The following is a 60,948-nucleotide window of genomic DNA, read 5'->3' as shown; positions in this document are numbered from 1 at the left end:
AATAGCAAAAATTTAGAGCATGGAAAGAAACCCTTGCATGATAATAACGAGGATCCATACGCAAATGATTGAAGAAGAAAGCAAGAGAGTTTGTAGACTTAGCAGTTGTACCCATTTTCGGATGTAGTGGAACAAAAACAGAAGCCAATCTGATGCAGTGGCTCAAGAAATAAGCAGAAGAAGAAGCAGATCTGATGGAGTACTGACCGCCTCTGCTCAAGAAATGTAAGAGAAACTTTCACAATCAAGAGATGTAGAAGCAGATCTGATGCAGTGGCTGAAGAGAAATAAACGACGTCGTTTCTGTCAGCATACAAACTTCTAGCGATCGATATACAAAGCACACGTGTCACCTCTCATGAGTGATTTTTGTTTTGCGCCGTGCAATTACCATTTTGCCCTTTCTTCAGCTTGACAATTGCAGTAGATGCTGCACAGAGAGGAGAGAGAGAGAGATAGAGAGTACATAGGAGAGACAAAGTATGGAGGAGATTCACGGAAGATTGATATAAACTAGCTAGTTATGGACAATATTATCGCGATGTATATTATATGAAAAATGTTAGATTTACAACATCAATACATTAACTGCACAACAACCCTTCACACGAAAGAATTTGTTACTTGCATAACACCTACTCACATGGGTGGGACCCTTCCATTCAAGTGGGTCCCACTCATGTGAGTAGTTGAGCACAACTTGTTATACACCAAGCTTTTCTCATATTATATATATTGGATCTGGCACTGTAATTGTTTACCGTTTAGATTAAAGCTATCAAAATTTTTGTATTAGAGCTTGGTGAAGTTTTCTAATTAATGTTGCTCCTAACCCTTCTAGTAATTGTGATTACATAATTCAAGACCAATGGTATTACAATATACTTTTAAGGAACACGACTTTTGGTCATTAAAACAAACTTCAATTAGAAGTATAGACGAAGGAATGAAGGGCTGGTTTAGGCCATGACCCTCCATTCCTTAAAAAATAATAATAAAAAAGGGTTAAAAAAAAAAAAAAGCCTATTAACCCCAAGTACCAAATTTTTTTAGCCCCTGCTCATAATAGTTTTTAGCTCTATCCCTAATTATATTAGTGATATGTGTCCGGTCCACATCTTGGTGTTGTTTCAATTGTCCACATTTTTTGGCGGCTGGCTTCGATTTCCATCATTTTGACTTTTTTTTTTTTCAATAATTGATTACCACTTGTCTTGTACAACCCCCACCCCTCAACATCGTACTCTAAGATTAAAGATTGTCATATTTGACGAATCATCATGATCATTTCAAATTATTTATTCGAATTTGAAAAAATTAGAGTAGGTGATTGTGAGAAACCACTTATGAAACCTACTTGACTGGATAAGTAGGCTGCTCAACCACCTTGTTCAGATGAGTCTCATAAGTGGTATCTCACAACCACCTGTCCAAATTCTCTCAAATTCAGGCAGATAATTTGAGAGGATCCTAATCCTTTGACAAAATGAAACAGAAGTCGCAAGTTTTGAATTTGGCTCAAGTATAATTAGCTATTAATAAAATCTATATTGCATTTAATAGGGACCGGCCCCACATAGGGCTGCACCAACCACGTAAAGTATGAATTGCATTTAATAGGGCTGTACCATCCTTGCATATGGGGTGGCCCACAAGCCATCCTTAGTCCATGGTGTGGCCACACCAACCTGCACTGGGGTGGCCCGCAGGCCTTCCAGATGGGGTTAGGGGTGGCGGCAAGTCACCTTCGGCCCATTGGAGTGGTGCGCAATCATCCTCGGACCATTGGGGTGGCGGTGAGCCGCTCCTGAGGTGGCCGGCGCCACCTTTGGGTGTGGCTTGTTGCCATCCCCATGCTTTGGGGTGGCCCGTAGATACCCCATATGGGACTGGGGTGGCGCACGGCCACCCCCAGCCCATGGGGAAGGCGGCGAGCTACCCTTGTCCCCATGACCGCCAGCCACCCCACAAATTCCATCTTTTTCAAAAAAAAAATAATAATAAAATTTGAAGTTTTTTAATTTTTAATATATTAATATATTTTTTTTTATTAAGAGTGACACGTGTCGCTTTTTTATTGGACTGACAACAACCTAACGGTTTCTATTATGTTAGTAGACGGAAAACGACTTCAGAGAGTAATTTGTAATTTTTGCCTGCCATAAGAACTTTACAATTATCTTTTATACCACAGGGAGTGAGTTGTAATTTAGGTCAACCATATGAATCAATGGTACAATTTTTCCTTTTAATTTGTGGTACAGGTAAATTTTATATTATTAATTAACTGGTTAGATTATTATGTTATTTAAAATTTTTAAATGATGTGATACTTTATATATTATTAAATGTTATAAAATTTAATTGAGACCATTTGCACGAAACAATCTCCCCAAGAACAACTCTTTTGGAAATATTTTCAGCTTATGCAGTTTGGAAGAAGCTGCACTCATGGCAAGTATTGCTCGAAAGATATGGTCTAGACGAAATTCTGTTGTCCATGCTGCAGGTACTTTTACACGTCCAAATCAAGTGCTTAGAAAGGCGGTTGTGGGAAAGTGAGGAATATAAAATTTGTTCATTAGAGAATTCGGATAGTGTTGCTATTTGGCAACCTCCTCCCATAAGTGTTATTAAAATAAATTGGGATGCGCCTGTTAATGTCTCCAACTCATCCGAGCCAAACATGGCAACTCTCAACCATGCAATATCTCCCAACAAGGCAACTTCCATCCATGCAGCTTCTCAACACAGCAAGTTGTCAACCGAGCATCACGCAGCCAAGAATCATGCAATCACTGCCAGCATCGTGCAAGAAAGGAAAGCATCACAGCAGCACAGGGAAAGTATTGCTGCTGTGATCTCGGGTCTGCCTGCAACATAATTGGAAAAATATTCATTAGCATATAATCCCTGCAATCATGCAATCACTGCAATTGGGGGATCTGATCTATGATTTGTATTCTCCATAAATAAAGCATAGGCAATTATGTATATAAATGTACATGAAGTATCATTGAAAATTCATTGAGCAATAAACAAAATTCCTGTGTTACTCAAAGTCTTACATGGTATCAGAGCCTTCATAGGCCAACGCCCTTTGTCTCAATCAATCCTTCTCCAAACACTTTTCCTTTATGGCTTCCTCATCCTCTATCTCAGCTTCAACACCTGCATTCACTCTTCCTAACCTCACACACTTCCCATCCATCAAACTTGAGGGTCCAAACTATCTTGCATGGACCACTCAACTTGCTCCAATTCTGAAAACTCATGATTTAATGGGCATTGTGGACGGTTCTGAACCCTGCCCATCACAATTCCTGCTCAATGATGAAGGCAAGGAAACACTTAATCCTGCTTATTCCATTTGGCAGAAAAAGGATCAATATGTCCTAAGTTGGATCAATGTCCATCTTAGTGAACCGGTTCTCTCTACAATCTATGGTCTTCAAACTGCTCAACAAGTTTGGACCTCTTTGGCAACCAAATTTGCCTCTTCAACCCCATCTCATGTTTCTCACTTGAAGCGTCAGCTTCAAACACTCAAGCAGGGTTCCAAATCTTGCTCTGAGTATCTGAAAAGTGTCAAGTCCCTGTCCAATCAACTTGCAGCCATTGGAAAACCCATTAATGATGAGGATATTATTTCCTATATCATAAGTGGGCTCAATCCCACCTTTAATGCCTTTGTCGCAGTCTTTTCCATGACTTCCAAAGACAAAGAACCATCTTTCTCTAATTTTCAGGACGAGCTACTCTCCCATAAGATGCTGATCAACCAACAGCAAGAAGTCGCCTCAGATGGCAGCAACTTTGCTCTCCTCATGCAGAGGCAAAACCGGTCATTCAAACCAAACACTCCCAACCATAATAGAAGAATGAAGAACACAACTTTCAGCAGATATCCAGCAAGACCTGGATCAACCAAGCCCTTCATCCATTCTGCTGGCCAACAAGCAGCTCAACAGCAGACTCCCTCTCAACAGCCCGGCTTCTCCTTCAGCAGTACCAATCGGGTTCCCTGCCAGATTTGTGGCAAATCCAGCCACCAAGTTCTCGATTGCTTCCATAGGATGGACTACTCCTTCCAAGGAAGACATCCACCATCTCAACTGACAGCCATGGTGGCACATATCAATTCTGAAATTGAAGATCAACAATGGCTAGCCGACAATGGTGCTAATGCCCACATCACCAACGAATTGGAGCATCTTTCAGTTCAACAGCCCTTCAAAGGCAATGACTCAGTAGCTGTTGGTAATAGAGCTGGATTGCAGATTGAAAATACTGGTTCAACCATTCTCAATTCTGAAAATTATCACTTTCATCTTAAAAATATTTTACATTGCCCTCAGGCTGCCACTAAGCTTCTTTCAATTCAAAAATTTTGTCAAGACAAATCTTGTTATTTCATACTAACTGCCTCTCATTACTTTGTGAAGGACATTCGGACTCATGCAATTCTACTGGAAGGAAGGAGTGAACATGGGCTGTATCCACTGCGGTTTCGAGGTTCTCCACTCAGAAACAACAATAAGGCCTTCCCTGTCTTCACTGCTTTACTTGGTCTAAAAACTTCTACTGATGTATGGCATGCTAGACTAGGCCATTCTTCTTTTCCTATTGTCAATCATGTAATAAAGGCACATCATTTGCCTATTTCTTCAAATGATATCAATAAAAACCACTTTTGTGATTTCTGTCAACTTGGAAAAAGTAAACAACTTCCCTTTTCTCCTTCTTCTCGGATCAGTAATGGACCCTTGGAAATTATACACACTGACATTTGGACCTCTCCTATACCTTCAATGAGTGGTTGCAAATATTATATCATCTTCATTGATGATTTTTCAAGGTACTCCTGGATTTACCCCCTGCATCAAAAATCTGAAGCCTATGATAGTTTTGTCAAATTCAAGCTCCTAACCGAAAACCAATTTTCTTGCAAAATTCGCCAACTCCAAACTGATGGAGGTGGAGAATTTAACTCTTCTCGGTTTCACACTTTCCTCTCCAACAATGGAATTCTCCATAGACAAACCTGTCCACATACATCCCAGCAGAATGGTATAGCCGAAAGAAAACTCAGGCATATACTTGAAACAGGTCTTACCTTGCTAGCTCACTCAGGCCTCCCTAAATCATTTTGGGTTGATGCCTTTCTCACCTCAGTTATGTCATCAACAGGTTACCAACTCCAGTCCTTTCAAATCTTCTCCATTTGAAAAACTTTATCACCGAAATCCTGATTACTCTCTTCTTCGTGTCTTTGGCTGCAAATGTTTCCCTCTGCTCAGACCTTACACATCTCACAAACTTGAATACAGATCCAAGTCCTGCATTTTCATTGGCTACAGTCACAAAAGGTTATCGGTGCTTCGATCCTCTTTCTCTCAAAGTCTATCTCTCAAGGCATGTTGTTTTTGATGAAGCCTCATTTCCAGCAAAGGAGAATGCCTCTTCATCACTTCCTGCCAGAAGCACTGCTGAGTCTGCTGCCTTCTCTCCACCCACTGTAAGCTTTTATCCTCCTGTTGTCCAACCTTTAATTCCCACATCATCTGTTACACACACACCTCCATCGCCATTGCTTAATGAACATCCTGCAGATATGCCAATCTCTTCCCCTGCACCTACTTCCAGCCCTACTAGCAGTCCTATCCCACCAATCCCAGCCGACTTTCCTCTTAACAACCACCTTGCAGAACCTCTCTCACCAATCACTTTTTCTCCTATCAGTCCCACCATGAATTCTCCTGCTGCCTCTCCACTGCTTGAAGCATCTACCACTCCTCCCGAGGCTGTCCCCTACTCTTCTGAACCTCCCACACCCCTACCTCCTGTCCAAATCACCTTACCCCCTGTGTCTAACCACCCTATGATCACCAGGACCCGTACTGGTTCCACTAAACCCAAACCCTTTGCTGATTACAAAATGTTCTATACCACCAATCACCCTCCAGCTTCACTGCCAGCAGCCCCCTCTGAGATTGAGCCCTCATGTTACACTAAAGTTGCCAAAGATGCTCGATGGAGGGAGGCTATGTCTCAAGAATTTCAAGCCTTGATTACTAATGGCACATGGACCTTGTGTCCTAGACCTCCTACTCAACATGTCCTTCGGAACAAATGGGTGTATCGCATTAAACATAAACCTGATGGCAGCATTGAAAGATTCAAATCTAGGCTTGTGGCTAAGGGCTTTGAACAACAAAATGGGATTGACTATACAGAAACATTCAGTCCAGTCATTAAGGCTTCTACCATCCGAATTGTGCTTGCCTTGGCTGTTCACTATGACTGGACCATTCGCCAATTGGACATTTCCAATGCCTTATTGTACGGTTCTCTGCTGGAAGAGGTTTACATGGAGCAACCCCAAGGCTTCATTGATCCCTCCCAGCCAGACCATGTGTGCCGGCTTCACAAGTCCATTTATGGACTCAAACAAGCTCCTCGAGCTTGGTTCCACTGCCTCTCATCCACACTTTTGGACCTCGATTTTGTGGCCTCATTGGTTGATTCTTCTCTTTTCATTTTCATCAAGGACAATGTTAAACTTTTTCTTTTAGTTTATGTGGATGACATTATTGTCACTGGAACACATATTGCTGCTATTACTTCTCTTGTTTCTCAATTGCAGACCAAATTTCCAGTTAAGGTCTCCAGATTCCTTACACCTCAGTTAGACAAAATATATCACTGATCTCCTGCATCGTACCCGCATGCTTGGCGCCAAGCCTGCAGCTTCTCCATGCTCCTCTGGCACCAAATTGTCAACTTTTGATGGCTCTCCTCTCCCGGATCCCTCAGAATATCGACAGGTGGTGGGTGCTCTCTTGTATTGCACTCTTTCTCATCCTGAACTAGCCTTCTCTGTCAACCAGTTATGCCAACATATGCATAACCTTACCACCGTTCATTGGTCTGTTGCAAAACGGGTTCTTAGGTACTTAAAGAACTCTATTGATCATGGTCTTCTCTTCACCAAAGGTTCTCTCCACTTGCAAGCCTTTTGTGACTCAGATTGGGCTGGGAGTCCAGATGATCGACGCTCAACTTCCGGGTTTGGTGTGTTCCTTGGCCCTTGCCTTGTCTCCTGGAGTGCCAAGAAACAAGCTGTGGTGTCCCGCTCCAGCACCGAGGCTGAATACCGTGCCTTAGCAATTACAACAGCCGAGCTCTTTTGGTTAAGGATGCTGTTCAAGGAACTTGGCATCCGGCTGTCTCAAGCTCCTACTCTATGGTGTGATAATGTCAGCGCCTTAGCCCTTGCATCTAATCCGGTGTATCACGCTCGTACCAAGCATATCGAGGTGGACTATCACTTCATCCGTGAAAAGGTAGTCAATGGAGACATCCTTATTAAGTTCATTTCCACTCTTGATCAGACGGCTGACATCTTCACAAAAGGTTTGTCTTCTGCTCGCTTTGCTGAACTCAAGTCCAAGCTCATGGTCACTTCACTCCCCATTCGCTTGCGGGAGGGTGTTAATAACTCTCAACCATGCAATATCTCCCAACAAGGCAACTTCCATCCATGCAGCTTCTCAACATAGCAAGTTGTCAACCGAGCATCACGCAGCCAAGAATCATGCAATCACTGCCAGCATCGTGCAAGAAAGGAAAGCATCACAGCAGCACAGGGAAAGTATTGCTGCTGTGATCTCGGGTCTGCCTGCAACATAATTGGCAAAATATTCATTAGCATATAATCCCTGCAATCATGCAATCACTGCAATTGGGGGATTTGATCTATGATTTGTATTCTCCATAAATAAAGCATAGGCAATTCTGTATATAAATGTACATGAAGTATCATTGAAAATTCATTGAGCAATAAACAAAATTCCTGTGTTACTCAAAGTCTTACAGCGTCGGTTAATAAATCAAAGGGATGGATTGGTATTGGTGTGACAACACGAGATTATCAGGGGTTTTTTTGGGAGCAAGATGCTTTACCCAAAAATTATTGATAGACCCACATGGAGTAGAAGCAATAGCAGCACTAGCAGCAGTGTTGTTCAGTAAAGAGGTGGGATATTTTTCGATGTCATTCTTTAAAGTGATGCTTTGCAGCTAGATCAAGAGATTAATACGGTTCTTCCCTCTTTTAGTAGTTGTGGACATTTCATAGAAGGGATTAAGAATGAATTGGGCAGTTTCAAATCTTACTATGTCACTCATGTGAAGAGAGAAGCTAATTCAGCAGCTCATACATTGGCAAAAGTAGAATCCAAAGAGGTTTTAAATTCTATCTAGCTAGATGATATTCTGGATAGTATATGTGAAATTGTAACTAGGGAACTTGTTGTCCATAGATCCTGAATTAGGATCATCTTGGTTTTTTTTTCTATCTATAAGATTATCAGTATTTGTTTAAAAAAAAAATGTTATAAAATTTAATCTGAATCACTAAATAATTTATCTTCATTCTAAAGGTACTATATGCACTTTTAAAAAAAGATTAGGTTCAAAATTATCGTAACCACAGTTTTGAACTAAAAGTTGTGATACTATGTTAAATTACCACTTATCTCAAAAATTTAGCTGATAGGAAGATATGAATTTAATCATTTATTTAATATTCTTACGTAATGAAATTCACATTTTTTTTTATTGAATTATAAGTTTAATCTTGATGCAACCCAATCGGGAAAGGTAGAGCGAAACCTCTAGAAATAAACAAGAGCCTAAAACTCTATGGAACAATAGCAGATTGCTCTAATTAAAATTACAACATTAAAGATGTTCTCAGAAATTTCTTTGATCCATACTCTATCCATGAATTATTTTACCATGGCTTTAACAAGACCATAAGCCGCATAATTTGCCACTCTTTGGATATAGCTAATTTGCCAACATGTCGAGTAGAGAGAAACACTTTTATATCGGTTACCAATTATCCGTATCTAAACCAGTTTGGACCATTTACATTTGTCAAGAAATTATACTAATAATTTTTTGGGTGACCAATCAAATGGCATGGAATATATTTGTGGTGATTCTTAACTCTCATATCCATTAATAAGATTTACGTGTATATATATAATATAGATATAATTCATTGTCAACTTTTCACATAATTATCCTATGTGGCAGGGAATATAAGATAATCGTGATTTTTTTTTTTTTTTTTTTCTCTCCAAAGAGCCTATAATTCCCTGCCACATAAGATAATTGTGTTTTTAGTTGTGTGAAAAGTTGACAGGAAATCATATTTCATAATTATATATATATAGGTAATACGTATATATCTCTCACACATGTAGGATAGTTTATGGCAACACGTACATATTTGAAACTGATATAAATTAATTTGTGAAAGCTGGATTAGACTAGCAGCATGCACCACTTTGTTTTTTGTTTTTTGTTTTTTTTTTTTTGTTTTTTTTTGTTTTTGTTTTATGTTTTACACCAATAAGCTGTACATGCACTACTTCATGGCACCATATTATTCTTGTTATATACCACTTAATTTAATTTAAGTCTAATGAGGATCAATATATATAAGACACCAAATTATTACCTTGAGTAATATATATTGTCAGGATCGGAGTATGAATTAACATCAACGAATGCATAAAAATGATTGATTTTATTTAAGAGAAATGATTCTTTACCATCTAAATATACAACTTTTCACCACCTTGTCTATGTGGCAAGGTGGTCCCCCACTTTATTTTATTTTTTAAAAATAAAAAAACTCTAAAGTTAGTAGGAGACCACCTTGCCACATAGACAAGGTGATGAAAAGTTGTATATTTAGGTGGTAGTGAATCATTACTCTTTATTTAATCAATATTCAACAGTATTAATTTAGAGAAATAATTAATGCAAAATATAACGCATCTGATAATTCTTATAATAATGGCCACTCACGAACATGAAGCCAGTTAAAGGGTATGAAACTTTAGGACTTTTGGAGTTAAAATATAACCCAAAATATCTCAGAAGTTATTTTTTTTTTAGAAGAGAGTTTAGCACTTTAGCTTAATTTTGAAAATTTTGTTAGCTTGTCGGTTTCCAGCATTTAAGGTGGTGTTTGATCCTGCAGCCAATTGCAAGAAATTTCGCTACTTGAATTGCAGCCACAATTGAGCGAGGGTTTTGGTAAAGTCCACTTGGCCGAAGAAGTCTCAATAATTAATGTTCGAATTTGTGTTTGAACAAGTAAGCTTTGTCATGAATTTATTTTATGTAGGACTTTGTTTTATCCGGCCTGTACAACGATGATGAATTTGTTAGCTTATCGGTTTCCAACATTTAAGGTGGTGTTTGATCCCGTAGTCAATTGCAAGAAATTTCGCTACTTGAATTGCAGCCAATTGAGAGAGGGTTTTGGTAAAGTCTACTTGGCCGAAGAAGTCTCAATAATTAATGTTCGAATTTGTGTTTGAACAAGTAAGCCTTGTCATGAATTTATTTTATGTAGGACTTTGTTGTTATCCTGTACAACAATGATGAATAATAAAAAATCGAAAAGAGAGATTGCAAAAGAAAATGAGCCACTTGTCCCAACATGCTTAAACTGATTGCAACTTGACCAACAAATTAAAACATTTTGATTGTAGTTTGTGCTTTTATCAATTTTGGTTGTAATTTAGCAGTCAAAAGTGCTGAGTAGGCCAAAGAGTAGTATAAGAAATAATAGAGGCAATTCTCCTGTCAAATAGTAAGGTGATGCCTTGATATTTAACGCTTCAAAAAGCTTGATAATCATTTTGATCTAATCCGTGATAGTTAGGTTATCTAAATCCCGGGTATTCAAAGGCCAGGGTGACAAAGTAGCAAATGAGGAAGAGATGCTTATATGTTTAGAGATGTGTTTAATTGGTGTCATTCTAATTTTACACCTTTTTTTTTTTAAAAAAAAAATAAAAATAAAAAATAAAAAATTTTATCATTGAATTTGTAAAACTCACATATCGTATGATAAATTTAATTATGAATTTAAACATTTCTTATAAAAAAAAATGAAAAAAAATGTATAAAAAAATAAAACCAAACATGGAGAGGTTTCCCGTGTGGAATATTAATAGATGCTCAAATGTGTCCGGTCCTCATCTTGGTGTTGTTTCAATTGTCAACATTTTTGGTTGCTGGCTTCGATTTCCTTCAATTTGATTGATTTTTTTATTTTTTTATTATTTTTTTAAAATTTTTTTTATCAATCATTTATTACCATGTGTTTTGTACAAACCCCACCCCCACTACATGGGACCAGGATCAACTGGGGAGGAGCCGGTCATTTATACACAATGGCAAAATTCTAATTTCACATGGTGTGAAATTATAATTATGCTCCTTATACACAAGGAACGGCTCCTCTCCAATTGCTTCAATCGGAGAGAATCCTGATGCCATAATATCGTACTCTGAGATTAAAGAATATTCTATTTGATAAAACAAAAGCGAAAGCCGCAAGTTATGAATTTGACTGATCAGGTATAATTAGCTGTTGATAAAGTCTATATTGCATTTAATAGGGGCTGCCCCCACATAATAGCATGTTTTTAATTTCTGGTATAGTTAAATTTTATATTATTAATTATCTGGTTAGATTATTATTTTATTTAAAATTTTAAATGATGTGATATTTTATATATTATTAAATGTTATAAAATTTGATTTGAATCAGTAAATAATTTATCTTCGTTCATAAAGGTACTATAAGCGCTTTTTAAAAAAGATTAAGTTCGGAATTATTCGAACCATAGTTTTGAACTAAATGTTTTAATACTATGTTAAATTATAATTTATCTTCTAAACTGATAAACAGATATGAATTTAATATCTTGACGTAATATATATATATATATATATTTTGAATTATATTTATATATATATTTTGAATTATATGTTTGACCCAATTGGGAAAGTTAGAGCGAAACCTCTATAAATGAACAAAAGCCTAAAACTTTATGAAATAATAGCAAATTGCTCTAAAATTACAACATCACAGATGTTCTCAGAAATTTCTTCAATCCATACTCTATTCATAATTAGTTTTACCGTTGCTTTAGCAAAGACCATAGGCCGCTTAATTTGCCACTTTTCGGATATGGCGTATTTTTCAACTCCGCCGAGTAGAGAGAAACACTTTTATTGCAGCCACCAATTGTCCGTATCTCCGCCTGTTTGGACCATTTACGTACATTTGTCAAGAAATTATACGTACTACTAATTTTTTCGTTGACCAATCAGATGGCATGGAATATATTTGTGGTGATTCTTAACTCTCAGATCCATTAATAAAAGAGTAATGATTGAATACCACCTAAAGATACAACTTTTTACCACCTTGCCTATGTGGCAAGGTGGTCCCCTAGCTTAATTTATTTTTAAAAAATAAAAAAAATAAAAAAATTCAAAAAGTAGTGGGGTACCACCTTGCCACATAGGTAAGGTGGTGAAAAGTTATATTTTTAGGTGGTATTCAATCATTACTCTTAATAAAATTTACGTGTATGTATGTACGTCTCACACATGTACGTACGATAGTTTCTGGCAACACGTACATAATATTTGAAACACATGGACCACTTTGTTTTGTTTTTCTGTTTTACACCAATAAGCTGTACATGCACAACTTCATGGCACCATACTTTATATTGTTCTTGTTATATACCACCAATTATTATAATTTGCGTCTAATAAGGAATATTTTGGTGTGTAGAATATAAGCTAAGGCACCAAATTATTACCTTGAATACTATTATCGGGAGTATGAATTAACATTAAAGAATGCATAAAAAGTATTGATTTTAATATTTTATTGAATCAATATTCAACAGTATTAATTTAGAGAAATAATTAGTGCAAAATATAACGCATCTGATAATTCTTATAATAATGGCCACTCACGAACAGGAAGCCAGTTAAAGGGTATGAAACTTTAGGACTTATGGAGTTAAAATAAAACTCAAAATATCTCTGATTATTTTATTTTTTTTAAAAAAATTTTGAGAAGAGAGTTTAGCTTAATTTTGAAAATCTTGTTAGCTTGTCACTTTCCCCGCATTTAAGGTGGTGTTTGATCCACCAGTGATAGATTGCAAGAGATTTTGCTCCTCGAATTGCAGCCAATTGATCAAAGAGGATTTCGGCGGAATCTACTTAATTGATTGAATAAGTTTCAATAATCAATCGTTCGAATTCGTGTTTGAACAAGTAACCCTAGCTTGTCAAGATTTCTTCTATGTAGGGCTAGCTCGAACAGACTGATTGCAACTTGGCCAACAAATTCAAACATGTTACATGTTGCAATTATAATCACAAATTTTCAACACAAATTAAGTGGTCTCATAAAATATAGTTATTCTTTAATATCCATTTTACATTTCCTTGATGTACGTCTTTGAGAGACATCTGGTGGAATATGTAAGTCACACGGGTGGCTGATCATGTAAATGCTTTAAACACAAGACAAAAACAAATACAAGAAAATAATAATAATAAAAAAAAAAAAGAGAAAACGAATAAAGGACAAAGGTTGGCTTGTGTGCTTTTGTATAGCTAGATTTTCTTGTGGGAGTGGTGAAGGAAGAAAATAAACCTAAGATTTTGAGTCCTCGACTCCAACACGTACACTCAAGGTTTGTGGGGGTAAAGGCGAACAGGCAGGCCCTTTGCAGGCATGGGCATGGGATCAACGACGATTTTCTCGTCGGGAATCATCTTCTCCCACCTGAACCTTTTCACTAAGTTGTGCATGAAAACAAGTATTTCCAATCGGGCATATTCTTTTCCTGGGCACATCCTCGGCCCTCCACCAAATGGAACATATGTGTACGGAGCTGGTCCACTTCCATCAAATCTATTCGGATCAAATTTCTCTGGTTCTGGGAAGTATGCCGCATTCTTGTGTGTCGAGTTTGCACTCCAGTACAACTGCATGCACAACAATAAGAAAACTCATTATATTACTTAATTAAGTAAGTTTTATGATATAATATTTTGTTGAAAATGTCTGTCAAACTCTTTTTTCTTTTTCTTTTTTTAGAGTGGTAATTAATGTTCGCGTATTCTATTCGGGTCGTATCGAGACATAAATATAAGAATATATAAGTCAATCTTAATCCAATCCATTTAATTAAACGGGTCAGAGTTCTTAACCCTAACTCGTTTATAATTTTGTGTTGTATTCGTGTAATTCGCGGGTTGTATGTCATGTGTCACGTTCGAGTCGTGTTGAGACATTGATATATGATTATTTAGGTCAACTCTAATTTGAACAATTTATTAAGAGGGTCAAACTCTTCAATATTAATTTATTAATTTGGTATTAGATTTATGTCAAGTTCCCTGGTCATGTTAAAACCATAGAGATCTACATACCTTCCAGCCCTTGGGAATGGAGAAACCATTGAAGATGAAGTCATTAATGGCTTCCCGGAAAGCTCCTTGGAGAGGTGGAGCAAGCCTCATCACTTCACAAGCTACGTTCCATGAATATCTCATCTTTTGAATATCATCCCAGTTCAACAACTCCCCAGGTGCTTTGGAATTGGCTATCTCCATTTGCTCTAATTAAACAAAGACAAAAAGAAGAATCAAAAGAATGATCAATAATTGTAGTCAATATAGTCTTCCCATGTACTATAATATAGCTAGGTTGTTTGCCGGCTTAAGGAAGGCAAGGAAAAACAAAAAGCAAAATAGAAGAAGAATGATATGCTAATTTCTACACTCCACTCCAGTAGGGACAGATCTAGACGACCGCCAAGTCAACTCAACCCAAGAAATGGAGGTGACCAATATAATATTTCTCATAGGATATTATTATCTGCCCAATCAGATTAGTCCATCTGTCCATGTGCTAAAGACACGATGAACCCTGCGTGTGGACGTGCACGCATGTTTGGTGGACCATCAAATTACAAAGTCACATGTCAGGTTTCATTGCAATCTGATTAAATAAAATCCGTGACACGACTGCTCTTTTTTAATGATTCAAAAAATTAAAAACGTTACAAAAATATTGCTTATATTCACACAATGAAAGATTTTGGGGTAATTACCTTTTCCCCCCATCAATTACCAGCCATTGTCAACATGCCCCCATGAACTGACACCTCGACCAAAAGAGAGCATCCAACTACCATCGTTACCCACTTTGCCCCCATCCGTCAGAAGATTCCGTTAACTTGGATGGAATATTCCATTTTTTGGTGTTAATTTTTGTTTAAAGACCAAAATGCCCTCTACAGTAATTAATAAAAAAAAATATTAAAATTAATATATTTTTTTGTTTTAAAAAAAAAAAAACAAAAACAAAAATTAATCTAAGGGTGGCGCCCTTTTTCAGTTTTTTTTTAAAAATATTAATTTTAATATTTTTTTATTAATTACTGTAGAGGGCATTTTGGTCTTTGTGTGAATTAGACTGACGGATGGGGGCAAAGTGGGTAACAATGGTAGTTGAATGCTCTTTTTTGGTCGAGGTGTCAGTTCATGGGGGCATGTTGACAATGGCTGGTAGTTGATGGGGGGAAAAGGTAATTACCCCAAAGATTTTAGTGTTTTACTTTAGAGCAGTGTTGATATATAGAGGTTAAGATTATCATTTCGAAAAAGAAACATATTCGGATTACTATAAATTTTACGACAGTTTATAATTAGTAAAATAATTAAGTAAAAGAAAATTAATATTCTTATCAACACATAATTAATCACATAAGATCAAAGACAAGTTTCATCGGATAGAGATTTCTGATAATTTTGTAACAGTTCGAACAATAAATATAAAAAAGCCAGTTTACGCCCATAAAAACTTTCCAAACATTAAATTGCTGAAAATGTAGATCAGTTTCATATGAAAACATAAAAAATCAAATAAATTATGGGCCTTAAAATCTTGTAATGCAATATATATATATATATATATATATATATATATATATATATATATATATATATAAATTACCATTGTAGACTCCCTCATAAATATGAGGAAGCTCAGCAAGATACTTGACAATGAAAGTGCAGGCAGCACTCGCCGTGTCGTGGCCGCCGATCAGCAAGCCGAGAATTTTGTCGGCGATGTCTAATTCAGTCATGTACTGGCCATTCTCGTCGGAAGTCAAGAGCATGTGAGACAGTATGTCTTGTGTAGGGCTAGCCTTGCCCTCACCCAAATCCACCCTTCTCTGCTTAATGATCGCCAAGAGCTCCTTTCTGATGAAGTTTGAGGCCTTGATTCCACGGTTGAACGGCGTTCCCGGCAGGTCAATCGGGATTGAAATGATCCCGGCAGCCAAAGCATGGAATGGGTCGGCAAATCTTGCTATATGGGTCGGATCCTCAAGGCTGAGAAACAAGCGGCAAGCCAACCAAAAAGTATACCTATTGACAGAGACTCCCATTGAGTAAATTACATATATGGTATTGCGATTTGACATATATACTAAAAAGTGTCATTTAAAACTAAATTCTATAAATTCTATTGTTTTTAGAGCACTTTTTTTCTTTTAAAATTATAATTTAAGAACTTAAAACAATTTATGTTTTCAAATAGTAAATAGATGCGCATTTTAAAAATTACTACTTAAAATAGTAGTTGTTTTGAAAATTTAGAGTTTTAAAGGCTAACGTTTTTAAAAATCACTCTTTAAAATCACATATTTTAAAATTTTTATTTTTAATCACACTTTTTAAAATCACAAAATAAAACAAACCCGCATTCTATACTCTTTTAAGTGTTGTATTTGTTTTATAAGCACTTAAGCCAAATTTATTTTTAAATACATAATTAAACGGCTAGTAAAATTACATTTAAACCTTCAAAATTATGTTTTAAAAATGTTAGGCCACATTGTCGCCGCCTCTAACTTAACTGTCATTTTTTCAAAGCAGCAATCAAATGAAATTCTTTTCACACTTAAAACGCGGTTTTTTCAACTGCCGAAATGATAGGGCTAAAATAGCACTGTAACTGTTTTTTTTTTTTTTTTTTTTTGGTTGAAATAAAAAGAAAAGATAAGATAACTGATTTGACTCTAAAAAAAGGCTATAGGGGAGTAATTCTAAACGTCATACCCATGTCTATATTGTGTCCCTCTAAAAATGAGGTGGCTTTTAAAATCACCATGTAATCAAAATTCAATTTTGATCAATCACAAGCTCAATGGTGATTTTAAAAGCCACCTCATTTTTAGAGGGACACAAAAAGGACATGGGTATGACGTGTAGCATTACTCGGCTATAGAGTACGGTTGGTTTCAATATTTTTTTCTTTTCCTTTTTTTAAGCTGTCTAAAAATCCTTCAACGGAAAAAAAAGAAAGAAAAAAGGATCAATTTAATTATTTTAATAATTAATTCAATGAAGAAATGAAAAGAAGTTGGATATCAACCGCTACCTTTTAGAGAGAGGTAATACAGTGACTTCCTTATGGCCGTCCCAACCAGAAGCGAAGTGTCTCTGTGCGATCGTATCCATGATACTGATGTATTTTTGCAAAGCCTCGGGCTTAAGGAACTGGGGGAGCAACTTTCTCATCTTCTTGGCCTCTTCTTTGGAGCTGGTCTGGTTGGAAGTAGGGAAGATTTTGTTGACGGAGTCCGGCCACCAAGCTGTTACAAGCTTGTTCTCATTGGAAAACAAGAACTTGTTACAGGCGGCACCGCAGAAGACTGCCGCCGGCTGCCCAAGAAGCGAGGTTTTGAAAATTTCGGACGAAAACTTGGTCATGCGGTCGAAGATGAACTTTTCCGGGTGGCCTTTCCATCCGGTGGACAAGAACTCGAGGCTCTCGCCGATCATGGGGTACCCGGTTTTCCCAGGCGGAAGGTTTGGGCCGGTGAAATTTGACCGGTGTTTGTAGAAGAGGGTGAAGAGAGAGAGGGAGACGAAGGAGACAAAGAGGAGGAGGAGGGAGAGGTAGAAATGCTCCATTTTAATCGGTTGGTTTTTGTGTGGGAGAGGCTGTTGTTGGGGTATATGGCAATGATCGAATGTGTCCTTTTATAGTTTTATTTTTAGGCATTAGTCCCAAAGTCAAACAATTAATGCTTGTTCTCACCCGAGGTTGGTAAAGTGGAAAATTAAACCATTATTTTGTGAAAGAAAAAAAAAACAAAAATACCAAATTTTGTAAGTTATCGGAACAGCTTCAAAAAGAAGTCCTAGAATTCGCATGCCCCAATTAATCCTATAAATATGGATTAAAATGTCTATAATTATTTGAGAGAATTTGACTAAATAAAAATTTAGTCGTTCAACCATTTATCTCGTCAAGTAAATTTTATAAGTGGTCTCTCACCATCACCTATCTGAATTTTTTCAAACTCGAATAAATAATTATAGACAATTTTGATCCGTCACTAATATTTAAAGTTGGTACATTTAACGATGCATATGAAGTCAAGGTTGACACTTTTTTTTTGAAAAAACAAAAATTAATTTAAATAGAATCATGCATGTATAATGTTGGATGCACTTGTAAGCTTTGTGAATTTAAAATATTTCTATTGATATTTATAATTACCATACTTATAACATTTACTGCATGCAATAATAAGATGTTACAACTATTCATCTTTTAATTAAGTATGAATTTAATGTATTGTGGGATGCCTTAAACCATCTGCTTGTTAACTTCAACTACATAACTTCATTGAATGGTCTATTTAGCGTCTTCATTGATATATATGCTTGTTATTATTGCCATGAATATATTAGATCTTTAACGGTCTTCAATGTAGAACTCTATTTTGATGATTAGAGGTTTTCTTCAACATATCCCCTCATCAAACTCAACGGTAAGAAACAAACGTTGAGTTTGACGGATAATGATAAACCGATCGAGTAGACACAAGAGGCCGGGCTTGGAAACACATGCAAGAAAAGAGGATCATTGTCCCATCTTAGAGCACTAACAGCAAATTCCCAACCATTTTCCTTATATTTAGATTACAAAACTACTTTTTGCTTCCCTATAAAAAAACACTCCACAATAGATTTCCTTATATTTCCTTATATCAATTAAATATTATTTTTTTACTCTTACTTTATTCTTTTTCTCTCTTTCCTACTTTTTCTCTCTTCTCTATATCAATTAAATTTACATTTTTTATATTAAAATAATACATAGAGAAAGAATAGTAGACATGTATACATAGAGAATTACTATTCATTCCCAATCCCCTCATCTAAATATAAGGCATCTGCTGTGGGAGGTTTTTTGATGTTTTTCATGAAATTTTCCCTAAATATAGGGAAAGGGAACCAATATATGGTAATTGCTGCTAGTGCTCTTAGGCTGCTAAGAACAAGAGGATCCCTCAATTTTTGTTTTCTCTTAGACTCTGTGAATTTTTGTGTTATATATTCTTAAAGTTTGCCTAATAACAAGATCTCAACTCATATTTTATGCAAGAAAAGAACCCAATTGCAACAGTATTATTAATGTTCCAATACATCGATCTTTTTTTTTTTTTTTTTTTTTTTTAATTTGAGATTAGAAAATAAAGATTTTATAATGTGGAAAGAATGTGTGAACGTGCATTACACTAGTTGATTTTGCGTGTATATATGTACGTATCACCATATTTTTATTTTTGTTTTTTGTTTTGGCTGGGGGGTCAGTTTTTTTATCTTGTGGGAAAAGAAAACTATAGAGGGGAAGAGTGAAGGAATTAATCTACATGGAAATGAGCTGAAAATATGGAACTCGTGCACCTCGTGTCGCCGAGTCAGGCAAAAAGCAGCATATTTGATCGTGCTGCCTAGTGCATGCCCTCCCATTTGTATACTTCATGATGGCCTCAACACCCACACTTTTGACCATTTCTCATTTATTTTTCCTTCTGTCATTTTCCCCTCTAATTTTAAAAAATTACCATTAAATTTGTCATCAAAGGCGCGCGAAACCAAGATTTGAGAGGAAGGAAGACGAAATTAAAGAATGAAAATCTTTAAGAGTAAAAAATTAATTTTGAAGAGTCGAAGTTCAAACTCAAAAAAAAATATAAAATTTAGGATAATTTTTTTAAAAATAATAAGTTTTTAAAAATTTTGAGGAGACTTCTATCCCGTTTATATGGTTATCTCATATAGTGATTTTAAAATATAAGAGGACGAGAGAAAGACATGAGTAAATGTGTACTTAGCGCATCTCGCCAAGTCAATCTCTAATAAGCATGTTTTTGTCTCTAATTAGTACTCAAGCCTGCAACCAAACAAGTCATGGACGCGTACGTATTGTGTTTTGGCATTTAAGTTATTCTATTGTTATTTGATTGCCAACACCTTAATGTCAAAAGACTATTCCACTTCTAAGCTATTAGTCTTAATTATAAATGAATCATTGATAATTAGCTTTTTGGAAATTTTTTTTATATGTATTTAATGCCATTTTAAACAATAAGCGCCATTAAATTTAATGCCGTTTGAACAATAAGCGGCATTATTTATGACATTTTTAACGTTTTTACAATAAATGGCATTAACACATTTAATGCCACTTCTCAAAAAACAGCATAAATTAACGCCATTTGCGTCCTAATTGGCATTAAATTAATTTAAGACCACTACATTAATACTGTTCAAATTTGAATGAAAGATTAAAATATTTTCGTAAAAAAAAAAACTCAACCTCACCTTCGGCCTCACTTCAAAGAAAGCAAGTTCCACAATCCACCTTAATTTTAGTATGGACAAAGTTTCTAAGAATTTTTTTTCTTTTAATTTAGTTTATTAAACTGACATATGTTCTTAAACTATGTGAATTTTACGTACTTTTTAAATAAAATTAATAGATACTTAAAATTCATGTGAGAATTGCATATTTTAGAAAAAAAAAAAAAAATCAATTTAATAAAAAAATTTATTTTAATTCAATTTTGAGATCAGCTTTATGGTTTTATAGTATTATATTAGATTTTAGTGTACAAAACGTTTCCGGTTATTCTTATTGCCTTCATTTATCGTAAAAGATAAAAATTCTTTTGGGGAATTCTTAATTAATCACCTACAGACTTCCTTTATATATACCAGAATTTGTCACTAGAGTGATGCCTACAATGCTGGCTATTGAGTATTGATTGAGCCAATCCAATATTCTAATGCGGTCACGCAAGCTTCGATCTATATATTTAGTAAGGTTAATTTACACGATTGATCAGTTGAGTAATAATTTTTTACAACAGAGAAAAAAACAAAAGAAAATCAATTCCAGCGAAAAAGACATTAAGGTTGAAGCTAAAGCTAAGTTTTGTAAACGAAATATAGATCATTCATTTAGGAATAAAAATGGGTATTATTGAAATATAAGAAGTTAGAATGAGTGGTCATTCCTTTTTTTTTTTTTTTTTTTTTTTTTTTTTTTTATTATTATTTTTTGGTAACAACACATGATGTTCTCGTTGGAATTAAGTAAAAATTCATAAAATAACCAAGCTCAAAAATTATTTTCTGAAAAAAACTATGTTTTTTAACACCCAAAAATTGAAAAAAGAAAAAAGGATCATTACAACATGGTGGCCAACCACCCTAACAAAACACAGAAGGTGGACAAGACCACACCGATGAACATCGGGGGTGGCCGGATGGTCAACCACCCGTAGGGTCATGTGCAACGCATTGCATGACCACTTTTCTATCCATTTTAATTTCCAATTGGCGCATCATCCACGCTACAAAGTGGTAGGTGGAACCGAGAGTGGAAGGAGCTCGTCAAGATGAAGCTAGCTAGCCCATTTCTGTAGGGTGAGAGGACCCTAAAAGTCAATTCGATCTTAAAAGATTATTAAGCAAATGAATGCACAACCTAAATATTCAATTGTTGACCGACTTACAAGTTAACAGATTAATTAGTGGATCTAAAAGTGGTTTTTTTTTTTTTTTTTTTTACGTGGTCTTTCTGTGGGCTGTGGGGGTTGAGAAAGTGAATTATAATTAAAAAAAAAAAGAAGTAAAAAAAAATTAAAAAAATCAGGGTATGGAATAACTATATACTCAGATTGTCATATTAAAAGCTATGGCTCTCTAGTTCTATCTCTGCTTACTTTTGTAGATTATGCCCTCAGTTTCTAGAAGTGTTTATTGAAAATTTTGTGATTTCAAATAAATTTTTATTGGAATAAATATAAAAAAAGCCTATTCAACTAACAATAATTTTCAATAAAACCCCACAAAGTGACTGGCATAATGGTTTGATAGATCAAACTACTATTTTGTATATATTTATATATAAAAAAAAAAAATTACTTTGTATCATTCTTCCTAAAATACCCATATTTTCTTAAAAACTAAAGTAAAAAATTAATTTGAAAAACTAAAATAAAAGGTCCACTTTTTCAATTTCATTTGTTTAGTTTTCATTTATTTATTTTATTTTGATTTAGCTTTTTAAATTATTTTTTTATTCTAGTATTTAAGAAAATAAGATTATTTTAGAAAGAATGATAGAAAAGGTGCAATTTTCCTTTATATACAAAATAGTAGTTTGATGTATCAAACCATCCTGCCGGTCACTTGGGTGGTTTTATTAAAAATAGCTATATAATTAGTTGAGAATGCTCTTTTATATTTATACCATTTCTATTCCATATATAATAGCTGTCTTGATCTACTATGTATTACATGCGGATAACTTTTAGTGAAAATTTTGATCTGATTTTATTTTAAAAAAAATAATAATAAAATTTTTTTAAGAAAATATAAAAAAAATATTTTATTTTCCAAAATAATTTTTTTTGGGATGTCCTAAAAGGAATAAAGCATTTGGTTTAAAACTATGGGCATACTATTTGTATATGTATTTACATATGCCAACCCATGACCAAGCTATAGGCAAAGTCAAACAGATATTCTCTCTCTGTGTGAACAAGAAGTACTCGAGCCTCCAGTTTCAATATCAGAGAGCTGATCGAGGCCGGCCATCAGCCATGTATGAAATGAGTTAAAGTTAGGCTAAAAACCAAGACAATAATATGCGACCATGTTCGACTTTTTTTGAGGTTGATGCCTGGACAAGACACTATACAGTGGCTCTAATTTGTTGCGTCCTAGTAGTAATATGAATCAGTAGTAGTGCATGGACAACGTGGGCCGCCTAACGGTGGCTTTGTTGCTGACTAGCTATAGCTCTCTGCCTTAATTTGTATGCATGCATGACTGCCAAAGTTTCGTGTCGTGATCGTGTAGACTTTTGCAACAAATATTAGATCAATCACTGCCACAGCTAGTGTGCCATATCATGGTATATTTCAAAGGGAAAAGAAAGTGAACAATAATGTTGCTTCTTGGAATAAAAGTGTCTGCCTTTAATAAATTAGTTTGTACTATATATCTTCTCTTGGATTAGAACACGTCTTTTCCTTTTTCTCTAATCTTACTTTATTTAAGGGCGGGCTCCATTTTTTAATGTCTTTCATGGGACATTGCTTTCAGTTATTATAATTGTACAGAAGAAAAAAAAAAAAAAAACTATTACTTCATTGTTAATATCTCAAAAAAAAAAAAAAAAAGCTATCAATTGTGTTAATTTCTCCCCCTAAACAACCGAAAAATGTCAATGTCCTCCATAATGACAAATCCTTCATAAAATTATTAAAATTTTAAAAATTTGTTAAAAAAAAAAATCTAAAATAACAAAAAGTTAAAAAAAAAACTAAAAACAGGTTCTTCTTTTTTTCTTTGTTTTTTTTTTCCTTTTAATTTTTTTGTTCTTTTCGGTTTTTTAATTTTCGTTTTTTTTTTTTTTCCGTTTTTCCCTTAATTTTTTTTTCTTTATTTTTAATTTGTTTTTTAAAAAGTTAATTTTTTAGTTTTTTTAGTTTTCGAATTTATAAGGACTTTAGTCTTATTGAAAAAAATTTATGATCATTTTTTTTTTGTTGGTCATAGGGGGAGACATTGACATGTTTTGGTAGTTTGAGGAGGATATTGACACAATTAGTAGTTTAGGAGGACACTAATAATTGAGCGGTAATTTTAAGAGGATATGTGTATTTTTCCAAAAAAAAAAAAACACACATATATACACACACAAGCACATGATTGATGGTAATGTATGAATTTTTTAGTCTCTATTACAAGTTAAATCACTATTCATTCTGGAAGATTAAGCTTATAGAAATGAAATAATTTAATCATTTAATTAAAATAAAAAAAAAATTATTTTTATATTTTTAGCAGTTTTTTGTGTTTGCATTTATTTGTTAATGTATTTGTTTTAAAAATAAAAATTTGAATTGCCTTTAATTGGAGCATGAGAGTTTTATTTGTATTTTAAAAAATGATTGATGGAGACTGAAGTTAATTGGGTCGAAGACTTTGACATCCGATCGGAACACGTGATCGCAGGTCAAGTGTTCGCCACTTAATTTGTGAGTCTGTGATCCGCGTGGCTTTCTCAATGTTCATAAAGTTGGTATCCTAGCTTCATCTATTCTCTGTATGAAAATCAATGATTTGAAATGACTTATGAGCATCGTTATTTATATATTAATCTACACTTTTGATTAATAGATTGAAGCAAAAAAAATACAAGTTGCATGGTGTCAAGTTGGTTTTTTTTTTTTTTTTTTTTTTTTTTTTTTTTTTTTTTTTTCTTATATATATTAGTAGGTCGATCTTTCCCACTAGAGATAGAAAATGAAGGAGAAGCGTGGAGATAAATAAAAATGCGAATCAGAATAGAATCAAGATGTAGCCCACTTTGTCACGTTAGAATCGATAGGTATTGCCGTATACATTATTCCTAATTAAGCCAAATCAGATCAAAACTTCCTTTGTTTCATTGATCATTGACATTCAAATCACAAAAAGTCTACAGCTGCTATACTTTTAGATTGTAGTGGATAGGTTTGTTTGAAAAAGGTGATTCTTGTAGAAGAAGGTGATCGAATGACAATCATTTGTTGGAGTTACAAATTGAGTCTTGTGAAATAATTTTTTATTTTTTTTATGTAATATCAATTAAACTGTAACATGAATATTTTATAGTAGATGTCTTTTGAGTTGCTTGGCTCTCACAATGATTTTATTTTTGAAGAGTTATCTAAATAGTTTTCACTTTATTGTCAAAATCTTTGTGTTATTCAACAATTAGTTTGGTAATTTTCTGTTTAACAACTTGAGGCCTAAATAAAAAAAAAAAAAAAAAAAATTCAATTCAATTCATATACATAAATTTATTTTCTGATAATATTTCGAAGTGCAAATGAAAACGGGCGGGAGAAGATGCAACAAAACCAATAAGATCCACTGAGGTGGAAAGCACCTTAAGTAGACAAACGTACCCCATCATTGAATAGGTATTGGTATTAGTGCAAGAGACCATAATGTATACGCAGACAGGAGCTCCTCCACTCCACCAGGACTTTTGTTCTGAACCAGTAGCACTCTTGTCACTGGTAACAAATAATGCTTTGCCAAAGACAGTGAATTAAAGATTTGTAGTTTTAATTTATACAATCAACTAAATTTTGTCTATACAAATAAGACTCATTGCACCAAAGGCTCATTTCACAATGACTCGATCTACTTCTAATTTCATTATCCGTTTTAGAGAGAAAAAAATAAAAAATAAAAAGTGGAATCCTGAGTTTTTTGTTTTTTTATGTTTATGCTTGTTGGGCTACGTGTCTATCAACCGACCCACCCGAAAACGGTTAAACAACGCTATACAAAAGCCCCTCGTAAACCACATCAATAAACGTCCCCTTGATTCCGGACACGACACCTACTTGTGCGTATATCACATATAGTTTGAAACTTGATTTAAGGAGTTGAATTTCAATTTTACAAAGTTAATCAAACTGACCAAATCTGCTGCTCATGGTTGTGTCATTTTGATTAACTTGATAACATGTGTCATAATCAGATTGACTTAGCGTGGTAATTTTATTTATTTTTTGAAGTTGAAAGATCTTGTAGCTGTCTTAACTTGAATGCCAGGCTACATCAATATATAATTCTTTATTTGCAGCTTACAAGAATCGTGGTATTGACAATTGATTGCTGATATGTAGAAGCAATAATAAATTGAATATAACTAGAATAATGCAAGCAACCCTTGTCGTTGTTGTTGTTGATCATATATTTATTTCTAGATTTCAGCCTGTAAGAAAGTTGAGTCTAAGATCTAACTCGATAATACTTTTTTTTTTTTTGAAAAGACTCTAGATAATACTTGTTTAAGAAGTAAACAGAGGTTCTTATTTGGGGGGATCAATAGTAAGGGGCAATAATTCTAACTTAAGTGACATTTCTTCGAATAATAATAAAAAAAAAAGAAAAAAAAAAAGACATTTCTTATGTCCACATTTATGGGATAAAAGATGATGGCATAGGTTCAAGAATTAAATAATATACATGTCAAGGAATCAAACTCTTCATGTCAGACCGATTGTGATCATGCCTTCAGCTAGCTAGGGGTCATATAGCGGCGGAATATATAATAGGTGCTTTAACTTGGAATATTGTTAAACTATATTAGGAGTTCAAGAATCAAAGCTACGGTTTAAAAATTATCATAGTTAAAGATTGTAACCTAACTATATATAATTAAAGATTATCATTTAGTTACAATTGAAGACTATGACTCAGTTACAGTTAAAGTTTATCACGTAATCCTAATTCTCCTATTGAGCTTAATTGTTATATTGTAAACATTACTCAAAGAAATAAGAGTAAAATGTAGTTTGAATTCTTAATCTCCTAATATACTTTAAACAGATATGAGACCTAATTTACATATGTTCAAATAATATCAACGTTTTCCACTTTCCCCCTTCACCGCATTGACAAAAAAAAAAAAAAAAAAAAAAAAAAAAAAAAAAAAAAAAAAAAACTTGTGAGATTGAGCTCTCGGGTCTCCCCTTGAGCGTTCGTGGAGAATGGAAGATTTTCGTCTCCTCCTTCGTTTTTCTTCCACTTTTTTGTCTTTATTGGGTGAGTGGGAGAAAATGAACCACCACCCCCCAGCGCCCCCCGGGGCATCACTGAATATAGGAGATCATTTTTTTTAAAATTAATTTTTTTAATCAATTTGTTAACTATTTTCATGAAATTGTTTTATTTTTTTAATCAAATTGTAGTTGGATTTTTTTAATGGTCGTTAATTCCCCGCGATCTCACTTTCAGCCTAGAGCCAATTATGCCATGCATGCCAGTTCATCTGTGATGAGGAATATATATTATCAAGTGAACCCTTAACATGACAACTATATATATATATATTAGTCAGTATTTTTTATAATAAAATCTATACTACTACAAGTCTACATTCTACAAAGTACGTTCTTTAACTAAAGAGGTATAATAACAAAAAATTGGGACAAACACAAAATTGCCCCTTTACTAGTTGCGAATTTATGATTTTTTATTTTTTATTTTTGAAAAATGCTTTTGGTATATTACAATTTTTACTATATTAATTTTCTTACAAACTGACGTTGCAGTCCACGTGGCATTGACATGTCAACCACAATTAAATTTTATTGTTTAATGACTGATGTAGTAATTGTCATTTTAATTTGTAAAGAAGTTTTAATAAAGGTTATACTACCCCTAACAACCATCCTTTTTTTTTTTTTTTTTTTTAATCTTAATTGGAAGGAATATTTTTTTTTTTTTTTTTTTTTTTTTTTTTTTTTTTTTTATCCTTCCTTTCTTTTATGAACTTTTTTTTTTTTTTTTTTTTTTGTATGAACTTGGTAATTGAATTTGGCCTTTTGGTACATCTTTTTTTACTTATATATAATTGATATTATATTATCTCTTTTAGTAGGCCAGGCAATCTCACAAAGTGAATATGGATAAATTTTGGGCATTGATATTCCTATTAAAAAAAAAAAAAAAAAAACATGATTTTGTTTAAGAATTTGAAGACGTAGTCAACTTTGTCAGATTTTATTTTAAGTTTATATACTGGGTTCCCTGGATAAATTCCTAACTTTGCCCTTGCTTTCAGAAATAATTAGTTTGGTTTCTTTTTTTCTTTTAGAAAAATAATTATAAATCGAAAAGGAGAATGAAATTTCAATAGTGCAAATTCGATAATGATGTGTCTTTTTATTATTGGTTTATTAGATCACCATGCATATATGTTACGTGTGAATTAACCTTGTAAATCTGCTGTACGTTGGTTTAGACGAAAAAATAGCTATAGATTTCAAATTATTCAAAATATATAGAGGGTTAGTACAAATTTTCAAAAGTAATTAGAAAGATAAATTGTAACTAGCTAGTACACGTCAGTGAGATGCAAAAAAGGTAATTAGTACAAATTTGAAATGGTGACTTCCGCAATTCCAACCCGTGGGATGTGGTTAATTTAAGTGGTAGGTGTAGACAACGATATATGTAGTAGTTTTGTAGTTTATAATAATATAGGATTAGATTTAGGCGTGGAAGTATGCACAAAAGTTAAATTAACATGCAAAATGCAGATTCTACACACCACATAAATCTATTGTTGTTAATAGTATAAGATTTCACTTAGTTTTGCAATTGACTGGGCAGGGTCAGCTCAACAAATTTTCAAAAAAAATCATGTTTAATTCTGCAGCCATTGCTTTCATCTGATTTTAGTTTAGTTCTTGAGTTTTTAATTTCAAGTATATGACCCTTAGGTTTTACACATGTTTTAAATAAGTCTATCTACCATTTTACCGTCAGAATTAACTGTTTGCCATCTACTACTTGTATCTCAATTGACATAACAGTGTCCACGTCGACACAAATGTGAATGCCATGTCGGCAAGTGCCAACTCATTCATTAAAAGAGAGAGAAAGACCCATGCTTTTAAGTTTGTACAATATCCCAGTATTGTGCCCGTTAGGAGTGTACATGCGAGCGAATATTAACTGTCTGCATCTGTTATCCGCACATGCGGATGCGATTAGAAAAAATCTATCTGCAAATGCGAATACAGATAATGGTTTTAGGGTATGTAACCGCATCCACATACGCTTTATATATAATAACGTCGTTTTACATTAAGTATAGGTTAATTATGTTTAGATTGGTTTGGTTGGCTATGTCGCTTTCCTGTGTAACACTTTTGCAAGCCTAAAAAAATATACGCTTTATATGTTTAAAAAAAATATATTAAAACAAGCCCAAAACCCTAAAAATTGAACTAAATTATTTTCAAAATCATTTAAAATAGGCTTGAATAGAGACAAAAATAAGGCTTAAAAGACTAAAATAGGCCTATTACCTAATATGCAGATATTATATAATAACCACGCGTATGCTATTAGTAAAAACATAATGCGGATGCGGATATCTAAAGTGATACCCACATTTTGCATATGCGATTGCGAATATCTCAAATTACCGCCTCTGCATCCACATGTACACCCCTAGACTATCTGCCTTCTCTCATGGTGTCTGGCAAGCTATTGGGTTCCTTCTTTGTCTCTGGGTCTTAATGGATGATTGTCTTCGATTTGTTCTGCAATGCCTGATTCCGATTGAAGCGATTGTTTGATATCTTGTAACAGGTATAATCCTGTTAGGTGTTTTAGGGTGGATTAGAGAGAAGAAGTGGGTTCAACGTGGCAGTAATGGAATTGGAAGATAATCAGAAATTCAGTGATAGAGCAATTTCGAGGTTGCTATCCCTCCAAAGAACAATTGATTAATTATCAAGATACCTTCCTAATGTGATAAAGGGGCCTTATATACTAGCCTTACAAAAGAAAGGACTAAAACGCATAAACTAAGCCTTTAAACGACACAGCCTTAAACGACACCTAGAATGCATAAAATGCACATCTAGCCTTTTACTCCAAACGCACCGTTTGATCACCCAGGTGAAAGCCAGCTGCATCACACTTATTTTCCTACCCAACTCCTTCTGCCGCGTGGCACACGACCGAACTCGCCTTATCTAATCCTTCCAAATTATTCTTCAATTTCTTAAGTCTATCCCTCCAAAGAACAATTGATTAATTATCAAGATACCTTCCTAATGTGATAAAGGGGCCTTATATACTGGCCTTACAAAAGAAAGGACTAAAACGCATAAACTAAGCCTTTAAACGACACAGCCTTAAACGACACCTAGAATGCATAAAATGCACATCTAGCCTTTTACTCCAAACGCACCGTTTGATCACCCAGGTGAAAGCCAGCTGCATCACACTTATTTTCCTACCCAACTCCTTCTGCCGCGTGGCACACGACCGAACTCGCCTTATCTAATCCTTCCAAATTATTCTTCAATTTCTTAAGTCTATCCCTCCAAAGAACAATTGATTAATTATCAAGATACCTTCCTAATGTGATAAAGGGGCCTTATATACTGGCCTTACAAAAGAAAGGACTAAAACGCATAAACTAAGCCTTTAAACGACACAGCCTTAAACGACACCTAGAATGCATAAAATGCACATCTAGCCTTTTACTCCAAACGCACCGTTTGATCACCCAGGTGAAAGCCAGCTGCATCACACTTATTTTCCTACCCAACTCCTTCTGCCGCGTGGCACACGACCGAACTCGCCTTATCTAATCCTTCCAAATTACTCTTCAATTTCTTAAGTTTCCTGCCACTCATTTCTTCCCCAAAACTCCAAGCTTTCCCCTTTCTAGGTTCAGCCATGACAATACCCCCTTCTTTCAAAACACCTTACCCACAAGGTGTGGGTAGGCGTTCTTCAAAGCATAGAACTCATCCCAAATGGCATCATTAGAGTTCTGGCTTTCCCAGCGAACCAGAAGCTCGATGTAGGGTCGGTTGTCCTTTGGTCGCGCACGGCGGTCAAGGACTTCTGCCAGTTCGGGCTTGAGGACACCTGCTGCATCGACTGGAGGAAGCTTAGGCAGAGCAGAAGAAGCAGAGCCTAGCTTGAGCTTTAGCTGGGATACATGGAAGACACGATGGATTTAGGCATCGGGTGAAAGATCCAGCTCGTAGGAGACTTCACCAACCTTGTAGAGGATGGTAAATGGCCCGCAGAAACAGGCAACATGCTTTAGGGACCGCCGGTAGGCCACTGAGGATTGGCGATAGGGCTGGAGCCGCAAGTAAACTTGATGCCCAATCTTGAATTTCCTTTCGGATCTTCTTAAGTTTGCATATTTTTTTCATTCTGTTTTGAGCCTTCTTCATGTTGTATTGAAGAAGGCTGAGGATGTGCTCGCGGTTGCCCAGCACCTCCTCCATGGCCTCAACTCTGGTTGTCCCGAGTATGTAGTTTAGCAACTGGGGTGGGGGTACCCCGTATACGGCCTCGAAGGGGGTCATGTGGGTTGAGCTAGGTCGTGTTATACCAATACTCGACCCATGGGAGCCATGCTGTCCAATGCTTAGGGTTATCATGGGCAAAGCAGCTGAGATAGTTTTCAAGCCATTTGTTGACTATCTCCGTCTGCCCATCTGTCTGAGATAGTTATACCAATACTCGGCCCATGGGAGCCATGCTGTCCAATGCTTAGGTCTATCATGGGCAAAGCACCTGAGATAGTTTTCAAGGCATTTGTTGACTATCTCCGTCTGCCCATCTGTCTAAGATAGTTATACCAATACTTGGCCCATGGGAGCCATGCTGTCCAATGCTTAGGTCTATCATGGGCAAAGCACCTGAGATAGTTTTCAAGGCATTTGTTGACTATCTCCGTCTGCCCATCTGTCTAAGGGTGGTAGCTAGTGCTTAGCTTTAGTATAGTGCCTTGTAGCAGAAAAAGGTCACTCCAAAATAGGCTAGTGAAAGTTGGGTCCCGATCCGAGATGATGGATTGGGGTATACCATGGAGCTTAAAGATGTTGGAGATGAAGAGTTGAGCCATAGTGGCTATTGAATAGGGGTGAGAGAAGGAGACAAAGTGACTGTACTTAGACAGTCTATCAACAACCACAAAGATGATTGAGTGACCCTTACAAGGAGGGAGCCCTTCCACAAAATCCATCGAGATATCAATCCAAATTCTAGTAGGGATAGGTAGGGGTTGTAACAGCCTTGCTAGAGAGGTGTTTTCGTGCTAGTTTTGCCGGCACACAGCACATTCCCGAATAAACCTTTTGATGTCTGCCCTCATGCCCTTTCAGTTGAAGTCCCGTTTGGCCCTATGTAAGGTTTTTTCATACCCCGAATGTCCTGCCATAGGATCACTGTGCACAAATAGGAGGACTTGGGCCTTTAGCTGGGGTGACTGCCCTAGGAGTATCTTGTGTTTATACAAGAGGAGATTGTCCTGCAGAGAGTACCTCTGGTTATCTAATTCATTCTTGTAACATTTACTCAATAGTTCTTTGAGCTCTTCATCTTGCTGGTATTGCTGTTTTAAGTCCTCCACCCAAATGGCAGTGGGGATAGACAATAGGGACAGTGTGATCTCTTCTTTCTTTCATTCCTTCCGAGAGAGTGCATCGGCTACTCTGTTCTCTACCCCTTTCTTATATTCCACCGCAAAGTCATAACCAATGAGTTTGGTTAGCCATTTTTGCTGGAAAGGGGTGCCAACCTTCTGTTCCAGCAAGAATTTGAGGCTTTGCTCGTCTGTACGGACTATAAAAGACTGCCTTAAGAGGTAGGGCCTCCATTTTTTGTATAGCCATGACCAAGGTAAATAATTCTTTTTCTTATGTAGACATATAGAGTGCTTTAAGAGCTTGACTGAGAAATGCAATCGATCTGTGCTCCTGCATAAGGACAGCCCCAATGCCAAGGCCACTTGCATCACATTCGATGGTGAAGGGTTTAGAGAAATTGGGAAGAGCAAGGACTGGGGATTGAGTCACAGCGAATTTTAGGGCTTCAAAAGCTGCTTGTACCTCGGGAGTCCAGCCTAAAGAGTTCTTTATTAGCATGTGTGTCAATGGGGCAGCAATGGTCCCATAGTTCTTGATAAACTCCCTGTAGTAGCCTGTCAGCCCCAAAAACCCTCGTAAGGCCTTAAGAGACTTAGGGAAAGGCCAATCCACCATGACCTGAATTTTTTCCGGGTCAGCACAAACCCCTCGTGCAGAAACGATATGACCCAAATACTCCACTTCCAAACAGTCGAACCTACACTTAGATAATTTGGCAAACAACTAATTTTGTCGTAGGATATCTAGTGCAATGGTCAAGTGGGTAATGTGTGACTGCATGTCCCTACTGTAAATTAGGATGTCATCGAAGAAAAACAAAATGAATTTTCTTAAGTAGGGTTGAAAAATATTGTTCATAAAGCTTTGGAATGTTGAGGGAGCATTGGTGAGCCCAAAGGGCATAACCAAGAACTTGTAATGCCACTCATGAGTCCTAAAGGCTGTATTAGGAATGTTAGCCTCCTTAACCCGAATCTGGTGGTATCTGGACTGTAGATCCAACTTAGAAAAAATCTGAGTCCCCCAAAGTTCATCTAGGAGTTCATCTACAACCGGTATAGGGAACTTGTCCTTGATGGTTACCTGATTGAGAGCCCTGTAGTCCATGCACATCCTCCATGTGCCATCCGCCTTGCGAACCAGCAATACCGGTAAGGAAAAAGGGTTGTTGCTATGTCAAATGACCCCTGCATGTAGAAGCTCCTGAATTATCTTCTCAATCTCCTCCTTTTGATAGAAGGGGTAGCGATAAGGTTGAACCGAGATAGGTTGGACCCCTTCATGTAGGGTAAAAGAGTGATCATGGATCCTGCTGGGAGGTAAACTCGTAGGTTCCTGAAAAATATCGCCATAGGCCTTTAGAGTCTCGGCCACTGGTTGAGGCACAACTGGCAGATCCTGGAGAGCAGAGCAAAAGCCAAACTCACACTCGGACCCCTTTTCAGTCCCTGTAGAATACAAGCTTCCCCAGTATGCTGGAACTCCATCTTCAGCTCAACAAAATCCCATAAAATAGGCCCCAAGGTTCGGAGCCAGTGGATACCCAAGACAGCATCACAACCCGCCAATGGCAGTATAAACAAATTAGTCCTAAATGCATACCCCAGCATTTTTACTTCAACCTCCTTACTACAACCTAGGCTAACAATCTCCTACCCATTAGCGACTTGAACCCTAATCTCATCATGACCCATAGGTTGCAGTCCAAGAGTGGCAGCTAATTTTGTATCCACAAAATTATGTGTACTGCCGGAGTCAATTAAAATGACAATGTGGTGGAACTTTTAAAAACCCACGATGCGCATAGTTTTAGGGCTGGGCGTACCTGTGATAGCGTTCAAAGATATCTCCGAGAATTCTTCCAAGAAAAACTCTCCCGGATCCTCCTCAACAGTCGGTGTTTCCTGCAATTGATCATCCCCGCTGTCCTCAACTGCCGTAATGAGAAACAATTTGAGAACAATGCACACATGGCCCTGGGTCCATCGTGAATCGCAAGAATAACATAGGCCCTTCCTTCGCCATTCCTCCATCTGCGCTTGCGTGATCTTCTGAATCGGAACGATGGCTTGGCCCGGATTGTAGTCACCCTTCCCAGCTGGACCAGGTCTCGTCTAAGGCAGAATAGGCTGCCGAGGGGCCCTGGAAGGGTGCCCCGTGTAGGACTAGGGAGCAGATTACCCTTAGGATGTCTAGGTAGAGATGCACTCCACCCAGAGTTGGAGTGCTTGAATTGACTAGAATTCCAAGTGAATCGTGAACTCTTCCTAGAGTTCAAAACACATTCCACTTGCATTCTCACCAAAGAGTAAGCATAGACAAGACTCCCGGGATTGAACATTTGAACCGAAACTCAGATTTCATCACGAAGGCCTCCCAAAAAACAACTTAACTTGTGAGCCTTGGGCATAGCATGAACCTTAAGAGCCAATGTGTCGAACTGGTTCTTGTAGTCGTCAAGCCAGCCAACCTACTTTAGTTTGGATAGGATCTCCATAGGGTCGTCGTAGGAACCCTTATCGAATCGGCTCTACATCGAACGGACAAATTCTGCCCAGGTAGTGACAGAATTGTTAGCACGCAGCTCTCTAAACCAGACCAAGGCCTTGCCGTCCATATGGAAGGTCGCAAATGATAAACGATGCTCAGTTGGGGTGCCATAAATATCGAAAAACTACTCAGCACGACATGTCCAAGTTTCTGGGTCCTTTTCGTCTAACCGGGGAAAATCCAAACGTATAGTTTTGGCTTGAAAGCTCCCTCGCCGGAGCTGTTACCGTCCTGATAGGAAGTTTCACCACCGCCAAAACGTGGGGTATAGGTGCCAAAGTGAATCTGGGGGTCCTTAGAACCACTTCCCTGCCCATTTCGTGTAGTCAACATCTCCTGCAGATGTTGGATCTGATTCTGGGTCGCCTGGTTTTGGGTTTGCATCTGGTTCTGCAGCTGAGACTATAGTGCCACAAATTTGGTGCAGCTCATCCTGGACATCCTTAATGGTTAGTGCATCATTCGCCATGGCAGCAGATCGAGTTCTCATAGGCTATGGATCTATGACTCCTGATACCAATTGTAACAGGTATAATCCTGTAGGTGTTTTAGGGTGGATTAGAGAGAAGAAGTGGGTTCAACATGGTAGTAATGGAATTGGAAGATAATCGGAAATACAGTGATAGAGCAATTTCGAGGTTGCTATTCCTCCAAAGAACAATTGATTAATTCTCAAGATACCTTTCTAATGTGATAAAGGGGCCTTATATACTAGCCTTACAAAAGAAAGGAGTAAAACGCATAAACTAAGCCTTTAAACGACACCTAGAATGCATAAAACCCACATCTAGCCTTTTACTCCAAACACACCGTTTGATCTCCCAGGTGGAAGCCAGCTACATCACACTTAGTTTCCTACCCAGCTCCTTTTGCCCCGTGGCACACGATTGAACTCGCCTTATCTAATCCTTCCAGATTACTCTTCAGTTTTCTGCCACTCATTTCTTCCCCAAAACTCCAAGCTTTCCCCTTTCTAGGTTCAACCATGACATATCTGCTCCCCCTGCCTCCTTCATCTTCTCCGCCCATCCAAACACCTCTAGAATAAATTTCGAGATTCAATACCTAAATCACATTCACTAATATATATGAAAATTATAATTCTGGTAAAAGTTCATTTGAAGGAGGCATACTCAGAAGATAATAGGCAACCCTATAGACTAAGTTGTTTTCCCAAAGCACTCCCATACGTGATACGTCCCTTGGTTTCAAAGAACTTCTAAGATTTTGGTTATTCATCTACTTCTATATCAGCACATTAACTAAAATTTAACCAATAACGCATACAAAAATTGAGATATGGAAGATGGCTAAGTTAGCTGACACAATTTATTGTAGAGGCGTTAAGATTTTTCAGACTTATGGCGTATGGTAGACGAAGTATGACTCTAATAATCCCTTAGGTCGAAACTAGCCACTACAGAACGAATTGAAGACGACCACCCATGAAGATTGATAGTCGAAGAAGATCACAGTTGCCAAACACCAGGACAGAAGGCGGCCGGACACAGTACTGATATACTGGACATACTTAAAAATATGATTTTTTTTTTTGGATGATTTGGCACTTGTCCACGTGGCATTAACAATGGGTGCTGACATGAACACTAATATATTAAATGATACACACGTGGCCATGACAAACCGTTAACTTTGACGATAAAACAACATAAGAACATATTTAAAACCTATGCAAAACTTGAAGACCTTATTTTTAAAATTAAAAACTCAATGATTAAATACAAATCAGATGAAAACTTATGGACTATATATGAATTTTTTTCCGCTAAATTTTAAGGTCTAAAAGCAGTCACATTAGGCTAGTCAAAAGGTTATTTTGACTAGTCCTGCAGCAATATATATATATAAACTCACAATCCGGCTACCCTCACTTCGTCTAAATATTTGATTAGCTATAAAATGCATAAGTTAATTAGTAAACGAACTTAGGTAGTATTTTTTTTTTTTTTTTTGGCCGTGAACTTTGTCAGTATGTTAGTTTTACCTTTAGGCAAAATTAATTACTGCTTTAGGGTGCCATTAATGCAAGTTTTCATTCTTTTCCTTTGAAGTCTGAATATCTTGGGATTTAATTTATTTATTATTATTTTTTTTGTAATTTGATTTTACGAGGCCTTATAAGATTCTTTTTTATTAAAAAAAACCTAATTAATTATACTATTGCTTATGGGCAACCGCTTAATTGGCCAAGCCAATGAGCCGGCCATGTGGCTAGGGAGTATGTGTTGGTGTGAAACCATGTACCACAGTCCACTACGTCTACTTGGGCATACGTAAACAAGCTGGTAATACCGATTAAAATCCAATACAATATATTTGCCCTATTACAGGGGATGGCTGATACATGGAGACCAGTTTTTCGTTTCCTCATCAAAAGACAAATTTTAATTTTTTTTTCATTAAAAAAAAAAAAAAAAAAGGTGATGGAGACTGTTGTTTGTCTCATACTAATCATTTTTCATTACAGGATTATGTGAGTATAAAGGAGGGTACCACCTGTTCGGATAGGTATCCCGATAGCTTGGACCTCAGCTGCACCAATCCGAACAGGTAGAACCCTCCATGCACTCATATTTATATCTTTATTTATATGTTTATATCTTTTGTTTGGCTTATGAGTAAAGATTAAGAACTAATTTTTATTTATTTTTTGTAAGAAAAACTAGCAAGTCGAAGGAATTAAAAAAACTAGAGTCAAAGGAGGAATAGCTTATAGTATACCGAAGAAAACTAGGCCGTAGTCAGCGCGCCCAGTATTGGACAGGCGTAGTCATCGTGGAATTGAGGCCGGAAGTCAGTACGTACTGTCGGCCAATTGCTATAATGCTAATTATTCAAGTAATTAAAAATTTATTAAAGGTCATATTCATACAATTCTTCCAAGCAATAAATTATTTTTGACATGTCTCGTTCTATGGCCCCTGTAAATTGAAAGGATTATTTGTTTTGTTTGTTTCCTTGTATTCATATTTCTGTTAAATAATTGATAATTTAAGATGAGGACCACTTTATCACATGGTATTCTTTTAAGTGGGGTAAATTTTAAATATTACTCTTTCCGCTTAATGGCCAAAAAGAATTACTGTGTACATATCTGGATGCATGGAAAAGATATTGTAGTACAAATCGGCTTAGCCCATTTGTGTTTGTAAAGCCTGGGCTTTGAGCTTACTTCTGTTTCACGTGATTAGCCTCTCAAGCTCATGCCTGACTTTCTGATGCCCCGGAAGTAATGTTAAATTATCAATTATTTTTAAAGCTTAAATTAATAATATATATATATATATATATATATATATATATATATATATATATATATATATATTTAATTAATGTTTAAAAAGGTATTGGTCAAATTAATATACCAATCTTTATTTTCCTTTCTGTTTTTCCGATGAAAAGGTGTTGGCTTATCTCTATGACTTCTTTTATTTTTATTTTATTATCGGGGTTGATTCATTTCCACATCAAATCTTGTAAATGTATCCACGGCCTAGTGACCTTCTCAACCAGATTACATGAAGGCCGAAAATAATTACATAAATTTTAAAAATAATGATTACTGTAGCCACGGGCTAATCGCTTGAATTTTTATAGTATCAGTTTAAAACATTTCCTTAATATATAAGTATATTTTAAAAATTAAGCTTGGTTCATATCAAAATTAGGCTTAAATCTCTCGGATAATAAATCTTGGTTTCACCCCTAGTTTAAAATCATTAATTTGCATAGACTATTAGAATATTAATTATCAACTTGCACTCGCAAACAAAATTCCCCCACCAGGTTTTGTCTATTTTTCAGTTCTTCACTCATCCTTTTAACATGGGTATAGGATGTTACAATTGCCTCCCTTTTTAAATCTCTAACGTCCTCGTTAGGACCGTCATGCAGTGGTCTAGTACAACATGATATTACTAGGTTGTTCTGATAACATTTGTAACAATCCAGAGAAAGCACAAGTTACACATGCATAATCACTTTAAAAAGACTAGTCAATTTGGGGCATCTCTACAATTACTTATAAAGTTCAGTCTCATTTAAGGTCCACTTGGGTTAAAATGTGCGATTTAAAGAAAGTAATTTTTTTAAAAAAAACGCAGCTAAAAATTGAAGTTTGGCATTTAAAATCTCAAGTTAACCTTTAAAATTTCGCATTTTCCAAAAAACACTCTCTTACTTGCGATTTGAAAAAGCAGATTTTTGAGTGTTCAAATTACAATTTTTTTAAAACATAATTCCCAAACGATTCATTTTCTGCGATTTGGTTTAAAATTACACTTTTTGTTTACGAAATCGCAGTCATAAACACACCCTTAGTAAAGAACTAATGCGGCTTAGAACTCATCAATACCTTTATAATCCACACTTACCTTTCTATATGACCTAATCATATTTTTAACGTGGGATTGGAGTAATAAAAACCAAACAAAACAAATATGAGCTAAATCAACTTTTTAACGTGGACTGGAGTGTTAAAAAACAAACAAAATAAAGAAGAAATGGGTTGATGTAAACAAAGCAACTGAAAGGAAGAAAAGTGAGGAAAAGAACAAGAGAGTTAGTTCCTCAATCTATATCTCTCTTTCATTCTTTATTTATTGCTCATTTCTCTTTCATTGAAGCTTGAATACCTGCTCAAATAGGTAGCTAGCTCCATCATAATCGGCTAGGATCGATGCACTTTTAATTCCCTCAATAAAATTAGTACGACCAATCTCAATTAATCTCAATCATTTGGTAAGAAAACAACAACGTACGGAGACTATCTCGTGCATGCATGCATATTGCCAAGAAGAAATTTTGGAGGAATATATTGGATGGTGACGAGGAGGCCGGCAAGCTTGTCACATTTTCTTATAATATACACCAGATTTCATATTTTTATGTTCGAAGATATCTATGGTGCGTTTAGGATTTTAATTTTTGTATACTAAACGTGAAATTTTAAACCAAATTATAAAAATTGAATTTTTTATGATTGCATTCTTAAAAAATTACGATTTGAAAATAGATTTTTTACGTTTTCAAATTGCAGGTATAGTGATGCTTTTTTTAAAACGCACAATTTTAATTGCTAAATTATGATTTTAAAGGTCGAACTACGATTTTTCTAAACGCTTAACTGCGTTTTTAAAATCACGTTTTCAAATCGCTTATTTAAAATCATTATTTTTAAATCGCACATTTTAAAATTGCAAATTTAAACGGTTCGGCATTAACCAACTTAATATTATTATATTTTTTATTTACAGATAATAATTGCGTGTACACCCACCCACCCAAGAATTAAGAGTGCCGGAAAAAAACAAGTGAAATGGTGACTTCCGTGAATCCAACCCGTGGGATGTGAATAATTCAAGTAGTAGGTGTAGACAACGATAGATTTAGTTTTGTAGTTTAATTATAATAAATATATATATAGGATTAGAGTTAGGCGTGGAAGTCTGCACAAAAGTTAAATTAACATGCAAAATGCAGATTCTACACACCACATAAATCTATTGTAGTTAATAGTATAGGATTTGGCTTATGTTGGCAATTGACTAGGCTGCACAGCATGTGTGGTGGCCGGGTGTGAAACATGTAGGGATTAATATCTACTACAATAATCTTATCCTATTGCACAAATATGTGAATGTAGGGAGGTGATCGATACGTGTTTGGACAAGAAGTTAAGCAATTAAATTGACTTTTATTTATTCGAGTAATGATTTTTGCACAACTTTTACATAACTCTAACTAATTTTTTTTATGATTAACCATTGAATTTGTTTTTCTACGTGTATACCATAAATATTCAATGGTTGATCTTAAAAAAAAGTTGTTAGAGTTGTGTAAGAGTTGTATAAAAGTTATGCAAAAAATATAACTCTATTTATTCAGAATTTAAACGCTTGTCCAAATAGATTTCTCCCTACACTCACATGCTCTTGTTTTATTGCAATTTTATACAGCAAAAGTCGTATGAATATTGCACTGGATCTCAATCCGTATAATACCCGTCACGCAATGACATTTTATATCATGCATGTTATAGGTGGTGGCAAGTACCTGTCCAAATAGATATCTTCATGCACACACATGCTCCTATTTTATTGCAATTCTATACACCAGATCTCAATCCGTATAATACCCGTCGCACAATCACATTTATCATACATGCATGTTACAGGTGGCGGCAAATAGTCTACATTAGTTACAAGGCTCTGGTCAGGATGACGACTTTTTCAAGCACAAATAGTCTACATTAGTTAGATGACATTAATTAATTAGAAGATGGGACATCTTGTACCACAAGTAACATCTTGCTTAAACATTTTATAAATAGGGATAATTGCACTGTTGATCTCTGTGGTATGCTATAATTATTTTTCACTCCTTATGGTTTAAAAAGTTCATGGAAGGTTCTCGTGATATGCAATAATTACAAATCGATCTCTGACATCAAATTCTGTTAAATTTTTTAACAGATTCCGTCAAATGCCACATCAGCGACACGTGTCGCCAATAAGATGGCGACACGTGTCTATCTTAATAAAAAAAATAAATTTATTAAAAAATAAATATTTTTTTAAAAAAAAAAAAAATCAAAAAAAATTCAAAAAAAAAAAAAAAAGCTGAAGGCTAGGCCACCCCCAGTGGCCTGGGGTGGCCATCGGGCCACCCCCTGTGGCTTGGGGGTGGCCGTGCGCCATCCCCAAAGGGGTGGCCTTGCCACCCTTTCAGTTTTTTTTTTTTTTTTTTCAGTTTTTTTTTTGAATTTTAATTTTAATTTTTTTTTTTTAAAAAAAATATTTTTATTTATTTTTTAATAAATTTATATTTTTTTTTATTAAAATGAACACGTGTTGCCATCTTATTGGCGACACGTGTCGCTGACGTGGCATTTGACGGAATATGTTAAAAATTTTAACAGAATTTGACGCTAGGGTTCGATTTGTAATTATTGGATACCACAAGGACCTCTCATAAACTTTTTAAATCATAGAGAGTGAAAAATAATAATGGCATACCACAGGGACCAACGGTGCAATTATCCCTTATAAATATGTAAAGATGACATGAAAATGGGTTTAAGTTTTACCAAAAAATAGATCTTTTATAGACTCAAACCATCTAAATAGATCTAATATATTCAAACCGGCCATCTAAATATTATCCAAATATTTAGTAAAAAAGATATATCTATAAATTTACTCAGATCTATGCATCCAAATATTATCTTATTACCTTCTCTCTTTTTTTTTTTTTTTCTTTTTTTTTGCTTTATTATCTTTCGCGCAAAAGATCTTTAATCAATTGTCTATATATTATATAACATATACGCACATACGAGCCACTATATTGTGTGTGAAAATTGATTAGCCTCCGTCAATTATAGTTTATCAATTATTCTTATTTTATCTTTTGTTGGCCTTATAAGTAAAGATTAATTAAGAGCTAATTTGTTCCCAAGGGATAGCTCAATCAGTTGGAAACCACGCCTCATGAAACAGAAGTTACTAGTTCGAATCCTCATTTCCCTATTGTGTGGACATGTAAAAAAAAAAAAAAAAGAACTAATTTTTATTTTATATTTTGTTAGAAAAACTATCAAGTTGAAGGAATTAAAAATAATTAGAGTCAAAGGAGGAATGCTGATTTGAATTTTGAATTGTTTTGCGTAGTCTAGTGTAGTTATCGTGGAATCTGGTAGTCCAAGACTACGTGAATTTTAAATTTATAAGTTTTACTACTCGCAATAGTACGAATCAATTGTACTATAGTAAAGGTTATCAAATCATAGAGATTGGGGGGTTGTTTTGCGTAACGGGATATTCAAGGGAACGTATTTAACTTAACTTAAAAATAAAAACAAAAGTAAAGGTTGTAGAATTGAAGCTACAACGAATTAAGTGATTTAAAACTAGAAAATGAAACAAACTTAAAAGAAACTTAGGGTAATGATCGCATCAAATCCTAAACCAATGAAATGCTTAAATTCTATACGGATCTTCCTAACATGCATGATATGAGTGAGTAATGGGTGTCAACCATTATGACGACCTCAACATGAAAACACATTTGTTAAGACGTAATGATAAAGCACCTAATTTCACTTTGAACAACTCTACGTAAAGATTAATTTATAATTGAAAAACGTTTACACTATAAAAGGTGTGGGGTAATTAATGCTCCCTAACTTACTACTCTATAAAACATCCTAATAAGTATACACAATACATGAAAACCCTAATTAGTTCACAATGATAAGATATCTAGTTTCATACAGATTTATTCTACATAAAAGTTACACTATAATTGAAAAACATTTTAGACTACTAAAGGTGTGAAGCGACCGGTGTTGCCTAGCATATCCTATAAGGTAACTCTAATAAGTGAACATGCATTATATATGTCAAATAGAACCATTGCACAAGACATCGTTCTCTTTCAAAAACGTTGATTTTATTCATGAATCTAAGAAAACTTATAGACAAGCATAACTCTTTTTCATGAATAAATGGATTGGAATATTGAAGACAAAACCTTTTAGCATGTGTTTTACAATCCTCTAGTCTTACACAATCCTCTGGAACACTTCATAATTTTTGGAAAAGATTAGATCAAAACCCTTAGGAAGAATTTAGCTAGACATGTTAAAATGAAATCTAAGCATTAATCTAATGAAAACAATAAAGAACAAGCTAGAAAACTGAAGAAGAAAACAACTATATTAACTTAGAAAATTCGGATTACAAAGAACATGAAAAAGGAATTGAAAACCTAAGCTAGAACTTGAAAATTAACAAAGGAAGTTGCTCTCTGGATTTTGGCCCAGAAAACGTGCATCAAAGGAAACTAAAAACACAAGAAATTAAAGTGATACACCTAAGAAAATCGAAACCCCCCAAAAGTGCATAATTAAACCTAAATCCTAATCCTCATATTTATAGAGAATTGGATTTACAAAAGGATTACAAGAATTAATTCTAGCCAAGTATTCATATTTGGTCGGCGTCCATTTCTGTCCATAGAAATTAACTTTTGATTTGGATCGCACAAATATTTGGAAATATATGACCTTCTGGAAGATGCAAAGTCGATCGATCGAATTTCGATTTATCGATTTTATGATGCTCTGAGAATCGATCGATCGCATTCCGATTGATTGAAGTTGGTTCGACTGAAAGTCGATCGATCGAATTATTGGTTGTACAAATAATCGATCAATCGAATTGCCTTTGCTGATTTTTATCTTTTCAAGATCAACCTTGAACTTTGGAAATGACCAAATTGCCATTGATGTATTTTTAAGTCTAATTTCAGTGTTTTGAACCAGATTTCCACTAAGACCTAAAATAAGACAGAACACAAAACTACAACAAAACGTTATATATACAATATGAACTAGGTATAACAAATGCAAATTAAGGGGTCTTGAATCGAATAATTCAAGACTTATCAGAATCCAAGCTGGAAGTTGTGGCTAATTGCATTAATGCAATGATAATTTTGGTTTAATTACATTAAAGAATCATTTGTTGTCGCCAAATTACATTTCATTCCATGTCCAACCCTTTGTATTTCTAGCAATAATAATTTCTATTCGTAAAGCAATGACCAATCCGTGTACCAAACGACAATCGTGCCCATAATCTTTCTATCTTGTTTCTTTGGTCTTAGAATTTTGCAAGCTAGATCAACATATTACTCTGGTTTTGGCTTGCCCTAATACTTACTTTCTACTATATTCTTAAAACAAAATCTAACCCTTTTGGCTTAGCTTGGTGCAAAGTTTGCTCTCCTAAACACTTGGGTCGTCTAGGCCTAAGAACAATGATGATCCAAAGCAAGTCTCTTCTTGCTAAGTTGGGCTAGAAGATCTTAAATGAGGGAGATCTTTTGTAGGTTAATATTCTTAAACATAAATATCTCTAGGGAAAAAGTTTGTTGAATGCTCCTAATTCTCCTCAAGCCTTTTGGCTTTGGTAGGAAGGGAATTATTAAAAATAATCCCCATGTTAGTAAGATGCTTGTTATGCAATTGGGAATGGGGACTATTAAGGTGATCACTGTGTGGAAAGATCCCTTAATCCTTCCACTTCCAGGAGTGGTATGCTCAAGTCTAGACGACTCCGTACGTGAATTTTAAATTTATATGAGTTTACCACTCGCAATAGTTTGAATCAATTGTACTATAGTAAGGATTATCAAACCACAGAGATTGGGGGGTTGTTTTGCGTAACGGGATATTTGAAGGAACATATTTAACTTAACGTAAAAATAAAAACAAAAGTAAAGGTTGTAGAATTGAAGCTACAACGAATCAAGTGATTTAAAACTAGAAAATGAAACAAACTCAAAAGAAACTTAGGGTAATGATCACATCAAATCTTCAACCAATGGAATGCTTAAAGTCTAAATGGATCTTCCTAACATGCATAATATGAGCACATAATGGGCGTCAACCATTATGACGACCTCGACATGAAAACACTTTCGTTAAGAGATAATGATAAAGCACCTAGTTTCACATCAAACAACTCCACGTAAAGATTAATCTATAATTCAAAAACGTTTTACACTACAAAAGGAATGGGGTGATTAATGCTCACTAGCTTACTACTCTATAAAATATCTTAATAAGCATACATAATACATGAAAGCCATAATTAGACCACAATGATAAGGAATCTTAGTTTCACACCGATTTATTCCATGTGAAGATTAAACTACAATGGAAAGATGTTTTACACTACCAAATGTATGAAATAACCGATGCTCCTTAGCACACCCTATAAGGTGACTCTAATAAGTAAACATATATCATGTCAAATAGAACCATTGCAAAAGACATCGTTTTCTTTCAAAAACGTTGATTTTATTCAAGAAATCAAGAAAACTCATAGACAAGCATAACTCTTTTTCATGAACCTATGGATTGGAATTTTGAAGACAACACCTTTTAGCATGGGTTTTGCAATCCTCTAGTCTTACACAATCATCAAATATATCAAGAAAAACTTAAGAACATCAAGAACACTCCATGATTTTTGGAAAAGATTTTGATCAAAACCCTAAGGAAGGGCTTTAGCTACACATGATTAAACTAATCTAAGCATGAAATCAAAGGAAATCAGTAAAGGAAACAAGATTAAAATGAACTAAAAATAACTATATTAATCTATGAAATTCGGATTACAAAAAATGAAAGAAAGAAAATACAAACTAAGCTAAGAACTTGAAGAACAAAGAAGAAAGTTGCTCTCAGGATTTTGGCCCGGAAAAAGTGCATCAAAGGAAACTAAAAATGCAAAGAAACTAAGTGATACACCTTAGAAAATTCGAAACCCCAAAAAGGTGCATAAATTAAACCTAACCCTCATTCCATATATATAGGAATTTGGATTTACAAAAGAAACCATCAAGAATCAATTTAGGCCGCACAAACAGAAGAGGTCGGAGTCCATTTCTGTCCATTAAACTCAACTTTTGATTTGGATTGCACAAAGATTTGGAAATATCTAGACCTTCTGGAAAACGCCAAAGTCAATCGATTGAATATAATGTCGATCGATTGCAGTTCAATCGATCGAATTCGTGGTGCTATGAGAATCGATCGATCACATCTCGATTGATCGAAGTTGGTTCGACTGATGAATCAATCGATCGAATTATTGGCTGTACAAATAATCGATCGAATTGCCTTAGCCGATTTTCCAATTTGCAGGAGCAATCTCGAACTTTGGAAATGACTAAAATACCCTTGAGGTATTTTCAGTTTTAATTCAAGTGTTTTGAATTAGTTTTCAATTAAGACTTGAAAATAAGACATAACATAAAACTACAACAAAACATTATATATATAACACAAACTAGGTATAACAAATGCAAATTAAGTGGTCTTGAATCGAATAATTCAAGACTTATCACACCCCCAAACTTACATAATGCTAGTCCCTAGCATTACAACTAGAAATTAAAATACAAACAACTAATCTACATCCTCTTTCGTGGGAAACACGATTACATTTGGCATATGCAACAAGCCTTTTAAACCCCTAGGCTACCCTAGTGGACGAGTGGAGTCTCGTGAAGGTTTAGCAGAAATGCTACCTATAGACATTCTTTACAAAAGATACATGTTACCTAATAAAAAGAAGTATCATCATAACAATGATTCATAATTCATTAACAACTTTAAACTAATAAACTCCATCTTCACACAGTTCAGAAAATCATAGTCTACTCACTTATAAATGGCTGGCTAAAATATCACATGTTAAAAATGATGCAGTTTGATATTAACATAGTTATGAGGCTTTAAAAGAATTTAACCTACATACATGTTCCAACGTCTCATAATTCTATATATCTCTCTTGCTAGATGGAATAACTAAGGCATAGGCATATTTTAATATTATTTATATTATTTATTATGGTTGTGCAATGCTTAACTCCTTTAACCTTCTAAATGACCCATGTACCAAGTGTTGCTGAAAATAGAATGGATCTTTCCATATTGGGTCTTACCATATTACGTTTTATTCTTATGATTTTATTCTAAATTGATGGAAAGATTCTCTCCTTGATTTCTCTCTCTAATTAGGTTATCATTTGAGTGTAATATTTCATTATTTCTTTCCATATTAGGTTCTAGGTTTTCCTTTATTTAACCAATGTACCCTTATGGCACAATATCAAGTTATTAAAGTAATAAGAATATTTTCTCTCTACTTTTTCTACATGGTCTCAGAGCCAGGTTAGGGTTTCATTCGTTTCTGGGTGCTTAGGTTCTATGTTCGCTTCCTATTTTCTCTGCACGTTTGTTTTGCCGCGCCTTCCCTTTGGGATTGTGCAACTAGATGTGGCTCACCATAATCTAGGTCGCACAACCCACAGAAGGTATTAACTGCGAATTCTGGGCTAGTCCTTCGACGAACGGCGGCGTTTTTGGTGAACACCGCTCCATCCCAAAGACTACTCAGTGTGTTTGATGGACCAATTACAAACAAGTTGGCTTTCCTTGTTCTGTTCAGCAAGTTCTGGTTCATCCTGAAGTTTTTAAGGCCTACTGGCGGACGTGAACGGCTGCACGTGGAGCTCCAGCTTCAGCGAGACGGTTCTGCCTCAGTTTGACTAAACAACACATCGTTTATCACAAAACGACATGTCGTTTAGAAGGGGTTCTAGGTTTGTCGTTCACCCTGCTAAACGACCTATAGTTTAGGTAAAAAAAAAAAGGGGGGGGGGGGGGGGGTTGCAGAATGAATCATTTATTTTTATGGTTCAATTTCTAGTTCCATCTTTACTTGTAATTTTTTTTTTGAGTCCACTGGTTGTGTTGGAGCACTATAGTTGGTAAGATGTCTAATTCAAAAATGTCGAAGACAAATTAGACGAAAGGGGCAGTGAGTCAAGTGGTGACCCCCTTGGTGAAAATCAAACTCTTCAAATCACAACTGTCAAATTGGATGGGCTCAATTATCTTGCTCGGTCACAATCAGCTCTTTTATCTATTAAGAGAAGAGGGAAGATGGGATACTTGAACGGCAGAAGTCAAGAACCACAGCCTAAAGATCCCGCTTATGATAAGTGGGAAGCAGAAAATTCCACAGTAATGTCATGGTTACTGCATTCAATGCAACCAGAAATTAGTCAAGGGTACTTCTTTCTCCATACGGCCAAAGAAGTTTTGGATGCTGCTGCTCAGACATATTCCAAAGTGAGGAATGCTGCACTGAAGTATGACTTGAAGCGCCGGATCCATGGTCTCATGCAAGGTGATTCTCTGGTAGCCATTTATTTTCATGAACTCCGTAGTTTGTGGCATGTGTTAGATCATTATCAGAATTTGCAACCTATGTGTGATGTTGATGCCACTCAAATTAAGAAGATGATTGAAGAAGAACGCATTTATAAGTTCTTGGGTGGATTGAATTCAGAGTATGATCCTGTGCGGGTTCAGATTTTTGGGAAGAAGCCCCTTTCCATCACTATAAGAGGTGTTTTCTTACATTCAAAATGAGAAAAGTCGTCATAGCACTATGCTTCATTCCAGTTCACAGTCCTAATATGCTCTTGTGGGTGCAACTCAACGCACTCCGAACAACAATTCCAGATTTCGAGATAGAAATTGAACAACAGATGCGACCTCAGATGACAAAGACAAATTATTCTGTGACCATTGTAATAGGTCACGACATACTCAGGAGACTTGTTGGAAGCTTCAAGGCCGTCTTACCCGAGGTCGTGGGGGTCGCACAGGTGGAGGATTTAGACCTCGAGCCCATCATACTTCTATAGTTGAGACGACCACTCCCACACTTGAGACACCTTCCTCTACTACAGATACAGTGGGACTGAGTAAAGACGAGGTAGAAGCACTCTGTCGACTTATGTCTCGATTGGACACACCTGTTACTACAACATCATCCTCCGCTCTTATAGGTAATTTGGCCACTGCTCTGAATGCATCTGCTACTCCACCTGATGATCCGTGGGTCATTGACTCAGGTGCCTCAGATCATATGACTGGTATGTCTCCTTTATTTTTGTCATATAATCCTTGTTCAGGAAAAGACAAAGTTAGAATAGCTGACGGTTCTCTAATCCTTGCTAGCAATCTTTTATCCATTGCACGTATTACCATTGAGCTGAATTGTCGAGTAATATTTTACTCATACTATTGCTTCTTTCAGGACCTAGCCACGGGGAAGATGATTGATAGTGGTAGTTTGAAGGATGGCCTGTACTATCTGAACTCTCATCCCGATACACATGGTCAGCTCATACAAGCTTATCATACAGTTCGGGCGGATGACTCGGCAGCTAGAATCTGTCTCTGGCATCAATGTTAAGGGCATCCTTTGTTTTTAATTTTGCAATCCATGTTGCCTACGTTATTTTTGCAAAATAATGTTTCTAAATTTCAATGTGAAACTTGTGAACTTTCAAAACACCATCGTGTGTCTTTTTCTCCTAGTATCAATAAAAGTGATGCTCCTTTTGTTCTTGTTCATACTAATGTGTGGGGTCCTTCACGAGTAGTTTCTTTATCTGGTTATCGATGGTTTGTGTCTTTTGTTGATGATTTTTCTTGAACCACATGAGTCTACTTGTTAAAGGACAAAAGTGATGTGTTTTCTGTGTTTCAGATGTTTTATAAGATGGTTTAGACTCAGTTCAATGCCACAATTAAAATCGTTCGCTCTGACAATGAGGGCGAATATATGTCTAGTAATCTCGAGGCCTATTTTTGCAAACATGACATTATCCACCAAACCACGTGTGTTGATACTCCGCAGCAAAATGGTGTGGCTGAACGGAAAAATCGACACCTGTTAGAGGTAACTCGTTCCCTTATGCTTGACACGCATGTTCCTAAATCTTATTGGGGGGACGGCTTACTCACTGCTACATATCTCATCAATAGGATGCCTTCTCGAGTTCTAGATTTCCAAACACCCCTCAAGGTGTTGTCCCTACCTCTCTCTACTGCCAAAGGTGTTTCTCCAGAAGTTTTTGGTTGTGTTTGCTTTGTCCATATTCATGGTCCTATTAGGAGTAAGTTAGACCCCAGATCCCTCAAATGTGTCTTTGTTGGCTACTCTCCCACTCAAAAGGGGTACAAATGTTATCACTCTCCATCCAGAAAATACTTTGTCTCTATGGATGTCACTTTCTTTGAGCAACAATCCTACTTCTCGTCCACCCTTACTCCTCTTCAGGGGAAGAGTCAGATTGAAGAGGATAAGGATTTTTTGAGTCCATTACCTGTCCCTATTTTTATGTCAGAACAGGTTACTAATGAGTCTCCAAATGAACCTAATGATCAGCCATGTGCACCACCTATGGAAGAGTTGAGAGTTTACTCTAGACGCCAAAAAGCTAAGACCATTCCTGATGCTACATGCCAAACATCTGATTCAGGCTCAGGTACTACTCAGTCTACTTTTGATATGAATTCTGTATGACTTGTTGTTAATGATACAAGTTTGCCCATTGCACAACGCAAAGGAGTTAGGTCATGTACACACCATCCAATGTCTGATTTTGTTTCTTATCAACATCTCTCTTCATCATATCGTTCCTTTGTATTCAAATTGTCTTCTGTGTCTATTCCTAGAAATCTACAAGAGGCACTTAATGTTCCAAAATGGAGGACAGCGATGCATGAAGAGATGGAAGCTCTTCACAAGAACAAGACTTGGGATTTGGTCAAATTACCTAAATGGGTGTTCACTATCAAACATAAGGCCGATGGTTCTATGAAATGATACAAAGCCAGACTTGTTGCAAAAGGCTTTACCCAGACCTACGGGATTGATTATGAGGAAACATTTGCACCTGTAGCAAAGATAAACTCAATTAGGGTTCTATTATCTATGGCTGCAAACTTAAATTGGCCTTTACATCAATTTGATGTAAAAATTGCATTTCTTCATGGAGACCTAGAAGAAGAAGTTTAAATGGAAATTCCCCCTGGATTGAAAGATTCGTCCTCAGCAGGAAAAATGTGCAAACTAAAGAAGGCATTATATGGCCTGAAACAATCTCCAAGAGCATGGTTTGAGCGGTTTTCCCGAGCTATGCAGAGATTTGGTTACAAGTAGAGTCAGGCTGATCATACACTTTTCATCAAGCATTCCTCTCATGGAAAGGTAACAGCTTTAATTGTGTATGTTGATGATATTGTCTTGACAGACAATGATGATGAGGAGATGCAGAACTTAAAACATCGCTTTGTAAATGAGTTTGAAATAAAAGACTTGGGGACTCTGAAGTACTTTCTGGGTATTGAGGTAGCAAGGTCAAAGCATGGTGTATTTGTCATGCCCCTGTTTTGGGATATAAGGGGATACGTGAACTAGAGAAAATATATATATCAATTCATCCACAAATTCATTAAAGAAAAAGTGTATGATATCAATTTATCTACCACTGGCCCACTTCCGCATTATTACCGTGAGCGGTGCACGTTAGGCTCGTCCATAGGACCGATCCCGAGGGATCCATAGGCTCATCCTGTCGTCACAGGGGAAAGCTGCTGGGTTAGGAAGCTCCCTAGGTGAGAACCCCCCGGCCGATAGCCCCACACTTTTGGGTGTGGTTACCCTGCTACCCATCATTATCATTAAAAGATCCGGATCACATCATTATGGTGCCGTGAGATTAAACTTTATGTGATGCATATAAAACATACATTCATGTAAGTGAATCATAGCTTCATCAACTTGTTCATGTAGTGCATATGTAACATATAAATTTATATTGAGAATCATCATCTTCATTCATACCTTAGTCTTCTTACTCGTTCTTGTGGTTCATAGGTAACATATTCATTATTTCATAGAACAAACAATATTCAAGTAAAAGAATCTTTAGAAAATTTCAGACGTTTTCTTTTGAAAAGATTTTATTTAAAAATTTGCCGGGGTTTTTAAGGTTGTGTTCCCTTCCCTGGATAATCCTGAGTGTAATTAGTATCTTCTTCCTAGATTGGATCACAAGAATATATCTTTAGAGGATATTCAAGAAATAATCAAATTTCTAATTATTTTCAGAAATTGTAAACTTCAGCAACTACAATAATTTAATATAAGACCCCTTTCGAACCAAATGACCAAACCAAGTACTGTAACCAATTACTTTTTAGGGAATTACATATTTTCTATATAAGGGTCATTACCTTAATAATAATTCTATCATATTCAAACAAAACAGAAATGGTGCAAGGCTAACACTATTTACAGGTTTTAATAGATAGCCAAAAGCCTACAAGGTATATAGTTACACTATCCTATTCTAGAATAGGATATGGAGAAGATACAACCTTCCTCTTTCACAACTTGTGTACTTGGTCGGCCAGATCATTTTCTTTAGATTTCAATTTCTTAATAACTGGGGTTTAGCACTGAATTTGCACTATTTATACAAAATAATATATATCCCATGCTCAATGGATAAGGTATAGTTTGTTAATAGCACAATAGCTTCATCTCTAACAGAATTCTTTTTTTCTTTTTTTTTATTCTAAGTCAGTAACTAAATTACAAATCCTTAAAACAAACATAATGATTAGAATTACTCTTCAGAATTTAAAAGGATGCGATTTGTACAAGAACCTAATTATAACAGTAATTTATTTTGAGAAATTTTCAAGAAGAAATTCAATTGTCAAAAATGCTAAAACTAGTAAGACATAGCCAAAAAATTCCAGAAGCCCAATATTCACCCCGCATAATCAACTTCCCAGCTTCCAACATACTTAATACCAGATTTATCCTTCAGTAACACAAAACCCATAAGCAGAAAATATCCCTAAAATTTTATTCTCAAAATAACCAAAAATCCTTTACAAACGATTATCCATTAACTGAAAATTCCAATTTCCAGATACTACAAACATCACAATATTTCTCCAAAATCTCAATAACATCAAAACCAACCGGACTCAGTTATCCATTCCCAGCATTTCAAACAGAAGGATAGAAATCCATTCAGTATCCAACACAATATCTCAAAAGAAAATTCCTCATCCAAAAGCCTACAAACCCAGAAATTTTCCACAAAACAAGCCAAAAGATTTCACACAATCAAACACCAATATGAAAAAATAAGAACCCAGAATTTATACTAGAATCTGAATCACCTAACAATCCAAATTAAGACTACAAAACTCAGAAATTTTCCATCTCAATCGGTTCCTCCACTTGAACACAAAATCTGGAAATTTTTCTCAGAATTTTTCAATACCCGGTTGTTTCCCCCTTCTTCACCAAAAATCCTTACCTAAAATCAGAAAATTTTCCTCCTAAATTAACCACCCTAAACTTAAAAATCAAAAACAACAAAAATTAATACTCACAGGCAACCAGAAGTCGCTGGAAAACGCCCTACGGTGGCGTCGCCGGCACGGGGCCGTGGCCCACCCGGCCCGGCGTCGCCGTCCACCCAGTCCGGTGGCTAGCCCACCGGCTGGGTCTCTTCTCTTGCCCACACTCTCTCCCTGCTTCTCCCTCTCCCTCCTCTCTCTTATACGATTTTGGCAAGGAAAAGAAAGAAAGAAAAAAATGCAGAGAAGGAAGAAGAAAGGGGAGAAAAAGAAGAGAAAATAAGAAAGAAGAATAATATGGGACTGTTGTCCCTGCTGCCGTGTGTGTGCGTGATAAAAGGAAAAAAAAAAGAACAAAGAACAAAGAAAACATCAATGCTAAAAAGTTTTTAGAAGAATACCTTTTGGCTTGCAATTTTCAGAAACGAGCTGAGTATTTTTTTTTTTGGTTTTTCGTTTTTTTTTTTTTTTTTTTTTTTTTTTTTTTCTACAGATGCCTTGAAGTAGTGCGAGAGTGATGTTTAAATAGAGGAAGAAGAATGGCATCGTGGCTGAAAGGCTCATGCATGGAATCAACGTGTCATTGCTTGGACTGAAATGTGGCAAGGAGTGGCAAATGGTTTTTGCAAAGTGTCAATGGTTTTTCAAGCCATTCTCTGTAACGTGTAAGGGCAATTGCAATCTGTCACGAGAGAGATGAAAGGTGGAAGACATCGTGTGACTAAAAAAAAAAATGCTTCCTTAATAAAACGACGCCGTTCAAGAGAATTAATTTTTTTTTTTATATATATATTATTCTTTTAGGTCCAAATATATTGTTAATTTTTTTTTTTTTTTGGGGCGTTATAGTATTTATCTCCCAACAAAAATTCATACTTGATCGTCTGAAAGAAACAAGAATGCTTGGGTGTAAAGCTACTGACAATCCAGTAGAGGTAAATGTTAAACTAGGAGAATGTGGCGAAAGCCCCTTGGTGGATAAGGGCAGATATCAGCGATTAGTTGGGCGATTGATTTATCTATCCCATACCCGTCCAGACATTGCATATGATGTTAGTGTGGTGAGTCAATTCATGCATTCTCCGCGAGAGCCTCACATGGAACCTGTCTATCGTATTCTGCGCTACTTAAAATCCTCATCAGGTAAGGGACTATGGTTTTCTTAACATGATCATTTGAAAATAGAAGCCTCTACAGATGCAGATTGGGCTGGCTCGATTACAGATCGAAGGTTTACATTAAGTTATTGCACATTTGTGGGAGGTAATTTGGTTACATGGAGGGGCAAGAAACAGTCTGTGGTTGCCATATCTAGTGCAAATGTGGAATTTCGAGCTATGGCTCAAGGAGTGTGTGAAATATTATGGTTGAACTCCAAGGACTCAATGCGACTGTATTGTGACAACAAGGCAGCCATCAGTATTGCTCATAATCCAGTCCAACATGACCGAACTAAACATGTTGAGATTGATCGACACTTTATTAAAGAAAAACTCAGAGAATGTATCATTTGCACACCATATGTGATGACTGGAGAACAATTGGCAGATATATTGACAAAGGGTGTTTCTAGTGGTACTCTTCATTCAGCCTTATCCAAGCTGGGCATGCAAGACATCTATGCCTTAGCTTGAAGGGGAGTGTTGAAAATATAACGGATCTTTCCATATTGGGTTTTACCATATTATGTTTTATTCTTCTGATTTTTTTCTCTCCCTGATTTCTCTCTCTATTTAGGTTATGATTTGAGTATAATATTTCATTATTTCTTTCCATATTAGGTTCTAGGTTTTCCTCTTTTTAACCAATGTAGCCTTATGGCACAAGATCAAGTTATCAAAGCAATAAGAATATTTTCTGTCTACTTTTTCTACGAGTGTTAGGCTAGTGACTCCCAAACCAGATGGCTTTAGGGCACTAGATGTAGAACATCTCCAAGGGTTTAATAACTCAAGTAAAAAAGAACTACGAAGTCAAACTAACCATTTATTATTTACTTGCATCTTTTGACGCGAACACTCAATATTTAATAAGGCAAGAGGTCCGGTTACTCAATGAAGTTTTTATTTATTTATTTTATGCTATGCCCACTTCATCCATCTAACAAGTAATTTTAATTTTTCGAAACACTAAAAACAAAAATGCAAGGTATTAACTTAAGTACATACCCCACAAACATATGTCAATGTATGTCATGATTTTTCAAATTTACAAGTAAATTTCATAGCCACAAGTAATTAAACAGACTTAGACTCCCTAATTGTTTGATCATGTGTTCAAAATTTTAAAATTGTCAATGAAAAATAAATCATAATCACAAATCAACTAAATTCTACAAAATAACAAAGATATTCACAAAGAAATTTGAAAATTTTTGTACAAAATTTTGGACCAAGTGTCATTCCTTACCCCCCAAACTTAAATCACACATTGACCCAATGTGTATAAAACGAAAGCATGGTTAAGGGATAAAGAAACCTGATTGGGGAGATATGGCTCAAAGCATATCACAAAACTTAGAGGTAAGAACACATAACCTGAAAAAGAAAACTAAAAACAAGAGCAATAAACAAGATAACAAAAGAAATAATAAAAGAAAATCTCACATTCCCAACAACAGTATTAAAGTCAAAAGCCATGTCTGTTACATCAAAATGGCATGTTAAAAGTACATTGTGTAAAAAAGATAATATCAAAAAGAAAACCACAATGTCTATCAAAAATACAATACCATAGTCAAAAGAAAGAAAGAAAGAAAGAAAGGCGTCTAAATATCACTCAAGGCTCAGCATCCGGAGGTGGAAAACAACTAAAGTACTCTCTCATCATGGTCTCCATAGATGTCTGTCGCTCAAGGATCTCGGTCTGTGGAGCCCTCATTTCTCTCATTTTCAAAGCCATCCGGCCCACCTGTCCATGAAGTACTGAAAAATCTATGGGAGAGGACGGAACTAGCGCCTCTCTAGGAGCTGACAGCTCACCTTCATGTATCTCATTAGCTGGTATGTCATCTATCTCCATCTCTACCCGAGGTTCACCCAGCTGGGGTATATGTAAAATACTATGTTTCCACTAAGTGAGTCCAAAACCTGGGATATTCCTAGCTACAGGGGCCCTCTCAGGAATAGGAATACCACTATCTATTATGAGCTTAGTAATGAGGCATGGAAAAGGAATAGGCCTTTGGGATGCACTCGCCAACCTCTTTTCTAATATATCTTCCCAACACTTGTGCAACTGCTTCCAAATTAATTCCTGGGATGTTCACCCAATATTTCTCCTCAAAAGCATAAAGAGCAGCTAATATGTCACATATTCTATGTGTTTTGTGCCCCAATGGACACACATTCGTTTTTAGCACATAATCTACAAGTAATAGGTGAGGTGGCAATTGGGCTCTTTTTGCACAAGTATGTTTATCATCTCCGTATACACCTCCAAACAGATCATGAATGATGAAATGTAAATCACAGTGTGGAGAGTACTCACCAAATCGACCTCTCGAGTCGTCGGAAAGGCAATCAAGTGCAATGGTAATGTCCTCAATGCTCACATAAACTTGTTGGCCCAAAACGATGGAAGATAAGTACGCAGGATTGTCTGTATCAAATGTCAGATTTTGATAGAATATATGAACAAACAGATGATAGAAAAAATCATTGGCGGGCTTCAAAAGTGGCAATAAGTTACGCCTTTTGAATTGACAATACACCCATTTTACCGATGCTTTTTCCTTGAATTCACCGACAATAAACGGGCTTCGACATTCAACAATCTTTGCTGCCATTCTCTTCGTAGGAACTCATCGGGGCATCCGGGACTGTCGGAAGAGGAAGGCTAAGCTGGTTCCATGAAAATCATTCTCTGGGGCCTTTTATCAAACAGGTGGTGTGCCAAACAAAATTTGCCAAGGAAAGCAACTTCTTGAACTTCCAATCGGTGGGGAATGTGAGAAAATGGAAGAAAGAGAATTAAACACAAAAGAAATGAAGAAAAATGGTTGAAAAATGAGAAAATTGGGAGGTTGGGTAGAGGGGTTTAGTGGGTTGGGGGAAATGGCTCTCGGGTGCTAGGAGGAAAATGAAGAAATGAAGAAGCACGGGTGTTTTAAAACCCGGTCACGTGGCCTATTGGGCAATGTTGTCGATCGATCACATCTTGATCGATCGAAAGTAAAATAGATCGATCAATTTTTATTTTTTTAATTTTATTTATGAACTAAAACACTAAATAGATAAATTAGCATGAAATATAAACAATTGAACAAAATGAATGGGGTGCCTTCCAAGAGCGCTAAGTTTAACGTCTTCAGTCAGACTCGTCAAAACTCACTGCTAATGAATGGATTTGTGTCTAGCAGTGATTGGGAAAAATTTATCGTTTCGTGCCCATTTCAATTAGGATCCTTGAGACTTAGTAGATATGACACTTCAGGTTTAAATGTGCCTCAAGGAATTGTGTGGTGGAGTGCAGTGCTTTGGTAAGCACTCCCTTACCGTTGGCAAGTTTCGTCTTTTCTAATTGCCCAATTGGTTCAGTCTTCGTCTCTCCCACTTGTAGTTTAATGATTACCCCTCCACTCCTAGGATTAGTGACAAGCTAACTAGAATACTTCCCTGGCTCTCTCTCGTTAGGGACTTAGCTAGTTGTTCAAGTTGGATTTCTAGCTTTGCTACAGACTGAGAACGGGAATTTAGAATCTAAGTTTGTGACTCAAATTTTCTGAGACTAGTTAACACCTTCTTTTCAAATGCAGAATTGCTATGAGGTGGAGAGGCTAATTGCTATTGTGGGTTGGGAGGACATGGATTAGTTGGCGACTGATGAAATTGATTGTTGGACTGCTGATATGATTGGTTTTGCAATCCATTAAACTGTGGAACATTAGGCCGCCACATATTACTATTGTTTCTCAAACCTGGGTTATAAGAATTATTAAAATGATCACCACCTGGTCTAGAGAAAGCTGCGTTCATTTGCTCAATAGGAGGCTCAAAAAACTGTCCAACAATAGGACAATTTTCGGCCTGATGTGAAGGGTCGGAGCAAAATGAACATGCATCATGTGGAGTATGTATGTGAGATGCAGTCGTAGGAACAAAACCAGATGCTAACAGTTGATCTAACTTTCTAGATAAAACATCCACTATGGCATTCAAGTCCAAAGGCTGGGATACTTCGTAAGAGTTTGGATCTTAGCAGTTGTCCTACGACCAGATGATGAGTGGTGCAAAGAGTTTTTAGACAAATTTTCAAAAAGCGTCCACGCATCATCCTCACTCTTCAACATAAAAGTGCCTCCACACTAGGCATCTACTATTTGTCTATGAGGCTCAGTTAAGCCATAATAGAAGCATTGTACTAATTGCCACTTGGGAATAGCTGATGTGTATTTTAATGAGTACTCGCAAGCGCACGAATCGTTTGCAATATAGTGTGTGCAAGTGCGAGGTCGAATCCACAGGGAAATGGTCAAGTATTGGTGTCTTGTTTAATCAACCTCATTTTAACCTAGTTCCAAAGGTTTGAAGATTGATTCAAGAACAAAAGACTAAATAAACGAGATGAAATGAAATATGCAAATTAAAAGGAACTAAGGCTAAGGAATCCACCAAACCAAATCCAACAACTCACACTCTTGGTTTCTACTTGAATACCCAAAGAACATTAAGCTTAGGGTGTCATTCAAGTTTCTCAACCACATACTCTAAAACCATTAAATGAATCCAACTCAAAGATAAATCACAAAGAGTACCCATTTGAAATCAAATCATTCAATGTATCCATTCAATGAACAAATCACAATGGATATCATCATTAAAATCGATAAAACAATGTATCCATCGGTTGAAACACATTAAATGTCCTCTATCTACTAATAACCACATTCATTGCAAAAGATAAAGCATTCAAATGAATGGAACTTAAACAACAAATATGATATATCATCAAATGTGCAAGTAGTATAATAAGAGTGTGAGTGTCATCAATGGAAAGATTTCATCCTCAACCTTAGTTGAGGTTACTAGCCTTCCATGACTAAGAACACCACAAGTGATGAGTGCCAAATATTGCATATGTGGACCCCTTAATTTGCATTTACTAAACCTTTAGTTTTGTTATTTTCTAATGTTTTTGGTTAATTTTGGTATTTTAGTATTTTGCAGGTCATTGAGAGAAAACAATAGCTTTATGGTGAAAGAAAGCACACTTTGAGAAGACCTAGATAATGTGGTTATGTTCAACCAAATCAAGGAGAGGACTAAATCGGAATTTCTCTAATTGGAGTCAAAAGCGGATTGGACTAAATTTCAAATTCTGCCTATGTCACAGTATTTTGGCCATAACAATCAGCTCAAATATCCGATTGAAGTGAATCAAGTGGCGTTGGAAAGCTAACTCAATTTTCTACAAATCCTTATGAAATAGTATTTTCCTAATTCGGACGTCTTCTATGCCAAAAGTGCCTCGCAATAAAATACCACAAATTTGGACGGATTTGGAGTCCTTTTCCTTCTTGGATTGAGTTTTAAGTCTCCTACTCAAACTAGGAGACTAACCTCCAATTTTTCTAGGAATTCTAGGGCTTCTAGGATTTGTTTTCTCCCTATAAATAGACCTCTAAGCTTCAAGAAAAAGGTGTGTGAGGCTAGAGCAAAATTTTGGTGTCTTCTTGCAACAATTTTTCTTGTAAGTTCTTTTAATTTTAATGGTTTCAATTCAAGTTAGCATGTTACTTTTGGCCATGAGAGGCTAAATTCTCAACTAAGGTTGAGGATGAAGCCTCACTTATGATTAGCAACAATATTCTCATGTGATGTAATATTTTTCAATTTTAATGAGTTTGATTTTCAATTGTTTTACTTTAATTCAATTTTGTGGAATGATTCTTGGATATCTTTTGTGATTCAAGGATACATTTGATGATTTAGGATAGTTCCATAGAATTGATTGTGCTTGGTTTTCTTTGTTTAAAAAAATTGGATATCCCTTGTGATTTATTCTACGGATACAATTGATGTTTTAATTTAAATTGGATATCTTGCTGTGATTTACGGATACACTTGATGATTTAATTTAAATTGGATTTCTTTTGTGATTTGGCTAAAGAATAGATACATGGGATGGTTTTGATTAATTATTTGAAGCAAAAGTAAAACATACTTAAGATTTTATTGTGAGAACTTTGGAAAATATTATTGATCATGAGAATATGTTACTATGAGTTTGTGAGTGCGGATTCTGATACCTTAGTGCCTTTTTTTTATTTGATTA

The 60,948-nt window shown here is 35.8% G+C and overlaps 1 protein-coding gene across 1 annotated transcript; it reads right to left on the bottom strand.

The window, feature by feature from the left end:
• Positions 1–13,285: 13,285 nt before the first annotated feature.
• LOC133866029 (beta-amyrin 28-monooxygenase-like) lies at positions 13,286–17,944 on the bottom strand. The gene is made up of 4 exons (XM_062302595.1): positions 17,366–17,944; positions 15,932–16,350; positions 14,344–14,531; positions 13,286–13,896 (listed from the first exon to the last, which is right to left on the bottom strand). The coding sequence occupies exons 1-4, from the start codon at positions 17,899–17,901 to the stop codon at positions 13,597–13,599; spliced, it is 1,443 nt and encodes a 480-aa protein (XP_062158579.1). The 5' UTR covers positions 17,902–17,944; the 3' UTR covers positions 13,286–13,596.
• Between the last annotated feature and the right edge of the window lie 43,004 nt (positions 17,945–60,948).

This window comes from Alnus glutinosa, chromosome 4 (assembly GCF_958979055.1).
Source record: "Alnus glutinosa chromosome 4, dhAlnGlut1.1, whole genome shotgun sequence".
NCBI classification, from domain to species: Eukaryota; Viridiplantae; Streptophyta; class Magnoliopsida; order Fagales; family Betulaceae; genus Alnus; species Alnus glutinosa.
The sequence above is the reverse complement of the archived record's forward strand: the minus strand, read 5'-3'. Positions and strand labels throughout refer to the sequence as shown.

Bases quoted from the DNA above. Each gene is read 5' to 3' on its own strand.
- LOC133866029 (XM_062302595.1), bottom strand. From the start codon at position 17,901: ATGGAGCATTTCTACCTCTCCCTCCTCCTCCTCTTTGTCTCCTTCGTC. The intron at 16,351-17,365 runs GTAGCGGTTGAT...CTCTGTCAATAG, and splicing joins GTATTACCTCTCTCTAAAAG to GTATACTTTTTGGTTGGCTT. The intron at 13,897-14,343 runs GTATGTAGATCT...TTGTGCATGCAG, and splicing joins CCATTCCCAAGGGCTGGAAG to TTGTACTGGAGTGCAAACTC.